The sequence below is a fragment of the Phaseolus vulgaris genome, chromosome 1 (genome assembly GCF_000499845.2).
Source record: "Phaseolus vulgaris cultivar G19833 chromosome 1, P. vulgaris v2.0, whole genome shotgun sequence".
NCBI lineage: Eukaryota > Viridiplantae > Streptophyta > Magnoliopsida > Fabales > Fabaceae > Phaseolus > Phaseolus vulgaris.
In genome coordinates this window covers 37,048,961-37,121,049 of record NC_023759.2, presented here as the reverse complement: position 1 = coordinate 37,121,049, position 72,089 = coordinate 37,048,961, and the positions used below count along the sequence as shown (strand labels likewise).

Here is a 72,089-nt window from a genome sequence, read left to right as displayed (position 1 = left end):
GGTTGAACTTTGTTCTCTACAGTTTGCAGATGACACCTTATTCTTATGTGAGGAGTCTAATAGGAATGTGGTCACTATTAAGGCAATCCTTAGGGGGTTTGAGCTAGCCTCAGGTCTGAAGATTAACTTCCATAAATCCAGAATTGCAGGTGTAAATGTTAACCGAAATGCCATGGTAAGCTATGCAAAGACATTGAATTGTGATCAGATGAGAGTCCCGTTTAAATATCTGGGCTTGGAGGTGGGGGGGAATCCAAGAAAGACTACTTTCTGGGAGCCAGTTCTAAGTAAGCTGAGAGCCAGACTCAATGCATGGAGAGGGAGATTTCTATCTTTGGCAGGGAGAATTTGTCTCATCAAATCAGTTATAACTGATGTCCCTTTTTTTTATCTTTCGCTTTATAAAGCACCGGATTGTGTGTGCAAAAGCATAATCAGCCTACAACGGAGGTTCCTATGGGGTTGGGGGAAGGAGGAAAAACCGATTGCTTGGGTAAGATGGGAAGTACTGTCTAAACCAAAGGAGGAAGGTGGGTTGGGAATCAGAGATATAAGGAAGTTCAACTATGCTCTTCTGGCTAAATGGAGGTGGCGCTTGATATCTGAAGAGAAAGGGAGGTGGAAGGAGTTGTTGGTTTCCAAGTATGGGGTGGATCTAGAATGCCGACAAACACCAATAAAAGTCCAATCCTGATGGTGGAGAGACCTACATAAAGTGTGCACGGAGGGTGAAGGAGAAGGTTGGTTTAATCAACAAATTGTATGGAAAGTAGGAAGTGGAGACAAAGTAAGATTTTGGGAGGATGCATGGACCGGTAATAGTAGTCTCAAAACCTTTTTTCCTAGGCTCTATTCAATCTCTTTGAACCAGGGCCAAAAAGTGGAAGAGGTTGGCTCTTGGGCAGACTCAATATGGGAATGGAAACATAGATGGAGAAGAGCTAGATTTGAGTGGGAAAGCATGTTGGAATCAGATCTGGCTATGCACTTATCAAGAGTTAGGCTATCAAGGGATCAGGAAGATATTCGGGTGTGGAGGTTCGATGATTCGGGGCTTTTTTCTGTTAACGCTGCGTATGAATGTATAGCTCACCCGGTTAGAAGCTCCCAAAATGTTGTATTCAGTTATCTCTGGAAAATCAAAACCTTCCCCAGTGTGTTAACCACAACATGGAGAGTTCTTATAGGTAGAATACCTACAAGAGAAAATTTGAGCAGAAGAGGGGTGATCTTGAATACAATTCTCTGCGCTATGTGTGAGTTAAAGGAGGAAACATGTCATTGAATGTGATGCTGCTCAGAGGGTGTGGGTGTTATGTCTTAGATGGATCGGCATTGTTTCGGTCCAGCAGAATACCATCTTATCTCATTTTGAAAGCTTTTACCTACCCCAACTTAGTAGTAGACAAAACCTCTTTTGGAAAGGAGTGTGGGCAACTACAGTGGCAAGTATTTGGGAGCAAAGGAATTCTGTTGTCTTTAGTCAAGGGAAAGTAGATGTGGAGGAGATTGTTCAGAAAGTCCAGCTTAAATCCTGGCAGTGGCTAAAGCACAGGGGCTCCTCTTTTAACTATTCTTCTACAGATTGGATACTGAATCCCCTTATCTGCATTAGAAGTTACAAATAAATGGGGAAGGATGTCATGATCGCCGGTCGATGATGCGGCGTTCTCCATATGTGTGTAGTCGGTGGTCGCCGAAGTTATGCAAGGTCAACATGATCGCCGGTCGATGAAACGACGATCTCCATGCGTGCGTAGTCGGTGGTCGTCGAAGGTATGCAAAGGTCAACATGATCGCCGATTGATGAAGCGGCGTGGTCAACATGATCGCCGATCGATGAAGCGGCGTTCTCCATATGTGTGTAGTCGGTGGTCGCCGAAGTTATACAAGGTCAACATGATCGCCGGTCGATGAAACGGCGATCTCCATGCGTGCGTAGTCGGTGGTCGTCGAAGTTATGCAAAGGTCAACATGATCGCCGGTCGATGAAACGACGATCTCCATGCGTGCGTAGTCGGTGTCGCCAAAGGTATGCAAAGGTCAACATGATCGCCGGTTGATGAAGTGGCATTCTCCATAGGTCAACATGATCGCTGATCGATGAAGCGGCGTTCTCCATATGTGTGTAGTCGGTGGTCGCCGAAGTTATACAAGGTCAACATGATCGCCGGTCGATGAAACGGCGATCTCCATGCATGCGTAGTCGGTGGTCGTCGAAGTTATGCAAAGGTTAACATGATCGCCGGTCGATGAAACGACGATCTCCATGCGTGCGTAGTCGGTGGTCATCGAAGTTATGCAAAGGTCAACATGATCGCCGGTCGAGGAAGCGGCGTTCTCCATATGTGTGTAGTCGGTGGTCGCCGAAGTTATGCAACATGCATGGGTAACTCGTCGCGTGGCGAGGTGAATGTAGGTGGCCTCGGTTCTGGGTGTTTCGGTAAAGTTGAATGTTGCTTTGAGGTAACCTGTTGGTTATATTTTTGGGTATGGTTTTCTCACTTTAAGGTTGTTCTGCTCCAACCATAAAGGAGAGTTTCTTTTGTGGATGATATAAGAAGTCCACTTCTGGTTACTGTATATGGGTTGGGATACCCCTGAAGTATCCCTTTAATTTTATTTATTCATTGCTGATAAAAAAAATAAAAATAAAAATAAAAAAATAAATAAATTGGAGACAATGTTTTGCTATATTTTCCCTTTACCCAAAGGACTATAAATTTGCTAATTATGAAATAACTTCAATGTGGGGGGCACTTGGACTCATTGCAGTACCAAAAAAGAACAAGACCCTTGAAGATGTGGCCAATCAATATTTGCATGAACTTTTGTCAAGATCTTTTCTTCAAGATTTTACAAACTTGGCTCTGTTTATCGTTTTACAATACATGATTTGGTGCATGATCTCGCTCTATTTGTTGCAAAGGATGAATGTCTACATGTAAGTTCCAGTATTCAAAATATTCCAGATAATGTTCGGCATCTGTCTTTTGCTGAAAGCAGTTTGTTTACCAACTTATACAATAAAAAATCAGTAGCTGTGAGAACCATACTGTTTCCAAATGGTACAGAAGAAACCAACGGTGAAGCTTTAATAAATACTTGTGTGTCAAATTTCAAATATTTGCGAGTTTTGGATTTATGGGGATCGACAATCGAGACTTTGCCCCATACCATTGCTAAGTTGAAACATTTGAGATATTTGGACATTGGCAAAAATCTTAACTTTAAGAGACTCCCCGAGTCTATTTGCAAGCTCCAAAATCTGCAAGTGTTAAGGCTTGAGGGATGCATAGAGCTTGAAGCATTGCCAATAGGATTAAGAAAGTTAATCAGTCTCAGGCATTTAGAGTTTTGCACAAAGCAATCTATTTTGCCTGAGAATGAGATAGCTAGTCTGGACTTGCTTGCATTTCTGTCTATTGAATCAAGTCCTAATTTGGAGTCTATATTCGGAGATGTGAAATTCCCTGCTCTTAAAGCATTGAATATTGGTAACTGTAAGAGTCTAAAGTCTTTTCGGCTTGATGGTAAAAAATTTCCTGAATTAGAAGAAATAAGTGTTAATTCCTGCAGTAATTTGGACTTGGAACTGTGGAAGGGCAACCACCTTGAAGAACAAAACCACAAGTTAAAGTTAAAAACTGTTCTATTTTCAAATTTATCACAGCTGGTGACCTTGCCTAAATGGCTTCAAGAATTTGCCAACTCCTTACAGTGCTTGATAATTGAAAGTTGCGACAATATTGAAACACTTCCAGACTGGTTTAGAACTATGAGTAATCTGAAAACACTTTCTATAATTCCTTGTACAAATTTGGTATCTCTCCCAGATAACATCCATCATCTCACTGCACTTGAAACTTTGTGCATTGAAGGTTGCCATGATTTATGTGAAAAATATCAACCCCATGTTGGAGAGTTTTGGCCCAAAATATCACACATAAAAAACATTTACATTGATGAACCAGATTCTGAGAAGAATTAGAGGAAGAGCAAGACGAAGAGGAATGCATTAAGGAGACAGATCAGCCTTCGAGCCCTATGTTTATTGTTTTCATTTATTTTTTTGTGAAAGTATTTTTCTTAATGAAGACTTTGCATTTGATAGTTCTCTTAATATGTGTTTGAACTTTCTTTTCACATGAAATTGCATTGGATCATTTGTTTGATTATACATTTTTTATTACCCACTCTTTTGTGTGTGAAAATACATTTCAGTTTTTATCTGTCAAAAAGACTTTTAATTTAGAAGCTCCATCACAGTTGTGTAATACTGGAATATTTGTTTACATTTTGTAATTGTAGATTTAGTGGATTTATCCACTGGCACAAAAATTTGTACTGAGGAGAATTAAATTTGTGGGAGTTTTTCTATTTATAGCGTGGTACGGAACTTCACACTTAAGAAGTTATATTGTTCTTAAAAATAGTGAATTCTGATGAAACAAACCTTACTTCGCCCGTTTGGGTATTAGCAATCACTTTTCTAACTCCAATTCGAAGAATTTATTTATTTAATTAATTTGGGATATTATTTTTCAATCATTTTTTCTAATTAAAATAGGAAGAACATAAATCTTTTTTATTCCAAATACATGATGATATATAATTGTTATCTAAATATAATTTAAAAACAATTGTAATAATACTACATTATTAAATAAAAAATAAGTTGTATCACTATCACCTTTTAAAATTTCACTATATTATAATGGTCTGGATTATTTTTTATATTAAATTATTTAGTTGAATCATTACTTTCCTTATTATTATCTTTAATTATAATACTCTAGATACATATTTATTTAAATTATTTTAATTCAATTGTCAATAAAAATAACATTTTCCTTAAAAAGTAAACTTTAAATTCACAAAAACTTTTAAAAAATAATAAATTTAAAATATGGAACCATACTCTATCAAACTTTTGTGTTGAGGAAATGTTTCCTCCAAATTGCCTAACTCCATTTTGATTTATTATAGATGACATATTTTATACAATTCTTTTCGTTTTCGGTTCAAAAGAATGTTTAAATAGTTGTCATAATAAATATCACTATGCCCTTCCGAATAAAATTATCTTATAGTACATGTTACTTATTGTCAAGACCCATCCGCATAAAACAAGGCAGTATATGTTAGTTATTTCTTTTAATAAAAAATTGATTAAATTAGATGAATTCCTTCTTAATTGTCTCAATCCTATAAAAGAAATTACAGTTTCAACCTGTTTATCAGCCTTACACCCCAATCTAACAGAATTCCAACTGGATATAAATTTATTAGATTCCTAATAGTACATCATTCATACTACACTCACCTTCATATCTAGATAACCACAAACTTATAACACCACATAAGCATAGACATGAGCCAAACATAAACTAATCCTATAACATTGAAGAACCATTAACATAACCAACAAACATAAGCCTTCAACCCCAAAATGCATCATTTTCCGCTACAAAACCACGGAATACAACAACAAAAAATAGACCCTGGATAGTTTGTTCTACCTCTAACATCCTCTTGACCTCTTCTAGACCCCTTATTAAGATGTTAACTGCTATTGCATCTTGCTCGCTATCTAAAGTAGAAGGTATGTTCATATCCCTGATGCATCACAGCTCTTCCAGCACCAAAATTTTTTATAAGCTTTCACTACAAAAAAAAACCTGATTTACCTACGGACCAAATCCGTATGTAACAGCAGAAATCCGTAGGTAAATCAGCATTACCTACAGATTTCCCACGGAAAAAAAATCGTATGTAATGTTGGCGTCGGTAATTTACCTACGAAATATGAACCCGTGGGTAATAGCAGTTCGTGGGTAATACCCATGAACAGCAGTCCGTAGGTAATACCCATGAACAACAGTCCGTAGGTAATACCTATGAACAACAGTCCGTATGTATTTCCCATGAACAACAGTCCGTAGGTAAATTTGTAGGTACATCCATGAAAATGTTTCATGCATTTAAATGAATGATTTTTTTTAAAACCTGTATAATTTAATCCAACATATATTTAATTTCAAATTCAAAGATATATAACATAATATAAAAGTCAAGTCCACTTGAAACATAACTAAAGATCCCAATTCAAAAGTCAAGTGAACTTGTAATGTAATTTGTTGTTAAAAAAACTACAAACATAATCCTAATCCTAATAGTCTGCATAATCATTATCGTCATGTCGTTGTTGCGTAGGAGGTTCCTTTTGCCTTGGTGGTTCTTGTGGCGACAGTACTTGTTGAGATTGTTGTGCAATGAAACTTCGTGCTTCAGGAGGAAGGAAAGGAAGAATGATACTAACCAATGATTTCACATGCTCGGTGAGTTTATCATTGTGTTCCTTATAATTTTGAACTTCTTCCTTTAGCAACAAAACACTTGGTGAATCTTCAAAGGAAGTTGAAGGTTGATTATAGGTGAGAGTATTAACACGTTTAAAGTTATGAGCCAAGTCTCCAACCCTGTAGATTCGACCTTTCTTCTTGCCACCTGCTGCAAGAAGCCAACTTTCAAGTCTAATTTTGTGTTCCTCTGCAAAATCTATGGGGGATGATCCAGATTCTAATATACAAACCTCTGGATCTGACTTGAGAAAGTCTACTATGAAATTCTTCCTATTATTGATACACAAAAATAATGTCATATGTACAATATGTAACTAAAATAAAGAAAAATAACAAAAAAATATAACTCACGTGTATATGTCTCGATCTTTAATCAACAAATTCACCGTTACTTTTTCGTATATGAGTCTGCATAAATACCTCATCAATATATGCAGGACGACCTAACTGTTTTGCCTATAAACAACAAACATAAATAATATTATTCTTATGCAAAAGAATATCATCCCACTTCTTAAACTTGATATTATCCAATGTACTATTATCAAATATCTAACCTTCAAACATTGTATAATAGAATAATACGTAATCATAAAACATAATTTCAAAACCAATTAGAAACAATATCCAATGCAACTTATATGTTTCCTGAATAAGTATGTAATCATAAAACATAATTCAAAACCAATTACAAACAAATTCCAATGCAACTTATATGTTTCGTGAATACATACCATGCGAATGACATGCTCATGTGTACTAATAGAGCCACCTGTGTAAAGAACCACCCGTGTCAGATGTTCGATTTTTTTGATTTTGAATACACTTGGATCGAAAGTCAGGTGAATTCCACTGGGATAGCAAAGAAGTCCACACATCATCAAACATCCAAATAGGCTTTTTCCCATTTTTTCTAGCTTCCATGAACATTTCAGATAACCTATATGTGCAGCTTTTGAGTGGAAGTTTTTTTTAATCCTTTCCTCATCTTCAGGTTTCCAACAGACTTTTTTCTATGTAAACACAAAATTTGTGGTTAAAAATGTGAAGAATTTTTTAATAGAACACTTTAAAGAAATAATAACTGAGAATTCAATTATGAAAAATGCTCAATACCAAAAGAAATAGACATTTTGATTAAATGCAACAAGTCTAATATAACAAGTATTGTTGATATTAAATATAAGAAAAAATACTTTAAAACGTTTGAAGAAGATTTCTCTGTCTTCATCAGTCATTGAACCCCATGTAAGCCATGACTGACAATATTGTTGTTTAATGATGAATGTGATTGCCTGTGATGAAACCCTACATGGATGAAACCTTAAAAAAACAAGTAATAAAGAAATTATTAGATAATAAATTGATAAAAGAAATAATGTGAAAGATTTTATTTATGGTCATTACTTACCCATGACCATAAGGTGAAATCATAGGAAGAGCATGACCAAGAGTGTCATCCTCAATGTTTGATTCTGCATCACCTCTATCAAGATAAATCTGTGCACCTTCCCCAATAGCACAATCATTGATTCTAGAAGGCACTGATAGTGGTGAGGGTGTTGATAATGGTGTAACCCTTGGCAATGGTGATGATGATGTTGAGGGTCCTGTACCTGATGGAGAAGGTGTTGATGCCACAACTGGGGTTGGGGAAGATGTGGTGGGAGAAATGTCTCTTCTTGATTGAGATGGTATGTTTGTTGTCCTAGGACATGGGAAAGATGTAGCTGCAGGTACAACATTTTCTGAGATAGGTGTGTGACTTGGGGTAGGAGAAGATGTATGTGCAGAAGTTGGGGATGGGGAAGGTACATGTGCAATATGTGCATTTGGTGGGGGTGGGATATTTACTTTAAGCACATATCGTGGCCTTTTACGCTTCATTACCCCTTTTCCCTTATTTTGAGTAGATAAGTAAGGTTTTGGTTGGTCACATCCTCCTGAAGACATCTATAACAACAAAATTATATTATCAATTATAAATGAAAGGAACATACTGCAATTAAAACACACTCAACATAATAAAAATTTCCTTCATAGAAGAATCATTATGTTATTACATAAACAAGAAAATAGCAACACTAACAATCACATAATGTAATCATAACACATAATTCAATCGTCATCAAATTCATGTTCTTCATTGTCTTCTTTTGAATCATTTCGTTCAAGTTGCCCATCTTCACTATCCTCTCCAGTATAATCATCTTCAGTGTCCCTATTTCACTATCTTCAAACTCCTCTTCATTGTCCACTTCTTGAAAATCTTGAAATTCATTATCTTTTTCCACTTCTTCATGAACCTGCAAATGTTGGAATCCCGAAATACCTTCAACTTCAATTACTTCATTTACATGTGACATTTCATCTATTTGGTAAGGAACATCATCTTCCATATCAAGAGATTCAATGCGACCTTTGGGCTTTGTTTTAATTGCAACACACCAACTTTTTTTTTCCTTTCTTGATGTTGGATAGGGGACATAATATACTTGTCTTACATTATGTGCAAGGATAAATGGATCAAAGGGTAAATACCTTTTCTCCATGTGAATGTCCACAATTCCATATTTAGGATCCACTATTGTACCTCTATGTGATGGATCAAACCACTGACAATAAAATACCACCACTTTCTTCGGGGAGCTCGAAGAATTGTACTCTAGCTCATATATGTGTTTAATGATTCCATAGAAATCATCATGGCCTCCTTCCGTGAGCCCCTTTACATAAACACCACTATTTATTGTTTTTTCCCCTTGCTCCATGCCTGGGTGTGAAATTTGTACCCATTGACGAAGTAAGTGTGCCATTCATTAGCACATGTGAAAGGGCCATATGACAATTCCCTTAAGTGTATGTTTCTAACATTTAAAGGCTCACTTGTAACCTACAAAGGAAAGAGATACTGACATATATATTTTTTTAGGTTCTATAACACATAACTTAATCACATTAAGTTTTATCAAACCTGACCCGTAAACCATTAAGGGAAATGTGCATGTATATCATTTGATGCATTTGATGCATTTGATGAGCTTATTTGTTTAGATTGCAAGAATGAACTGTGAAACATATTAACACAATCAAGAATGGTTTATTTAAAAGATCAGTTTTGTCAAAAATTGAAGCCAATTATTTGATATACTCACTCGAGGTATGGTTTGACTTCGTTGCAATTGATCAAAACATGAACATGGACAGAGTTCCATTCTTTATGGTTGAACCAATGGATTAACTTTTTTCCTGAAGAATGACCAGGATGGTTAAAGATGGATAACATTGATGGAAAACTTTCAATTCCACAAGGCATTTCATTTCTACGATTTCGTGGTGACAACATGAAGTTCTTGAATAGTGGGAACAAAAGTGAATTGTTTCTCGGTGCAAGTAAGATGCAGAATTGATCCTTCAACTTGAGCCTTATTTTTCACTGAGCGTTTAGAATCACCCAAAAACCTATAATTAAGTAAATTGGAGATGGATTTAAACAAATAAATGAAGTATTTTGACATAATAACAATAATATTTTTCATACCTTTCAAATGGATACATCCATCTATATTGGACTGGTCCACCAAGTCTTGCTTCATTTGCGAGATGAATTGGAAGGTGTTCCATTGAATCAAAGAATGCAGGGGGAATACTCTCTCCAACTTGCAAAGAATCATTGAAATATTTTCTTCCATTCTAACCAAGTCATGATCCTTTATTGTTGCCGAGCACAAATCTTTGAAGAAAAGGCTAACTTCGATAAGTGGATTCAAAACATGCACTGGTAATGAATGAAATGCAATAGGAAGTAAACACTCCATGAATATATGACAATCATGACTTTTCATCCCAATCATCTTCCCCTTGTCTACATCCACACATCTTGCCAAATTTGAAGAATAACCATCAGGCATACGAAGTTCTTTTATCCATTGATAAACTAACTTTGATTCCCCTGTAGTTAAAGTGTAATTTGCTTTTGGTTTTAGAATCTTCCCATTAGCCTGCAACTTTAACTCCAAATCAGGTCTCCTACAATGCAATGTTAGGTCTTTTCTTTCCTTATCATTGTCCTTTGTTTTACCTTTTACATCCATGACGGTGTTAAATATATTGTCGAAGAAATTTTTCTCTATATGCATAACATCAAGATTGTGTCTCAATAAATTATCTTTCCAATATGGAAGATCCCAAAAGATACTTCTTTTTGTCCAATTATGCCACTCTCCATAACCTTGTGATTTGGACATGTGAGGCTCATCTATGACTATTGGTAGATTCCTGACTGTATTCCAAACCTCTTCAGATGTCAACATAGGTGGTGGTCCACCCATTTCAACTTTGTCCTTTTTGAAAGCCTTTTTATTCCTCCTAAATGTATGATCATTAGGCAAGAACCTACAGTGTGAGTCAAACCAACTATTTTTTTTTCCATGTTCTAATCTAAAGGCCTTTGTGTGCTCCATGCAATACAGGCAAGCCAATTTACCTTGAGTCCCCCAACCAGACAACATGCCATATGTAGGGAAGTCATTAATTGTCCACATTAGACTTGCTCGCATCATAAAGTTTTGCTTCCTTGAAATATCGTATGTTTGAACACCACTCCACAACTTTTTAAGATCATCGATAAGTGGTTCTAAATAAACATCGATACGAGCCTTAGGATTATGTGGACCGGGAATGAGACAACTAAAAAACATATAGGGTTTAGACATACACATTTCAGGAGGAAGATTATATGGGGTGACAATTACTGGCCAATAAGAGTAAGGTTTTGCTAATGCTTAAATATATGGATTAAATCCATCAGAGCATAAACCAAGTCGTATATTACGTGGCTCAGCAGCAATTTCAGGACGTAATTGATCAAAATGTTTCCAAAATTCACCATCTGAGGGATGTCGTAGCACACCAAAGGCCTTCTATTATCATAATGCCATGTCATTTATCCTGTAGTTTGCATGGATGCAAACAATCTTTTTAGAGAAATTGGTTTTCTTTTACTTATTCCAACTTTTGAGTCGTGATACCGTGCATGATGACAAAATTTACATTGTAATAGTTGTCCATCATTTTTCCCATATTCATTGCCATAAAAAAGCATACAACCTTTTACACAACAATCTATCCTCTTAGCCTTCAACCCCAACATTGACACTAACCTCTTAGCATCATAATAACTTTTTGGCAAACCCTCTTTTATTGGTGTAGCGTCTGACAACATTGTTGTGATAAAATCTAAGCATTGGTTAGGAACATTCCAATTAGACTTGCAAGCTAACAATTTCATACACATTGATAATTTAGAATCTACAGCCCCTTCAAACAATGGCTCATTAGCCTCTAACAACAGATCATAAAATCTTTGAGCTTCTTCATTGGGAGGCTCCTCTTTGTTATTAAAATTAGATGGTTCAAATCTCTCATGTTGCCCAAGAGCATCATACACCATGTCTTGCATTACTACAAATTGTTCACTTTCATCCACATGTACATCACTACTTGAGACACAAACGTCATCGTGATTGTCATTAACATGTGGCACTTGTTCACCATGATGAATCCAAACATAATAATCATACATGAAACCGTTTTTATAGAGGTGAAGCTTGACCATTTCAATTGGAAAAATCTTTGTACTTTCACATTTATTGCATGGATATCCAAGCTTCCTTTAATTCAAATAAGAGTGTTCTTGACAAGCTTTAATGACAAACTCTTCAACCCCATTCACAAAACTTTCTTTTAAACCCCCTCTGCCAATATAGCATCTATCTACAATTTACATGAAACCATTCCATGTTCTGAAGTAATGACAACTAAAGATTGAAGTTGCCACAAATATGCTTTTAGCCCTTTAATGTATTAAAAAAGAGTATTATAAATTATTTCACATTTGTATTTAAGCTGAACTAGAAAGTAATGTAACAATCAATTGTGTTAAAAAATGTTGACTTGTATCTTGTTCAAGGTTATATCTATGAACAAAGCATCTCTTAAACCAATATAAAGATATCTCTTAATAACAAAGAGTTTCCTAAATTATTGCATTATATGACAACATCAATTACTTATATAAGTTCTATGCAGGACATCCATCACTTCCTAATCTACTTTTCTCCATTATGATATAAACAAACAATTATCATAAGTTACAGGTCCAAACAATTATCATAAATTACAGATCCAAACAATTATCATAAACTACAGGTCCAAACAATTATCATAAACTACAGGTCGGTCTATGTAGTATGTAATTTCAATTAGTACCAATTACAAAACAACAAAAAAAACAAAAAATAAATCAAATTTTGGACCCACTTATTCTACTAAGAGAGGTTCAACATGTCACCAATTAGTGAAAATAATGTAGATCTTAATAAATTGCAATGGATAAGCATATCAATATACTTATTTAATCTATTTCAGAAAGACTTACCTCTTTTTCAACTGATATGATAAAAATCCTTAACTGTTCAAAACCTTCAAAGCAACATCCTGCAATTTTAAAAGTACAGTCAAAATTATAATACAAAAATATTAGTTTATTCTGAAAATATTTGCTCGAGATAATATCTACTAAAAGAAGTTGAGAAAGAAAAATAGATAAATGATATCAATCAATTGCCAAATTGTATACTCTCAAATTGTAATGTATATTGTAATGTATAGTAAATTAATTCTAAAAAATTTCCTTATTTGCTCTTAATTATGCTTATAATGATTTTATAGCAAATCTGCATAGGAATTTTATACCACAAATATAAAATTTGTTTGATTTACATCTTTACAAAATTTGTTTCAAGTGATTATTAAAAGTTTTTGTATCTAAGAAATTCATTTTTGGTTTCTAAATTTTTAAATAGCCATCACAATATTGTAGGAAAAAATAGGGTATATTCAAAATTTACAAAATAAAATCACAAAGATGGAGTTTAGAATTTCCTTATTTTAGGAGATTTTGGTAAATGTGTTGTTGTGCATGAGGTGGATGAAAACTTGAGAGCAAAACTAGGATTGACTTGTTTGGTTTTCTTGCTTTCAAATGTTTACAAACAATAAGACACGGGCCCATGATTGTGTGATGTAAATTTTGTAAATTTCTTATGTTAATTAGACCCAGATAAAAGGTAATTAAAGATAATTAAAGATAATTAATTGAGACTAATATTTTCATTTCTACTAACATATCATAAGAATATTTAAATCAAAACGCTAAAACGATTTGGCTGAAAGGGATCATTTTCTTTAACATCAGTGCCTTCATTAACATATATCCAGTGTTACAGACCTAGTGTTACAGTTTCATTTTTCATCCACTTACCTAATGTTAGGGTTTATGAATTTCTACTATATCCATCCTTGTTTGCTATTAGCTGGTGAAGTTGATCACACAACAACAAACATCAAACATGAAACTTGTGACTTCAGACCCCAAAGAAGGATGACATTCTCTCAGGAACACTTCTGTATGTATGGAAAAAAATTTAAAGAAAATGAAATGAACTTCTCTACAAAATAAACTTAGTTCATAAAAAAATTAATTTGTAATCTAACCTGCAGTACCTAACTCTTAGCCTAATCACTACTATCAACATAAATAAATTGTAATATAATATAAATAAATTGTGATATAAACATACTCACATGCTTTTCTGGGCCCAACTTTCATCTTCACCAAAAGTCCAACTTCAATATCTTTTTTTCTCAAGAACAATCCAGCTTCAATATCTTCTTTTCTCAACTACAGTCCAACTTCAATATCTTCTTTTCTCAACTACACCTTCTTTTCTCAACTATAGTCCAACTTCAATATCTTCTTTTCTCAACTACACCTTCTTTTCTCAACTACACACAGGTAGATTAACATTAATAATTTATATTAGTTATTAATATGAAACTACTCCTACGAAGGACAAAACAATAATATTGAATAAATTCCTATAATATGAGTTGAAGAAGTCTCTAAGGACTTGGTGTAAGGAAATTTGACAAGATGGAGATGCAAGTCTCTGAGGACTTGGTGTAAGGAAATTTGACAAGATGGAGATGCAAGAAACAAACTAGAGTGGTTAAGGGTGGAAAAGGTGTGGTATGAGGACTTGGTGTAAGGAAATTTGACAAGATAGAGATGCAAGAAACAAACTAGAGTGGCTAAGGGTGGAAAAGGTGTGGTCAGAGGTTGATGAGCTGCTACCTAAACCATCTAGGAGGTATAGCAGAACCACATTGAAGGCATGCAGAATAAGCCTTCTATAAGGTGGTATCTAGGTGGTATAATCGTACTAGAATGATGTTCTGATTTACAGCAATCTAAGAATTCTGATTTAGAGTAATCTAAGAACAATCAAGAGCAATAAGCCTACAGTTTTTTAAGAACTGGAAACAGGCTTATGTAAGGCTAAAAGTGTCTTTTTGAGATTGGAATGATCTTCTGATTTAGAGTAATCTAAGCAGAATCAGGAGCAATAAGCCTACGGTTTTCTAAGAACTGGCAGCAGCCCTGTGTAAGGCTAAAAGTGTCTTTTTGAGATTGGAATGATGTTCTGATTTAGAGTAAAATAAGCAGAATCAAGAGCAATAAGCCTACAGTTTTTAAGAACTGGCAGCAGCCTTATGTAAGGCTAAAAGTTTCTTTTTCAGATTGGTTCCTTCTTGAAAGGCAAGGTTTTTCTCTGATGCTCTTTTGGTTTAGCATGAGCTTAAATTGCTACATATCCTAGTAGTTTCTGCAGTATGCAGACTAAGTTCTCCTCATATTTGCATAGGAGTGGGAGCTAGACTATTGAAGTGGTTTATTTTAAGGTCCACTCTTTGGTTGGAGCAAAATCTATGACAAGGGTTTGAGTTGTTGTTGGGAGATTGGTATGAATGAGTATATGAATCTTAGTACTCATTTTTTGGTCAAGGAAGGAAGAAGCAAGTCAGTATATCTTTCAGATGTGATCATGCAGGGGCAAGTCAGAGAAGTAGGTGCTGGAGAGGTTTTCTTTTTGAAGATTTTCTCTTCATAGGCAAGGGTGTGCTAGAACTATGTGTAAATGATTCAGATCCTTTAGAGCTACTCAGCCTTGGTGTGTCTGCAGGTCAGACAAGTAGGTGCTGGAGAGGGTTGTTTTTTTGAAGATTTTCTCTTCATAGGCAAGGGTGTGCTAGAGCTATGTGTAAATGATTCAGGTCCTTTACAGGAAAAGGAAGCATATACAAGGAACAATTGTACTGGTCTTTCCAAGTGTTGGTATAAGGTGGTACAAAAGCAGGGAGCACAGATAGAAGGAACATTGGTACTGAAATTTTTTGGGAGTAAACAATGTGGCAACCACAGTTTTAGATCTCATATGCCATGTAGTGGCTAGCTCTGAAATCACTATAGCAGAATGATCATCATTTTAAATACGAACAAATAGTTCATATATTAGACAAATGAATACTCAAACAAAAAAAAAGAAAACTAAATAATTAGTCTCAGTTTGTTTATACACACAATTACCATCAATCAGGCATAAGAGCATAGTAATAAAATGAAAAAAAATAAAATAAAAGATGAATTAGATAAAAGTTTGCAGTGTGAATCAGGAAGAACATAGCACATGAAGAAAAAAAAATTGTAATAAAGTGGAAAGAAACAGAGGTACCTTTTCATGGAATGGTAAACAGGGAACTGATTCAAATACTATATCTATTAAGCAAAAAATGTAATACAAAATGGTAGAGAAACTGTAGTTGTATCCGAAAAAAACCCTAAACAATGTTGCTTTAGTGGTAGAAATAGAATTTTGAAATCTAAATCATGGTAGCACTGCCATGACATGTGAAAAGAACTATTTTGGCCCCTATTGAAAACAGTTGGGAGCACAGGAACAACTTTGTCATGTTGTTAGAAGATATAAGGAAGTGAAGGGAGAAAAGTTTCAAGGAAGTGACCAGTCTCACATAACAAGGAGAAAAACATACAAGATTGCAAGATCCTTTTAATGATTCCATATTTCATAATGTTCTACACTAGTATTACCAAATTACAACAGAGGGTGGACATTAAGAGTTCCTAAATATTCAAGAAAGAAAAAGAAAAGACACATGTCAGACCTATAACTTACACATTCATTCCAAACACCTACAACTTACTCTTAGAAACTATTTCTTTGAATAAACTAGTCATTCCATAAAGCCCTATTATTCCATTATCGTGACACATACTGATCTGTCACAGCTGCTAAGTCCTTTTCAGCTTTCTCAAGTACTTCCATTTTATAGTATTTATTCATCCTTCTTCAGAAATTAGAATACAATAATACCAGTAAGATCAAGAAGATGTAGATGACATGTAAGTTTATAACAATAAATCATTAACCATCTGCACTACAATTTGGACTCCTATTTCTTTAACTTTATATTTTACTTAAAAAAGAATTCATCAACATATAAAGGCCTTAATAACTCATTTACTCATTCTATTTGCATTTAAAAAATACAAGGGGGGTTAAGGTATAAATAATGAATGTGAGACTGCAAGAGTAATGCAATTCAGATAATACTCACTGCTAATACAAAACAATCTCATCAAACTACAAAATTTTTGAAGTACAACTAAGTTGATTCAGATGATTGAAAAGATAGGACAAATTAATCACAGAAAAGAGCATGAAAAACATATATCATAATGAAATAGCAATTCAATATTCCCATCACAAATACAATGATCAACATTTAACATCCCATCAATCCCTTCTTATTCTCTAAGCCATAGGCAGCGACTATGTTTGGATCCAACGACCTTTGGTTCATGCTAATGTGAAGAGACTATAGAGTAATGTGAAGAGGGTTGTGGGACAAAGCAAACTATGTACACAAGCCATTATTTGTAGAGTGACTTTGACCTCTAAGACCAAAATAAACAAGTAAAGACTATATAGTAATGTGAAGAGGGTTGTGGGACAAAACAAACTATGTACACAAGCCATTATTTGTACAATGACTTTGACCTCTAAGACCAAAATAAACAAGTAAAGACTATATAGTAATGTGAAGAGGGTTGTGGGACAAAGCAAACTATGTACACAAGCCATTATTTGTACGGTGACTTTGACCTTTAAGACCAAAATAAACAAGTACATTAAAAAGGAATAAAATCCAAAGCAATATTTAACCTCAAATAACTCAATATTTGCAATATTTAAGGAACAAGATGAACCTACAATCTGGACGACAAAGAAGAACCTTGGATTAGCTAACAATCAAATACTGTCTGCAGGGAATATAACAAACCAATAAATAAATTAAGTAAAAAGCACAAGAATGAACAAATTATTTTCACCTTTAGTAAGATGACTACCTACAATCTGGACGAGAAAGAAGACCCTTGGATTAGCTAAAAATCAAATACTGTCTATAGGGAATATAACAAACCAATAAATAAATTAAGTAAAAAGCACAAGAATGAGATCTAGTTCAAGTGAAATATTCTATTACATTTTTACATTATAGTGGTATGTAACTCAAAGATTATAACGATGCAAACAAATTATTTTCACTTTTAGTAACTCTAGATAGTCAAAAACTGGTCTATTACTTCCACACTCAAGCTTCCAATATATCTCATAGATCTGTGTAAACATAAAATATTTAACCCCAATATCTAAAACACTTTATCATTGACAATAAGAAAAGACTATTTATCTAGAAGATAGTATTCTTACTAATGTCACTTCCAATCCAAATCATTTGATAACACCTAGTTTTAAGATAAGTGTTTATTCTTCAAATTACAAAAGGATAGCCCGGTTTTATTTATTAGAGCAACTTTGCATATGAATACAAAAGTCTATAGACTAAACATTGTAACATACCAACATCTGAAATATAGACTAAACATTGTAACATACCAACATCTGAAAAAAAGGAAAGAAATATATAAAGACCTGAAAGAATATGTAATATATTAAGAAATATATTGCTACAAAATTCCATGCCCATACATTGCCCTTGTTCATCATGTCATACCCTTCATTACCGCAAATGAGTGCAGCTGAATAGCCAAATATGAAGGAGCCAGTACGAGTTCTTGGAAAAGAAGACTTACATCAAAATTTTGATCCTGCACGATAGAAAACAAAATAACAGCTTCTCCACTTCAAGGTCACAGAATACCAGCTTCTCCACTTCACAGAATACCAGCTTCTCCACTTCAAGGTCCCATATGAAACAAACACTATGCGATTACAATAGGTTATCAATATCAATACATTTAAAGTATATTGTAAAATACCCTAAACTGATAGAACAAAAATGTCATATAGGGTTCCCAATTGAACCCAAGATAAAGCTGAAGGAAGGAAACCCAATTGGGAATTCCGAACAGAGAAAAGAACATAATAGAATACAAAGAACAAAATAGTGAACAGAGAAGGAAGTAGAGGTAAGGGAATATGTGTATTATTGCTTATTATATTTCTTCCATTACATTATTTAGGTATTATTTATAGGTTCTAAACGGTGGAAGTGGTGAGCCACCGCACCGCTCACCACTGCACCGCTCACTTTAAATGTAAAGTAATCCACCTGAAATGTAAAGTAATCCACCTACAATAAACGAAAGAAAAAAATTTCAATACCTTTCTCAATACTGGATGAATAAGCCTCCGTAAATCTCCCTTCAATCGCTTGCGCTTCAGGCCACCACGACGACGCTTTCACTGCATTTACGAAGTCACCATTCAGGATTTAGGTTTACAATCACCAACACCAGATTAGGGCTTTTGGTTTCACAAATTGAAACCAAGAATAGGGGATTTCAGTGTAGGTTTGGGAAGACACGAATTTGGGTTCAAATTTTGGAACGAAACCGAGACTGGGAACACAGAAAAAAATGGGAACTTCAAAGTTTCATTCTTTGGTCGTTTCACTGGGTTGAAGAGCTTTGAAGGTGTTACAGTTTCGATTTTCACATTCTCACGGTTGGATGTCTTGGATTTGGATTTCAGAACCTCCATTAACATTCTCACTTTCAGTTTAGGAAAACTGTTTCAGTCAAGGGAGCAAGTGAGAGAGTGGAGTGTTTCGGTGGAGGGAAACTATGTTTCTCAGGAGGAAACAATATAATTTTTATTTTGTTTATTTTGAAAATACTGTAAAATACATTAAAATCTTTACTACCACCTAACTTTTGTACGTAAAGTAGCTTTTTCTTTTTTTAATGTTCAATAACATTACCTACGAAGTGGTTGGTAGATAAAAACCTATTTACATACCAAAAAAATTTCATGGGTAATTATCCATGGGAAATACAGTTTTTTCTTGTAGTGTTTATGTTTCTACAAAACCAATACAAAGGCAACCTTCCAACCTAGAGTTGTGATCAGTAATGCCCGCTCCCAAAAATAAACATGCATGATAGTTTTAATACTAGCGTCAGACAAGCAATGCAGATCAACAATCACATTCAAAAAACTACCTTTAGAAATTATCCTTTCTTAATGGATTTTAAGTATTCTATAGGATTCAAACACCATTGAGGGTATGCAAAATTTGTTAGGCTTTCTTTATTAGTTAACCAAGATCACACCTTTAATTGAGTCAAAGTAAAAATTTCTACGCTATCCACTTGACCATTTTTAAAAAAATGATTTTATTCCTCTGTTTCCTTATCTCTGTTATCACTGCTATCCACATGCTTCCCAACGGTTTATTCACGTTTTTACTAACCCAACCCAAACTAAAGAGTTCAAAGTGTATACTAGCTTCACAGTGCTCAGTTGTGAGATCACCTACCCATTTGTTGCATTGATTTCATACTAGCCAAGCTACATTACATTTGAAAAAATATGGTTAGTCGTCTCTTCTTCAACATCTCACATTACGCATAAGTTACTTTCCAACACCATCCCTCTTTTCACCAAATTGCTCCTTGTCAGTAGCTTGTCACTTACGGTAACGCTTTAATACTTCAAAAAAACTCGTATAATTGTCTTTGCTTGCCACTTGCTTCTTTCCTTAATATCCTAAAAGCTGATTTTATTTTAAAAACTGACAATTCATCTTCCTTCCAAACCCAAGCGTCCTATGTGTCCTTAACCAGATTATTCCCTTCAATTTGTAGCATTAACTTACTCCTTATCTTTTTCCCACTCAAATTGTGCCTTCTCCAATCCAACTTCCACTGCCAAAGATTACCATACTAGACCCCTTCCTAAGCCAGGTTCGCCATTTTAGACGTGGATATGTAAAATATTCTAGGGAAAAAAAAACTCTTAAAACACCATTCTCAACCCATTTATCCTCCCAAAAGAAAATACTCTCACCATCACCTAACTCCCAGGTAACTTTATCCTCAAAATTATTCCCCACTCTTCTAATGCCCAAACTCTCTATAAATCCTTCTACTATAAGGATTCTCTATTATTTCTCCTAGCAATCCTAAGATCTCTCCTGTTGAAGATGGGAAGCTTTGATGTGTCAAATCCTCATGAAGACTGAAGTTGTGTGATGTTTTAGGTTTAGGTTTTGGTATGGGGTTTAGAATCTTTGTAAGATCAGTATTGATTCTCAGACAAAGCTTATTTCAATTTGTTTTGAAGATTAAAGTGTTTTTTCCATGTAAAGGGAAAAATAACCGATTAAAGCTTCGAGATAATCAGTTGTTTGTCACTTAGCTGGCAAAGGGGTTTTGAAACTGTTTTTTGAATCAGTTGTATAACTGACAAAACCATTCAACCGGTTAAATCGTGGTTTTAACTGATTAAATGTATGTGTTCATAACAGTTTTTTAAAAACCTGTTTTAACTGATTTGAATGTTCAAAATTGTCATCAACGGTAGCTTCTCAAGGTTTATAAAATGAGTCTTCTTTTGAACGTAAAGCGATTGATGAAATAGAAAAATTTGATACTCTGATTGTGATTGATTTGAGAAGTTACAAATTGTTTGTGAAAAGGTTTTTACCAAGGTTTTAGCATGATTGCCTTCGAGCTTTGTTGTGATTCAATGAACTGATCAATAGGGTTCTGGTGTACTGTGTTTCCAGGTGTTTTCTAATCCTGTTCAAGTTCTTGTAATTGTTCATATAACTCTTTGTATAACTGCTGTAAAATCCTGTAAAGTCAGTGTGATTCTAGCTTGAGGTGTTTGTTGTGTGCAAAGAGGGTGAGTAGGCTTTGTGGGATTCAAAGTCACCTCTTTGTGTTTGGTGTATGTGTAATCTATGATTTGTTGCATAGTGAATACTCAATGGTTTGACTGAGGACTGGATGTAGCTATTGGATAGAGTGAACCAGTATAATTTTTGTGTGTGATTCTCTCTATCTCTTCTCTCATTATCTATTTGATATTTTCCGTTGTCAAAAACAACTGGTTGAAACATATTTTTAACCAATTAAAATTGTGCTATCTGTTTCTGTTTGCTATTTTGATTAGCTTACTGAATTGCTTTTCTGAGTTGATTGTTAAAGTTTCATTCTAAGCATAGTATTTGAGAAAATCTTTTGAAAACAATTCACCCCCCCCCCTCACCTCTTGTTGTAGCCATCAAACCTAACAATTGGCATCAAGAGCAAGGTTCTTGAAAGTTACTCAAGTTTTGAATTCTGTTTGTTAAAAATCTTTTTATGGCTAATAAAAGATTTTTGGGGAAGGTGCCTCTTTGAACAAACCACCTTTGTTCTGTGGTCAAAACTATCCTATTTGGTGCATAAAAATGAATATCTTTATTCAATCCTTAGATAAAAATATTTGGAATGTTATTTCAAATAATGCCTATGTGCATATGTCTGAAATTAATGAATCCTCTAAAGAACATCTTGATTGTGTGGCACAACATATTATTGTGTCTGCTCTAGACTCTGATGTATTGCTCAAGATTTCAGAATACACTTCAGCTAAGGGAATGTGGGACACACTTGAGGAATTGCACAAGAATCCAAGGAGTGACTTGGTGGATAAAGAAGAGTCATCTGTTGGCTCAATCTCTTCTAAAAACAAAGTGGAAGTCTGCTTAATGACCAAGGGAGAATCAGAATCAAGTGAAGTAAGTACAACCTCTTCTAATAAGTGTGAAAATTATTTTCAATTGCTTGATGCTTTCCACGAAATTCATGAAGAAGCTAAAGATTAACTTTTTCAAATAACCGATTGAAATGTGAAAACAACAAGTTGAAAATGAAAATCACAGTTTTGGAAAAAGACTTGAATCAATCAAAAACTGATTTAGAAAATTCTACACTGATGCATGAAAAATCCTCTTGTGTTAAGAAGTGGGCTTTAAGCCTAACTCAACCCCATAAAACCAGCTCAATGAGGTGAGGTTTGCACCCACTTATATACTATGAAAGGCTCTAATCTCTAGTCGATGTGGGATCTCCAACATACCCCCCTCACGTCGAGGCTACCAACTCGTGCGTGGAGATATATGTTATGGGTGGTCCGATAACGGCCCGATAGCGGGTGGCCTGCTAAACCCAACAAATACTCGCTAGGATAGGCTCGAAATGACTCTGATACCATATAAGAAAATGATAAAAAATGGTAAGAAGAGATGTTTCTTATTCTCTTATGTGTATATTACATCACTTCATGTATATGAAATATATAGGGATTTTCTCTCCCCCAAATTACAATCTAATTAGGTAGGATACTAATTAATGTGATTCCACTAGCACAATTAGAATGATTCTTGACATTCTTAGGAATCATCTTGAGTTGGATATGAGATAGGCACTTTATCATAGAATTGGATCAAGGTTCTATGAACAAGAACTCACCAAAACTAGTACCAAAACCCAAACTCATATGGAAGTTCCACATATTGTCAAATTGAAGCGGTTGAAATGGAAGGAAAAGCAATTGCACCGAACAAAATGGCATAAAACTGAAATGTACCGAACATAAAAGCTAGAAAATGAAAAAGAAGAAAGAATGAATCGGCAGAAATATAAAACCGAAACAAAAACAGCAAGAACACCAAAGGAACCGAACAGAATTTCAAAGGAACAAGCTATGGAATGAACATAAAAAGAGAAGGAAGGAAGGAGAAGAGAAAGCTCATGAAGATGGAGGAATGGTTGGATGATCACGCCACTAGGAGGATGGAGACTCCAAGATAAGTGTGCAAGCCGCCACTTGAGGTAACCATTGAACCATCAAGATAAGACTAGTGAAGAAGGCACAAAGCTCTCCAATACTCTCTCAAAAATTGAGTATAGTTTCTCTAATTAAAATTCAAATCTGCATTGTACAAGCTAAGCACCTTTATTTATAGCCTAGAGGTGCTGAAAAATAGGTGGGAAAATTCAAATAAACTCATTTGAAATTCCCACAAAAAACAAGTCACATGGGAGGTGTGACCTTTTTCTACTATGGCACCTCTTAAAAACTACACCTACACCACTCTCCTAAGTCACATGGACAATGTGACTTTATTTTACATTTTCACACTCCTTTATTTAATAACCACACCTCCTAAAACTATACAAGAGTATTTCAAAGCTTGGCCTTGCCCCTCATGGGATGGACTTGGGCTCTTTGGGCTTTGGCCTTCTTGGGCTTGGGCTTGGGCTTTGAGCTTGGGCCTCATCTTTATTTTATGTCTTCTTTTAATTTTGAGAAGACTAGAAGGAAGAACTTCAAATGTGAGGGTGGATGTCCTCTTCCTCCATTAATAAAAGCCTCCTTTATTTGATTCTCATCACTAATCATGAGATTTATAATTATTAAATTAATTGCATATAATTGGGTACAATATCGTCTAATATTGCATACAATAATTGCATATAATTTGATAATTATTATTTCCTTAATATTGGTGCCTGACAGCCTCTCTATTTTTATCCCCTAAATAAAAAATCATGTATGGTAAAGAAGGCACCAGTAACGAGGTCGATAGAAACCTCGTACAACGCTTCAGTGCTGAGCAAATTCAGCAAATGGCAAGGGCTATTTACTCGCTCAACAATAACGGTAAAAGTGACACATTTGTTAGCTCTGCAGGTCTGCTTGCCCATAACTCCTTTTCTAATTCTGCTTTTACGAAGCCATGGATTTTGGATAGCAGAGCAACCGATGACATTGCATCTGATTCACAATTTTTCACACACACTTCATCATCATTTATTTCAAATGTTAATCTGCCCACAGGCTCAACTGCGCCCATCTCATCTACAGGCACAATTAAATTCAATGACAAAATCACTCTCAAAGATGTTCTTTGTGTTCCTTCTTTTAATTTAAATCTCATGTCCATTAGTAAGATAACCAGTTCACTAAATTGTTGTGTCGTTTTTACTCCACATGGTTGCGTTTTATAGGACTTGGCTACGGGGAGGATGATTGGCTCGGGTAAACAACACGCAGGCTTACACTACATGTCCCCTCTTCCAAACCAAGCCCACGCATCTCAAATATCGACCGATCCTGATTTATGGCACAAGAGCCTTGGACATCCTTCTCCGACGTGTCTACAACTTGTATCTTCCTTACTACATATCCCTATCAGTAAAAATCTCATTCCCATTCATAATAATTGTAGTATTTGTCCCAAAGCTAAACAGACAAGGCTACCCTTTCCTTTAAGCACAATAAAATCTCATTCTCCATTTAATCTATTGCATTGTGACATTTGGGGTCCTCATAAAACCCCAAATCATTTTGGAAAACAGTTTTTTCTCACACGCAGGCTTATGAATCACAAATCTGGAACCCAACATCTCTTAGAGTCATTCATTACATTTGCACAAAATCAATTTCAGGCATCTGTTAAAACCATCCGCGTTGACAACGGACTGGAATTTATTTCAATGTATGATTTTTTTCTCAAAAAAGGTATTGAATGTCAACGCACTTGCGTGTACACTCCTCAACAAAATGGAGTAGTAGAACGCAAACATAGACATGTTTTAAACACAACACGAGCCCTCCTATTTCAGTCCAATTTACCATTAGAATTTTGGGGAGAATGCTTTTTAACCGCCACATATATCATTAATCGCTTGCCATCTCCTTTACTAAAAAATAAATCACCTTTTGAGCTACTATATAATCAACCACCTTCACTTTCTCATCTAAAAACTTTTGGTTGCCTCTGTTACGCAACTGTTGTTTCACCTAAGCAAAAATTTGATCCGCGCGCCCGACAATGCATCTTCATTGGTTATCCTCACAGTCAAAAAGCATACAAATTATTTGATATAGATGCAGACACTTTTTTTACAAGTCGGGATGTCATCTTCCATGAAAGTGTTTTCCCATTCTGCCAATAGTCACAGACACAATCCTCACCTCCATTACAAGGTATTTTGCCCACTATTGACATTGACTTACCCACTCCTGTCCAACATTCACTCAATCAACCTTCTTCTCTTACTCATCACAATGCACCTGAGCCTCCATCAAACCAACCTTCTTCTCCTACTCGTCACAATACACCTGAACCTCCATCAAACCAACTCTCTTCTCCTACTCGTCACAATGCACCTGAACCTCCATCAAACCAACCTTCTTCTCCTACTCGTCATAATACACATGAACCTCCAGTAGACCAACCTTCTTCTCCCATGCCAATAAGTTTAGCACCCATTACCAAACCTTCTCCAACCGACCTTCCTATTCGACGATCCAGTCGCACATCAACCCAACCTTCCTGACTTCAAGACTACGTAACGGGATCCTAAGCCAATCATTCGACCACTGCCCAAGACCGACCGAATGGAACCAGGTATCCTATGCATCATTTTCTTTCTAATTCATGATTTTCTTCTACACATAGTGCATATCTTGCTAACATCACAGCCACCAAAGAACCTCACACTTATGCTCAAGCTATCCTTGATCCAAATTGGCAAAAAGCAATGGACGAAGAGCTTTCCGCCTTGCAGCTAAATCAAACGTGGACCTTGACACCGTTACCCGTGGGGCAGAAACCCATCGGATGCAAATGGGTCTATAAAATAAAGTACAACTCAGATGGTAGCAGCGACAGATATAAGGCTCGCCTTGTCGCAAAGGGGTACACTCAGATTGAAGGTGTTGCAGCAGCCAGAAATTGGTTTACTCACCAGCTAGATGTGCAAAATGCCTTCTTACATGGCACATTGCATGAAATTATTTACATGGACTTGCCACCCGGGCATCATCGACAGGGGGAGAACATTGTATGTCGACTCAACAAATCCCTTTATGGTCTCAAACAAGCATCTCGAACATGGTTTTCAACATTTTCTCATGTGATTAAATCTGTAGGATTTCAACAGTCCAAGACAGATTACTCTCTATTCACAAGACAAAATAACTCATCATTTACTGCTCTTTTGATTTATGTGGATGATATTCTTTTGACAAGAAATGATTTGACAGAAATTCAGCGTGTTAAAGATTGTTTATTACAACAATTTCGCATTAAAGATCTTGGAGACCTAAAATATTTTCTAGGGATTGAATTTTCCTGTTCCAAACCTGGTATTTACATGTCTCAAAGAAAATATGCGCTTGATATTTTGCAGGATACGGGACTCACAGGTGCTCGTCCAGACAAATTTCCAATGGATTAATACCTAAAACTCACACCAGACGATGGAAAGTTATTAAAGGATCCAATCAAATACAGGCAACTCGTGGGACGACTGATATACCTCACGGTTACTCGGCCTGACATAACATTTTCGGTTCGGACCCTAAGTCAATATATACAGGATCCACGGAAACCTCATTGGAATGCCGCAATTCGAGTCCTAAAGTACATCAAAGGATCACCATGACAAGGATTGCTATTGCCATCCGAAAACAATCTGACATTGACAGCTTATTGCGACTCAGACTGGGGAGGTTGTCAGACAACTCGGAGATCAGTATCTGGGTATTGCATTTTTCTTGGTTCCTCTATTATCTCATGGAAGTAAAAAAACAGACAAACGTAGCAAGATCATCAGCGGAAGCAGAATACCGCGCAATGGCCAATACTTGTTTGGAGATAGTTTGGTTGCGATATCTGTTGCAGGATTTAAAGGTGCCATGTAACTTGCCAGCTCAACTTTTCTGTGACAATCAAGCGGCATTACATATAGCAGCAAACCCAGTATTTCATTAACGCACAAAACACATTGAGATAGGCTGCCACATTGTGCGAGAAAAATTACAAGCTGGGATAATCAGCCCTTCATATGTACCGACACAGTATCAGCTCGCAGATAATTTTACGAAGTCATTGGGCAAGGAACGATTTTTGACACTACGACACAAGTTGGGGTTATTGATCTTCACCTACCAACTTGAGGGGGAGTATTAAGGAAATAATAATTATCAAATTATATGCAATTATTGTATGCAATATTTGACGATATTGTACCCAATTATATGCAATTAATTTAATAATTATAAAATCTCATGATTAGTATCCTACCTAATTAGATTGTAATTTGGGGGAGAGAAAATCCCTATATATTTCCTATACATGAAGTGATGTAATATACACATAAGAGAATAAGAAACATCTCTTCTTCTTACCATTTTTTATCATTTTCTTATATCTTGCAAACGTGATTCAAATTTTTGCAAAAATCGTGAGTCTCTTCAAGAGAAAGTCTTATATCTTGTGAAAACAATTGATATCATTTCGAAAGGAAAATCAAATTTTGAAAATGTGTTGGCATCCCAAACATGTGTATTTGGAAAATCTGGCTTGGGTTTTAACCCCCAAAGCGAACAAACAGGATGCACAAGAACTTTTCCAACTTTCACTCATCAAAAATCAGTTAAAAAATTGAAACAACCGGTTGTTTGTTGTTTCTATTGCATGAAAAAGGGACACTCTGTTAGGTTCTGCAGAATCAGAAAGTTTTTTGTCCCTAAGGGTATTCTGAAATGGGTTCCTAAGGAGCCTAATGTTTCTTGGAAATACATTAACACCTATGGTTTGTGGTACCTGTTTGATTGGAATAGATTATCCTGTATGTCTCTGTTTGCTTATGAATGCAGGTTATACAAATTCTAAACAAGAACATTCCAAAAAGCATCCCAAGGATTTGTCTCCATCAAATAGGGGGAGATTGTTGAACATGGGAGTTTTGATATTTTAAATCCATGATGAAGGTTAAAGTTGTGCTGCTTTTGGTTTGGGTTTAGTTTAGGGTGTTTAGAATCTTTGTAAGATCTTTCCTAGTCCCTTGCACAAAGCTTGCTCAATCTGTTTCTATAAGAAAAGTGTTTTTCTAAGCAAAAACAAAAACAACCGGTTGAATTATCAAAATAATCGGTTGTTTGTCACTTGGCTTGTTTAAAGGTTTTAAAACTGTTTTTGAATTGGTTATGCAACTGCCTAACCAATTCAACCGGTTAAAACAACTTTTCAACCAGTTGATTGTGACATTTCATAACAGCCTTTTGAAAACCTATTAATCTGTTTTGGATGTGAATCAAAACTATTTTGGACAATAAATGCTGCCTAGAATGGCTAGATTTGTGTGCTATAAATAAAAACAAAAAGAAGTGAGATTGAGATTGATTTGAAAGAAGTTTTTCAAAAGTTTTGCAAGATTGTTGTTTAGTTGTGCAATGGTTCAAGGTATGATCATAGGAGCTTTCTGATTCCTGTAAACTCACGTGTATTATGTTCCTTTCATGATTCTTGTATTTGATTTTTCATAAAGTTGTAAATGTGTGTGAAATCTTGTAAAGTCAGAGGTTGTTCTGGCTAGAGGTGTGTGTTTGCAGAGAGGTGAGTGGGTCTTGTGGTTTCAAGATCACCTCTTTGTGGTTGTATATGTTGTAATCTGTGAGTGATTACTAGTGGAACCCAGTGGTTGTTTTGGGAACTGGATGTAGGTCAAGGTTGAGTGAACCAGTATAAAATTGGCTGAGTAAATCTCTCTCTCTCTCACTCCTTATAATTGTTTGTTTTAATTCTGCTTTTGTTGCTGCTATAAACAACCGGTTAAAACGAAGTTTCAACCAATTGAAATTCTGCAAACAATTTCTTAATCATTGTTTGATTGCTTTCCTTGATTGTTTTATCTGTGAATTGTGTTAAAGCTTCATTCATATTCAATCTTTGCGAAAATCTTTGATAAACAATCCATCCCCCTCTTGTTTAAGCCATTAATTCTTACACATACTTCAGTTAATCTTATTATGGGTAATATTTGGATTGCGTTGGTTAGTGAGATTTGGAGACATAGGAACAATTGTTTATTTAAAGATGGAGTGGTTGATCATATTAAAGTGTTGGTCTTGGATCGCTTCAAAGATACCGTCAACGAGCTTCTCATTCTCTGACTGGTGTCTATAACCCTTGGTACGGATGTATTCTATTAATGTATCTTTAAAGGTTTGATTCTTGATCTTTTGTTGTAAAAGGAAATGTATTATTTGTCCTTTTGTATAAGGGTTGGATCACCCCTTAAGTGACCATTTTAATTTAATTGATTCTTGCTGATAAAAAAAAAACACATGGTTCACCTGTGGGAGTGAGGTAGGAAAGAAAATCCAAAAATAGAGAAATGGCAAATTCATTGAATATGTCTATAACTAACGAGAAATGCCTACGATAATTACATATTTGCATCCATTTATTATAGTTAATATCCATTTTTGGCCCATCCTAATAAGCATATTTTTTTAGTAATAATTTGAACTTTTAATTTTTGTTGTATCTCTCTTGTGATGTGCTGACAAGAGAAGAGAGTCTTTGAGGACTTATTCTTGTTCGGAATGATGTTTTTGTTTTAAAAATATGTATTTTTTTTTTATAGTTAGATTTGTGGTTGAATGAGGTTCATTGGGTTGATCAGTGTTTGATTTACATGTCCTTTCCAGATTTGAGGTGTCACTGGGACAAGCTATTAAGAAGGTTGAAATCTTCTTGCCGAGCTATGAACTCCTAGGTAATGTGCTATGGTAGAGGAGGATACCTGAACAATTAATGGAGATCTATTTGCAGAAAAATCTCTTACTAAAGTCAATATAAGAGATTTAACAATATATTGTACAGTAGATGAGTAGAGATGATGTACTTTCTTTTTGGTGAAAATGTGTTTATAAACAAAAAAAAATAAAGATAAATATATAAACAAAAAGAACATATATATGATCTCTATAAGATATTCCGTTGAAATGCCTACCAAATAATTTGTTATATGTAATCCTCATTATTTTATTTTACATTAGTTTGTTTTAATCTAAAATGAATGACATTATTAACAGTAATAATAGGTACACGACTGTGGAAAAGTTGCAGAAGCCTGAGAGGCTAAGTTCATAGAAGATATTGAATCTACAAATACAAATAATTTGTAATAGTTAAAGGGAACAGAAGCAAAGGCTAAAAGTTGGATCCTGAAACCAAAATGACCATGGAGAATACACCTTCAAGACTCAAACAATCAATGTAAGTTAGATCTGGTCCTGAATATCTGAACTGATCTCCCTGTGAGGGCTGGCATTGGAAGCTAGGAGGGTGGATATGGGATGGGGTTTTGGAGGTGGTTTGTATCTGTATGCGCAAAGTAGGTGGCTTTTGTAGGTGTTGAGTGCTTGGGGTCCTCTAGTAGTTAGATGCTGTTGGTGGTAACAGCGGTTTGTTTTGGTTATTTATGCAGATAGCATAAGCTGGGTCCTGAGTATAAACTGCCTCCCAGTTTTGTGTGAAGTGGAGTTTGGATTAGGATGTTTGGTGTGTGGTTGTAGGGTGGTAGTTGTGAATTTGTTCTCTGATTGTGGCGTTGCTGCTATATCTTTTTGGCTGCTAGTAAGGTCACTGATCCCATAGAAGGAAGGAGCTTTGGGAGGGTTTATGCATGCCTTCCTGTGCTGGCAGCAGAGATAGGTTGAGGGTGGTGTCAGTTAATGAATTTTGGCTGCTCCTTGGTGCACTTGATTCACGAAAACAGGGCTTTGCTAGTAGCTGATACTACCGTTTTGAAGTTGTCACTGTTTCGTTGATCTTCTTTTAGTTGCTGGTTTGGTGATGCTTAAGGAGAGGCATCTGTATAAATACATTAGCTGATGCTATGCAGGTTCTACACCTTAGTAGTAGGTGTTATCTGGTTTGTTTTTGGTGCTGTTGAGACTTTCGTTTGGCCTCTTTTTCTGGTTTTTTCATTGCTGTCTAAAGCAGGTTCTTTTTAACCCTGGAGTTGTGTGCTGTTGGGGCTGTAAAGGGTTTGTGGTAGCTCCGCTTGTTTTGGTTTTTGGTTTTTTTAACGAAAGAGGCTTTGTGAATTTTTTATACGGGTTAAAATATCCTGAGTTGAGATATCTTCCTTTTAATTTAATTTATTCATTAAAAAAAAATCTTCTTTTCTTGTATGTATAAAAAAACCTTGTTAAGGGCTCCTGTCAATGAATTTATGATGTTTCGCAGAGTTCAAATTCAAAGATAAAAATAGCTAAGGCACCGCAGAGTTACATATACCTTCATGAATGCTTATTATTTTAGTTCAAAAGCTGAGAGTAACAAAGTAGCATATCACTTTTTTTTACCAAAAATGTTAGTGCCATAACATCATCATTATGTAGTTTGCCATTCTAATTATATTGTTCCTACAAACTTCATCAATAATTTGTAACACACTAGAATATCATAATCGAAAAAGAATATAAAAAAAATAAACCAAACCAAAACCCATTATGTAACAAATCTATAACAAGGTAGAGCAAATTTATTTCTTAAAAATTCTGAATTAACAATTCTAGGAACATTATTTTACCAAATGAAACTTGAGACCTAAGAACCATAATCAACAAGCTTAACAAGCTTATCGGCACAGTAATTAATCTTCCTATATACATGAATAAAGTATAAAAACATATATGTCTACTGTAGTGTTCTTCATTCAATTAAGCCATCTGTGGCTATGAAATAAAATTACTATGAAATTTTTCATTTTATTTTCTTCTCATTTTTAATATCCTTTCAAAATTTAAATCAATCATTTTTATATTATTAATTTAGTTCAATTTTAAACAAACTAATAATCATAAATTTATTTTGAAATAAATTTAAGAAAAACAAAAGATTTTTTCCCTTACCTAATTTTTTTATTTACCTCACTTTCTCTAACAAATTAAAAAAAAAATCCTCCCAAAATTTAATTCAATTTTTAATAAAGTTTTTTACTGCAAAATATTTTTATTTTTCTTTTTCCTATTTTTAAATATAAAAAATGCACTACCTTTATTTTAATTCATTTTAAATTTCCAGCTGCATTTTTTAAATCTTTTAAAAAAATTAATTTACCAATAACAATAAACATGCACAAAAGTTGTATATTTCCTTCTATTCTAAAAGTTTAAAATATTTTATTTCTCTACCCAACCAAATTATATTCCACCTTAATTTTATAATTTTCTCTCTCACAAACTATTTTAAATTTATTCTTCTTAATTTTATTTAATTTCGTTAAATTATTTTTTTCCTACAAAATTTTTTCCTTTTTTTTATTTTTTATTTTTTCCTTTCTTCTTCCCTAATCACACCCTACAAATTGAAAAAAAAACAAAAACTTGACCTCCTACCTGAATTTGGCTATCGAAAAACTGAATCTCGATGAAACTTTTTCATACGCCAAAATCAAAAAATAGACTCAGAATTCGACTTCCTAAAAACTAAATTCAGCACTCACCAAATAGGCTTCTTTCACCACAAATGAATTTGTTCTAACCAAGAAGAATGTCTCCTAATTAGATCATTTAATTTATTTATGAGGACATTTTTATGCTTTACTTGTTCTCCCTACCCTTTTGTATCCCATCCTGTTTTTTTCTTTCAGTCTTTTCCAATATTAAATGTTAATTCTCTATTTAAGGCCAATTTTTTATATTTTATATATTATAATAATACGAGAAGAAAATAATGGGATTTCTATATTGAATCTTTATTATTATCTAAGATTGATTTCATATCAACTTTATTCTTATTCATAAGAGTTTAAAAACTATTTAGACTCGACCTATGATACCACAAGCCCTTCAACCTAAGATCGAGACCTTAGAGGCTAACTAACCAGAACCAACTCATCACATCACAAGCCCCCTAGCCTCAAGGTGAGGCCTTAGAGGCTAATTAATCAAAATTTTGTTAGTAGTAATGGACCGAGCTTGGGCTCAACACCATGTCAGGTTAAGATTTGTGCATGGTTTTTGTTCTTCTATTAAGTAGATCGAATGAGAGCTCGACACCATGCCATGTTAAACTTACACATGGTTTTTATTTTTCTGGTAATGGACCGAGTTTGGACTCGACACCATGCCAAGTTAAGACTTAGACATGATTTTTATTTTTTGATAGTGGACCAAGTTTGGGCTCGACACCATGCTAAGTTAAGACTTAGACATGGTTTTAATTTTTCTGATAGTGGATCTAGTTAAGACTCGTACATGGTTTTCTTCTTCTTTATATAATTTACTTATTTATTATGATGGTAGAAAGAAAGTGCTTAAACATAAAGTGTGGGACCATAATACTGATGGATGAGAAACGAAAAAGTGGAGCTACAACGTTGTAGAAAATTAGTAGGACAGGATGCATATCAACCTGTCTTTCACCATCACTAATAAACTTCTCTTAGATGCCACGAGTTAAAACTTCATCAAAATTTTGGACAAAATTAAAATAAATGTAGAAAAACCTATCTTTACCAGAAACATAAACATCCTAACTTAAGAGACTTTGAATTAAAATTAATTAAAAAATTTGGTTCAATCGCCAATTTAAGAAGATTTATTAAATTAAATAAAAAAATTGGTTGGTTTTGGAAATTTATAGTGAAACACAACAAAGAAAAGAGTGCATAATAAACTAAAACTGAAATGAAGATTAGTAAATCCTTCTTTGTATAAGGCCACCGTCCAATGATTCCAAACGAAATGCTTCCCTTCCTACTACGTTATAAATGCGATATGGTTTCATTTAAACACGAAGATTTGCAATATTCCACGTCCAAGGTTTTATGTATTGTCTCTCATTTCTTTTGTGCCATCGTCCTTCCTATCACTTGCATTTCTAAAAATGGCGCATGCTTGATTTAGCTACCCCATGGTGGACGTCAAAATGTTCTAGTAAAAAAGGATGTCTCTTAACTAGATAATTAAGTTTAGCTAGAAACAGTCACTAGTGCAAAATGAAGAAAAAAGCCCTCTTTATTGAATGCGGCTTTACGCTTAAACGCATTCGTTAAAAACGTGGTGGCATTTTTTAAATTAATTTGATTTACAAATGCAGTAGTTTGTATAACCGCATTTGTAAATCAAAGCGCTTGATTTACAAATGCGGTTTTTACATTTAACCGCATTTGTAAATGCTTTTTACCCTAATTTTTTTACGCGCCTCACCACTTTCATATTCTTCCTTTCGTTTGCGTTGTTCATCCTTTTCGTTTGCCTCATCGTTTTCACTGTTCATTGCATTGTTGGTACGTATACTGAGTCCATTGATTCGCTTTCTTCCTTTGAATCACAATATCTGTTTTTTAATGGCTTTTGTTTCTTGCATTGTTGGTCGAAGGTAACTGTTCCATTGGCTCTCTGTCACTGCTCCGTCACCGTTTTGGCTGCTGCCGCTGTTGCTCTTGCTCCCCTATCACTCTTCACCACCAACTTTGGTTCACGCACAAGGTTGGTGTATGCTGTTTTAAATTTTTTAATTTTTTTTATGTATTATAATTTATTGTATGTTTTGAATTTGTATGTTATTTATGTATTATAATTTGTATTTTTCAAAATTTATATTATTTAGTATTAGTACTTATTATATTTTCAATTTGTTATTTTTTATGTATTATGTAATTTATATTAAAATTTATAATATGTTAGTTGTTAGTTGATACTTCATATGTTATATTTAGCAATAATACGTTCTGGTATTGAGCCTGAAGGTGTTCAACCCTCGGCAAACGCGTGAGATAGAACACTGATATAAAAATTCTAAACATTCCAGAATATATAATGGATCGAAATTGGATGAATTATGTTCATATAAGTGAGGAGTACGAAAGAGGAGTAGAAGAATTTATACAATTTTCACAACGTAACGCGATTAATAGTGGTCATGATGGAGCAAAGATCAGGTGTCCGTGCGTTAATTGTTTGAATGGAAGGATATTGGATGTTAATATAATGAGGGAGCACCTACTATGTGATGGGTTTCTTCGATCTTATACAACTTGGACATGGCATGGTGAATTATTAAATTTACCATGTGTTTCCATAACTGAAGAATATGTGGGGTCCACCATGGATGAAGTAGTACACGATGATGTAGATGATGATCGATTGGAAGACATGATTCGTGATGTAGGAGCTGAGTCTTTTGCAAAAGCGCATGGATATGGTAGTATGTCAAGCGATGCAGAGACTCCATTGTATCCTACATCAACTAACTTCACACGGTTGTCGGCGATGTTAAGATTGATGAATTTGAAGACAATAAATGGATGGACTGATAAAAGCTTCACGAAATTGCTTCAGTTGTTGAAGGATATGCTTCCAGAGGGAAATACTCTATCTAATCGTAATTATGAGGCCAAAAAGATTCTTTGTCCAATGGGTATGGAGTATAAAAAGATACATGTATGTCCTAATGATTGTATATTATACCGGAAAGATGTTGAATTGTTGAAAAGTTGTCCGAGGTGTGGGTTACCACATTATAAGTTGAAACAAAAAGATGATGATACTATTGAAGATATAGAAAAGCATGGACCCCCAATGAAGGTTATGCGGTATCTTCCCATCATTCTAAGGATGAAATGTTTGTTTGCAAACCCAAACGATGCTAAGAATCTTAGATGGCATGTAGATGAGAGGAAATGTGATGGCATGTACCGACATCCAGCTAATTCTATTCAGTGGAAGAAAATTGATGATGAGTTTCCAGAGTTTGGTAAAGAATCAAGAAATATCTGACTTGGTTTAGCTACAGATGGAATGAATCTATTTGGTAATATGAGTACAAATCACAGTTCATGGCCTGTTTTACTAGTTATTTACAACTTACCTCCTGGATTGTGCATGAAGCGAAAATACATGATGTTGTCTATGATGATATCCGGTTTGAAACAACCAGGGAATGATATTGATGTATATCTAAGTCCTCTAATTGAAGATTTGAAGTTAATGTGAGACCAGGGTGTTGAAGTATTTGACGGATTTGCTAATAAAACTTTCAAGCTTCATGCCATGTTATTTTGCACCATCAATGACTTTCCGGCATATGGTAACTTATCAGGTTATAGTGTTAAGGGTCATAAAGCATGTCCAATATGCGAAGGAGAGACTGCTTCTCAACAATTGAAACATGGAAGGAAAACAGTATATCTTCGGCATCAGAGGTTTCTTAGAAGTCATCATCCTTACCGGAGGTTGAAAAAAGCCTTTAATGGACACCAAGAGGCTAGTGGTCCACCAACTCCATTAACCGGTGTTGAGGTTTACGAAAAGGTAAATAACATAGACCACACCTTCGGTAAGTAAAAAAAAAGTCATCTGTGACAAACATTTGGAAGAAGAAATCAATCTTCTTTGATCTTCCGTACTGGTCGAGGTTAGAAGTCAGACATTGTATAGATGTAATGCATGTTGAGAAGAATGTGTGTGATAGCTTAATTGGTACACTTTTTAACATTAACGGGAAGACGAAGGATGGTCTAAATGCTCGTTTAGATTTGATTGAGATGAAGATACGCGGCAAGTTGGCACCCATAGAAATGGGTAAGCGTACATATTTTCCCCCAGCCTGTTACACAATGTCAAAAGATGAAAATATTAGTTTTTGTCAATGTCTAAAGGGTGTGAAAGTGTCACAAGGACATTCCTCAAATGTGAAGAGCCTAGTGTCAATGCAAGATTTGAAGTTAATTGGGTTGAAGTCTCATGATTGTCACATCTTGATGCAATAGTTGTTGCTGGTAGCTATCCGTGGGATCTTACCAAAAAATGTTAGACATACCATAACCTGTTTGTGCTCATTCTTCTCTTCCATTTGTTGTAAATTCATTGATCCATCAAAACTAGATGAACTTCAAAATGAAATTGTTGTTATCTTGTCTGAAATGGAGATGTTTTTGTTGAAGATGGTTGTTGCCCCTTCAAGACATGTGTTTGATGAAGACTTTTATGTACAAGTCATGTATATTTCATTTTGCTTTAAGAATGTCTTAGGTAGTGTTAAGAGGTTGTTTAAGAGTAGGCCTTTTGCTTAGTAACTCACCTCTTAACCACTGACCATGTGATAAGAGCAAGCACAAAATTTCTTAAACTGTTTTTCACATGTTTTACAAAAAACACGTTTACTGCATAAAAATAAATCTGTTCTTTTCAAAATAAACAGATTCATTTTTAAACTGATGCATTGGCTAAGTCTTGTGAAAATTAGATTTTGTGCATCAAGTATTTTGACTAAGTCTTCTACCTTTCAAAACGACTGTGTTCTAATAGTTAAGTTTTTTCTGTTATCGTTTTGAAAAATAAATCTGTTCATCTGTAAATGAATAGATTCTTTTTGACTCTGGTGCCATGTCTATCTTAAACGGTTTTCAGTTTTGTCCCTGCACCAGAATGGCTAACTAAGTCTCCTCACATAACAAATTCTCTAACTGCTTTTGAAAATAAATCTGTTCATTTTATTTTCAATTTGTTCTTTTTATAACAGCTTTAACTGTTTTTCAAAAATCTGTTATAAGTTTGTTTTCTATAAAAAGAAAACTTGTTTCTGAGTTTAACAATCGATCATACAATTGAGAAAACAAGTTTTTCATCAGAGAATTAAGGATTTACAAAGAATTAGCATTTGTTCTTGAAAGATTTCCAAAATCAAAAGTGTGCTTGTTCTTGTTTGGTTCCAAAGCTTGGTGAGAGGTGCTTCTACTGTTTAAGCGATCTGTTCTACTAGGTTAAGGCAAATTTCTGCATCCTCTATTAGGTGTATTCGTTTCACATTTCATTTCCTGTAAAAGTGTGGTTGTACACTCTTCTTGATAGGGTTTCTTGAAGAGTGTGTGTGCTGAAATAGGGTTTTTCAGCAAGTGTACCAAAGTTCTTGTAGGGTTCAAGAACAGTGGTGTTTGTGTTTGTTCGAATTGTGATTTAGTGAATTTCACCTTGGATTAGGTGAAGACTGGATGTAGCTCATTGGAGTGAACCAGTATAATTGCCTTGTGTTCATTCTCCCTTAATCTTTGCACTTGAATTACTGCATATCTGTTAAACTGTCAAGAAATAAATATGTTCAATTAATAATAAATTTGTTCTTTCTGGGCTTGTTTCATACTATTCTTAATTTCTGGAAAAATTGTTTGATTCTGAAAAGAACATATATAATCTGTTAAAAGCCACTGGAACAGATTGATTGTGATAGGTAACTCAATTAATTGTCAAGCTATCAATTAAACCTTAATCACTTGCTTAAAATTGAAGGTTGTTTTTTTGTAATTCAGTGGTTTTCTTTCTAATATCAGGGTGTGTGACTTGCAAATTAATCTGCATAATCTTGAGATTAACTTGGCGGATATAAATGTTTTTAAACATTAACAGTGCCAAAATAAATCTGTTCATTTTCAAATAAATCGATTTATTTTCTGTATACTGTGATAAATACTGATTTTGCGCAAAACTTTTAAAAGGTAAATTCACCCCCCCCCCCCCCCTCTTGAACTTTGACACTATTAAACCCAACAGTTTTTTCCTCCATCTTTTTTTGGCATCATGGTTCATCTAGTGGTGCATATGGTAAGAGAGGTTAGATTGTGTGGACCAGTGTACTTAAGATGGATGTATCCTATTGAGCGGTATATGAAAATTTTGAAAGGTTATGTGAAAAATCATTATCGTCCAGAGGCTTCAATGATTGAAAGGTACATAGCTAAAGAAAGTATTGAATTTTGTTCAGAGTACATGACAAAAGCAAATCCAATAGGTCTTCCAGCTAATTCATGGCACCACAGGCGTTCTACAAGTAAATGTTTACGTGGTGTGAATATTCAAAGTAAATCTCGATCAGAAGTCTTGTAAGCACATTTGTACATATTGAATAACACAGATGAAGTTATACCTTACATAGAAGCTCATAAAGCCATTGTGAAGGCAAGTAACCCAAGACAAGCAGAGAAATGGGTCTTGATGGAACATAATAGAACTTTCATGCCTTGGTTTAAAGACGAGGTGTTCAAGGATTCAACAGCATCAGAGACCTTGACCTGGTTGGCTGCTGGATTGAAGTTTGATGTCATCTCATGTACAGCGTACGAAGTGAATAATTGTATATTTTACACGAAGTCCATGGATGAAAAGAGTACAGTTCAAAATTCTGGTGTTACTCTTGAAGCCGAGTCAATGCAGTTATCGACTTCGAAAGATACAAATCCAGTACTTGGATCAATGGCATACTATGGGTTTATAGAAGAGATATGCGAAGTTGACTGCACTAAGTTTTCCGTTCCAGTTTTCAAGTGTAAATGGGTTGACAATAAAAGTGGGGTTAAAATTGATGAATCAGGATTCACACTAGTGGACTTTCGAAAGATAGGGTATCGAGATGAGCCATTTATAATGGTTCAACAAGCATCTCAAGTTTTCTATGTGAAAGATCCTACGTCAGAACATTGGTATGTCGTTTTACACGAGAAAAAACAAGGGGAGGTCATAGATGATAGTGAAAATAGTGACCCCCGTTCATTCACACCAATGATAATTAATAAAGATGACGATGTACTTGATGATGTACATGCAACCCGTAAAGACCACAGTGAAGGAATTTACATATGAACATTCAACCCACATGCAACCCGTAAATAAGCATTTAGAATTTTATGTATTATTTTTATATGATTTTAATTCGATGCAGATTGACTAATGTTTGTTACCTAATTTTTTTAACAGAGACATGGATGACGATCAGACCCCACTCAGACCTCGATCTGGATGAGGCAGCAGAGGACCTACTAGATTGAAGCGTCTCGCATTGAGACGTGCTACTGGTGAGAAGACACGTGTTGGCATTGACGTCAACACTAGAGTGGCTTTTGGTCCTAAAGCACATCAGTTTATGAGCTATCTTGGAGTTGTTTCTCGTGAGAGGCTCTCCATTTTGATTAATTCATGGGATGAGGTGTCAGAGGTCGATCGGAACATGATCTGGGAGGATGTTATGGTAAGCTTTACATTTTGATATAATGCTTTTTAATATTCATTGATTAATTTTAATTTAGTGATGTTATTTTTCTAGGAAAACTTTGAAATTCCTGATGTGGAACCCCTTCGATCAAAGATTATATCCAATATCGGACTTAAATTTTGTACCTTTAAGTCAAGACTGACTTTGAGATACGTTTTTGGCGACCTTAAAGACGAAAATCCATGTTTAAAGTACAAACATATTGATGAATAGACATGACGTCTTTTTAAAGAAAGTTGTGAAAATGAGGCTTGGATGGTAAGTGAAGTAACTTAACTTTTTTTATTTATATAACATTAATAAGTTTACCTTATTTACTTCACTTTGTTTATTTCAATTATGACAGGATCGTCGGAAGAAAGCTCAAGAGATAGCTTTGAAGAATGTTACCCCGCATGTAATGTCTCGTTCGGGGTATCGAAAACTTGAGCAAACACTGATGGTGGAAAAGGAGCAATCTAAACAGGGGATGTCGTCTGAGAATGTGGAAACAGGGGTCACTTCTCCTCCATCACCACCTTTTCGCCATGTAAAATAGAAGAGGGCCCGAATTAAAAAGTCGGGTGCACCAAGTTCTGACCAATCCGGGGTTATCATCGAAAAAATTGTAAGCTATTTTTGTTATTTTCATTTATTTTAAAGCATTAATTATATTAAAAACTGATATGATTTTTGTCTCTTGCAGGATTCCATGGAATCTGACGGTAAATTTGTTGCTGAAGGTCGTCAAGATATCCTGGTTGAAGCAATTGGACGACCTAAGCACCGTGGTCGTGTTCGTGCAGCTAGACAAGGGGTTGGAATTAAACTATATTTTGGAGTTTCAAAATGACAGTCATCCTCCTCCTCCAAAGAGAGCGAAACTCAAATGAAGACTAAGATACGTGAAGAATTAATGGAGGATATGAGAAAGGAGACTGATTTGATGCGGCTAGAGATGAGAAAGGAGAATGATCGAATGCGACAAGAGTTTCTATCGCAACAACTTTATGCTGAGCCGTCAACCCCTTGTTAGTCCCACTCCCAAGAGCACAAAGGGGAGTTGTGCAGCTCCTACAACATCAGGGGATGATATTGGGCAGATGAGGGAATGTGAGCTACTGGTAGCGGGCGGCAAACTTCCTCGGGTGGTGGCCCTTGGAAAACTCTATGAAGAGGCCACCACCTTACATAACGTTCCTCTCTCCCCTGATGTGGCGAAGGTAACAGTTGAAAAAGTACGAGTACCTGATACTCGTGTTCCACTACCTACAGATGAGGTAACCACTGTGGTCGATGCATTTCAGACATTCGTTGCCTAGCCCAGAGACCTCATTCGATTTATGCTCCAACCTCATGTAATAATTTCATTTCATTATATTAATTTTTATTTTTATTTATATATTACATATTATTTAATACAAATGTTCTTTATCTTGTAGAAACCTTTTCGGAAACCAAGTCCGCAGAAGAAGCGTGAGGTTCCAGTTGACGATCCTATAGCTTCCTTAGGTCTCATTGCTAGTCAGATTGGTAATGAACCTTTTGCAGTTTCGTGGGATGATACGTTTTTTCAAATAAACACTGAACTGCCACTGATGATGTACAACACAGATTTATTAGAATTTGTATCTGGGAATCAGGAGCTCAATATAAATATAATTCAATTTTTTATGATGTAAGTATCTTTACCTATTATTCAATTTAATTTATGTTAAATTATTATTGATTATGCTTTAACTAATAACTTGTAGGTTTTTGCATGGAGTCTGTCTCACTGAGGGGAAGGAAAATGTGTATGAATTCTTAGATCCTGCATATACTAATCCCGTTGGACCAAGGTCATATGAGACTCAAGCATACATCACTAACACCCTGGAAAAAGAGGGAAAACAAATTTATTCATGCCCTTATGTTAATGAGTAAGTTTAATTATATGTCATCAATTATTACTATTTCATGTTTTAAATATTTACTAACTCTTTTCATGGATGATATAGGCATCATTGGCAATTACTTGTCTTATCAATGGTTGATAAGACTACTGTGTGGTTTTGTTCCCTACACAAGAAGATGCCCACAAAATTTAAGGATATCATTGATACGTAAGTACACTATAAACTTAACTTTGTATATGTTACTAATTAACCATCTACTAACGAGGTTTTTTGTATTAACCAGTTCATGGCGTGGATATAACATCCTAAAAGGTCGATCCAATTCAAATAATTTGAACTGGATAAGAATAAAGGTTTGTAATTTTTTTCTTTCTCTTATCACTGTTTATCAATATACTAACTTTTACTTTTTATTGAATTATAGTGTAATAAACAACCAGGAAGCTATGAGTGTGGCTATTACATTATGCAATGGATGATTACCATTATAAGACTAGGTGTTAAAACTGGTTGGAAAGAGGTAACATGATATGTTAAATCATTTTTATAATTCTTAAACATATATGTATCTAAAAACTAATTTATGTCAACTATATTTTGCAAGGCAGTTATTCACGGAAGAAATACCAATGAATTCGGAAGCCATGTCATATGTGAGACATTCTTGGTCCACATATTTCATAAATTTTTATAACTCTAGGATAGCCGATCAATAGTGTAGGTTTTATATGTAATTTGATTACTTGTTTGTAATGTACATTTTGATTCTCTGAATTTATCTCTATATTTATGTATTTGTCTGGATGGGTACATTTTGATCAATATGTAGGTTAATTTATATGGTTTAGGGACAATACAGATTGCACTAAAAAAACACTATTTACAAGTGCGGTTATTTACCAAAGCCGCATTTGTAAATCAAAAACATGATTTACAAATTCGGCTATTACCAAAGCCGCATTTGTAAATCACATTTACGAATGCGGCTATGGTAATAGCCGCATTTGTAAACCCTAAACCCCCTCACCTCATTCAGAAGAATATACAAATGCGGCTATTTGAAATAACCGCACTTATCAATAGTATTTACAAATGCGGCTGTATAGCCGCATTTGTATCTCTCTGATTTATGAATGCGTGTTGTTCAAATGCGGCTCTATAGCCGCATTTGTAAATGTAAAATAACCGCACTTGATTAGCATTTCTAGGCTAGTGAGTGGTTTCCAACCGATTTGTTCTGCTTTTATACGATCATATGTGTTCTTTTTATGCTTTACCAATTCTCCCTACCCTTTTGTATCTGGTCTGATTTTTATTTTTTTTTAATATTAAATATTAATTTTCCATTTATGCCAATTTCATGTTATTTCAGATATTATAATAATATGAGAAGAAATAATGGATTGTTATATTTAATATTAATTATTATTTAAGATTGTTTTATATCGATTTTATTTATATTATAGCAAGAGTTTAAAAACTATTCACACCCTACCTATATGATACCACAAAACTTAATATAAATTACTTGATGACTCAAGCATTTTTAAGAGGAGAGAGAAAGAAAGAAGAAAAGAAGAATAAAAAGAGAAAACATTTTAAAAATAAGATATGCACACAAAACAACTCTTTTCTAATCAGAAAAAAAGAAATTAAAAAAGAAGCGGGTGCTTAACCTTTTAAAAAGACCATATCTTGAATGTACCGGCAGGTACCAGATGAGTCAAGTTCTACCTCGGTGACCAACCGTCTGAGTCATAACACGTAAAGGTACATAATAAATAAACAAGAAACAATAGTTATTATGACGTTGAATGAGTCAAATTATATCCCAAAATATACGAAAAATATCTCCAACATAAAAGATAAAACTAAAAGATACACGTTCCTAGTATTAAGGAACCACTATGCTGTTGGAGCAACTAGAGGAGTAGCTTCTCCGTATGAAGGCTGCCATCCACTCTTCTTTATGGGATTATACAGTTTTATAATTGTGCATCAATATAGAAACTCAAATTCTTATTCTTATCATGACTGTAATCTTTGGGTTATATATGATCTTTGTATGATTGTTGGTTCTTGTATAAGGGTTGGGACACCCCTAAAGTGTTTTTTTTAATTTAATTTTATTCTTTGCTGATAAAAAGAAAAGAACCACTATGCATGTCAATTAATAACTGATGTTCAGCCCATAAGGGTCAAAGCCCATAAACCAATACTATAAATAGAGCTCTTCATAGAGGAGTAAGGTACATTTTTCTCATTCACTAGAATACGCTTATCTGAGCACTTACTTGAGCGTCGGAGTACCTTTTGCAGGTAACCTCCAACCGAGCCTCAACATTGGAAGGAAGAGACTTAAAGGAGCAAGAAAGAGTTGAGCAAGTGAGTGGCTGATGAACAAAGGAGATGAAACGAGCAAGTGAGTGCGAATGAAGAATAGTGTGAAAGAGATAAATATCAAGTTCTTTCTGTTTCGACTATATTTGAAATTTTACTATTTTTCTTAATTAAAATTCCTAAGAAAAATTTCAATTTTTTTTTAATTTCTTTAGTTTCTTTTATACAATACCATTTGATATAAGTTACATTAATAGGAATAATATAAGCTCATTCTATAAGAGAATAATAAAACACTTAACTAACTAATAAACTTGTAATCAAATAACTTAAGATGTATATATGTATATATGTATATATATGTATATATATATATGTACTCGGTCAATATTTTATGTAAAAAAGATGGTAGCAAGTGGGATGTTGGTTTATTGAGCAGTTCGGGAATCCATTGGACATGTTGTGACGCGGAAGAAAAATATTTAATACTTCATAGTTTTCTTTTTTACGATTAAAACAAAAAAAATACTTCGTAGTCTTCTTTTTTGACGATTAAAAAAAAAACACTCCGTAGTCTTCCTCTTTCAATATTTTATGTAAAAAATGGTAGCAAGTGGCATTGGTTATTGAGTAGTTCTGGAATCCATTTGGAAACACTTTGCCAACAACCAAGTTGACTTAGAAACACTCTTTGGCCTTCCCATCTTATCCTCTCCTCTGCTGTTTGCATTCAAGACAACTATGGCCGAATCATTTCTCTTCAGCATTGCAGAGTCACTCATAGCAAAGCTTGCTTCTCATGCTTTTCAAGAAGCTTCTCAATTGGTGGGTTTATATGACAATCTTGGAGACCTTACAAAGACTCTCTCTTTAGTCAAGGCTGTGCTGCTAGATGCTCAGCAAAAGCAGGAGCACAATCATCAGCTGCGCGAATGGCTCACTCAGCTTAAAACTGTCTTCTCCGATGCCGAAGATCTTTTGGATGAATTTGAGTGCCAAACACTGCTTAAGAAAGTGGTCAAAGCTCATGGTAGCACCAAAGACAAGGTAAGCCACTTCTTCTCAACCTCTAATCCACTTCTCTTTCGTTACAAAATGGCCCAACAAATTAAAGATATCAGCAACAGACTAGACAAGGTAGCAGCTGATAGGCATAAATTTAGTCTTCAAATAATTGATGTTGACACACGTGTTGTTCATCGGAGAGATATGACACACTCCCGTGTCAGTGATTCGGATGTCGTAGGAAGGAAACACGATAAAGAAAATATCATAGAACTTTTGATGCCGCAGAATTCTAATGATGATGATACAAGTCTTTCTGTTATCCCTGTTGTGGGGATTGGAGGCTTGGGAAAGACTACGCTTGCAAAGTTTGTGTTCAATGACAGCAGGATCCAGGAGTGTTTTCCATTGAAGATGTGGGTGTGCGTTTCTGATGACTTTGACATTAAACAACTGATTATCAAAATCATCAATTCTGTCAATGATCAAGGTGCTCCTCCTAACCAACAGAATTTGAACATGTTGGATCTGGAACAACTGCAAAATCAACTCACAAACAAACTTTCCGGTCAAAAATTCTTACTCGTCTTAGACGATGTATGGAACGAAGATCGTGTTAAATGGGTTGAGCTGCGGAATTTAATCCAAGTAAGTGTATCAGGAAGTAAAATTCTTGTGACCACACGTAGTCATTCAATTGCTTCCATGATGGGCACAGTTCCCTCTCATACTTTAGAAGGTCTTTCTGAGGAGGATTCATTGTCTCTGTTTGTCAAGTGGGCATTTAAAGAAGGAGAAGAGGAAAAACATCCTCACTTAGTAAATATTGGGAGAGAAATTGTAAAAAGATGCAAGGGGGTTCCTTTGGCAGTGAGAACATTAGGTAGTCTACTATTCTCGAAATTTGAGGCCAATGAATGGGAATATGTGAGTGACAATGAAATTTGGAATTTGCCTCAGAAAAAGGATGACATTTTACCTGCCCTTAAATTAAGTTATGATCTCATGCCGTCCTATTTGAGGCATGTTTTGCAATGTTTTCCCTTTACCCAAAGGATTTTGCTTTCGATAATTATGAAATAACTGCGCTTTGGGGGGCACTTGGACTCATTGCACCACCAAAAAAGAACAGGACACTTGAAGATGTGGCCAATCAATATTTGCATGAACTTCTGTCCAGATCTTTTCTTCAAGATTTTTCAAACTTTGGCGCTGTTTATAATTTTCGAATACATGATTTGGTGCATGATCTCGCTCTATTTGTTGCAAAGGATGAGTATGTACATGTAAGTTCCAGTATTCAAAATATTCCAGATAATGTTCGGCATGTGTCTTTTGCTGAAAGCAATCTGTTTACCAATTTATACAACAAAAAATTGGTTGCTGTTAGAACCATACTGTTTCTAAATGATGCAGCAGAAGTCAACGTTGAAACATTACTAAATATGTGTCTGTCAAAGTTCAAATGCTTGCGTGTTTTGAAATTATGCAGTGCGACATTCGAGACTTTGTCTCGTACCATTGCTAAGTTGAAACATTTGAGATATTTGGAAATTGGCCAAAATCTCAACATTAAGAAACTCCCGGAGTCTATTTGTAAGCTCCAAAATTTGTTAATATTGAAGCTTGAGAATTGCACGGAGCTGGAAGCATTGCCCATAGGATTAAGAAAATTAATCAGTCTCAGGCATTTAGAGTTCAGCACAAAGCAATTTATTTTGCCTGACAATGAGATTGCTAGTCTGGAGTTGCTTGCAAATCTGTCTATTATATCAAGCTAATTTGGAGTCTATCTTCGGAGATGTGGAATTCCCTGCTCTTAAAGTGTTGAGTGTTGTTGACTGCCAGAGTCTAAAGTCTTTTCGGCTTGATGGTAAAAAATTTCCTGAATTAGAAACATTGGCTATTCATTCCTGTGGTAATTTGGACTTGGAACTGTGGAAGGTCAACCACCTTGAAGAACAAAGCCACAAGCTAAAGTTAAAAACTGTTCTATTTTCAAATTTATCACAGCTGGTGACCTTGCCTAAATGGCTTCAAGAAGCTGCCAACTCCTTACAGGGCTTGTTAATTATAGGTTGCGATAATATTCAAACACTTCCAGATTGGTTAACAACTATGAGTGACCTGAAAACTTTGATGATTGATGGTTGTCATGATTTATGTGAAAAATATCAACCCCATGTTGGAGAGTTTTGGCCCAAAATATCACACATAAAAAACATTTACATTGATGAACCAGAAGTCTAAGAAGAATTAGAGGAAGAGCAAGACGAAGAGGAATGCATTAAGGAGACAGATAAGCCTTGAAGCCCTATTTTTATTGGTTTTTTTTTTTTCTAGAAGTATTTTTCTTAATGAAGACTTTGCATTTGATAATTCTCTTAATATATGTTTGAACTTTTTTTTCACATGAAATTGCATTGGATCATTTGTTTTTTTTTTTTTTTTTATCAGCAATGAATAAATAAAATTAAAGGGGATACTTCAGGGGTATCCCAACCCATATACAGTACCCAGAAGTGGACTTCCTATAATATCCACAAGCGAAACTCTCCTTTATGGTTGGAGCAGAACAACCTTAAAGTGAGAAAACCCTACCCAAAAAAATAACCAACATCGGCGACCACCAATTACACAATGGTGAACGCCGCTTCATCGATCGGCGATCATGTTGATCTTTGCATACCTACGGCGACCTCCGACTACGCACATGGAGATTGCCGTTTCATAAACCGGCGATCATATTGGAGAACGCCGATCCATACCGGCGATCATGTTGATCTTTGCATACCTACGGCGACCACCGACTACGCACATGGAGATTGTCGTTTCATAAACCGGCGATCATATTGGAGAACGCCGATCCATACCGGCGATCATGTTGATCTTTGCATACCTACGGCGACCACCGACTACGCACATGGAGATCGCCGTTTCATCAACCGGCGATCATGTTGACCTTGTATAACTTCAGCAACCTCCGACTACACACATATGGAGAACGCCGCTTCGTCGATCGGCGTTCATGTTGACAGAACGCCGCTTCATCAACCGGCGATCATGTTGACCTTTGCATACCTTCGGCGACCACCGACTACGCACGCATGGAGATCGTCGTTTCAATCGACGACCACCGATTACGCACGCATGGAGATCGCCGTTTCATCGACCGACGGTCATGTTGACCTTTGCAACCCTTCGACGACCACCGACTACGCCCGTGTGGAGATCGCCGTTTCATCGACTGGCGATCATGTTAACCTTGTATAACTTCGACGAACGTGGCGGAATTTTCCTCATACAAACCTTACTGGATTTGAATCTGCACACATCAGTGAATACCTACAGCATATCATGGCCCCTTCTTGCAGCGTTTCCCCTTTCTTACACATGTGGATTCCATTGTAATTCAGTGTTTGCTATCCTCACGGTCTTTGCCCTGCACATCTTCAATATTCTTCTTGACAGCCATGACTTAGTAGATAGCCATCTATGGTAGCTGTACTGTTGTAAAAAGCCAGATTTTGCACCACAGGCCATCCCAGCTAGCCTTTAACGATATCAACAAGTTGACTCCTTCATCCAGTTGCCATCAGTTTTGGCCCTCCTACCTTCTCTCATTACAGCTACTCATACACAACCTTGGATTCATCATCCAGTCCGCAAAACAGCGAGCAACAACCTGTTCTTTATGTTTAAGCCATAGCCAAGATTTGAGTTGTGCCTTGTGGAAGATTTCTTCCGCGTCTGCCACTCCGTTATCAAACACGATCAAGTTCCTTTGTTCCCAAATGCACCGAACTACAGCTGCCCACACTCCTCTCCAAATCAGATTATGTTTGTTGCTACCTTGAGCCAAGTAGAAGCTTTCAAAGTGAGTCATAATCTCATTATGTTGAACAGATAAAATCCCAATCCATCTGTGGCACAGATTCCACACTCGTATGGCATGATCACACTCCATGAATAGATGCTGGCATGATTCTTCCATTGTTTGACACAAGGCACATAGAGTGTTCTGCATCACCACCCCTCTCCTACTTAAGCTCACTCTAGTAGGTATTCTACCCAAAAGTACCCTCCAGGATGTAATCATCACATTGGGAAAAGCCTTAGCCTTCCAGAGATTCTTAAAAGCTTGACACTGAGGGCCCCTATCAGGTTTGTCTATGAGATCATAAGCTGATCTCACAGAGTAACTTCCTGATTCATCACCCGTCCATACCTGGGCATCATTGACTTCCTTGACAACATGAGCACTAGCCAAAAGCACTCCGAGCTCAAGTTCTAAAGGGATTTCCCACTCAAATCTAGCTCGCCTCCACCTTAGGGACCACCTCCACTCCAGATCATCCCATACTCCAACCTCTTGTACCTTTTGGCCTTGGTTTAGAGATAAGGAATACAGTCTAGGAAACAAAGATTTGAGGTTGACTCTACCAACCCATGTATCCTCCCAGAACCTAGCTTTGTCCCCAGCCCCTACTTTCCAAACAACTGCGTCCTGAAACCACCCAACTCCACCTTCCTCCCCACATACTTTCCTTAAATCTCTCCACCACCATGATTGATAATTCAGGGGTATTTGTACAGCGTCTTGCTCCGTTCCATACTTTGAATCCAGGCACTCCTTCCATTTCCCTTTCTCACTTGATATGCAACGCCATTTCCACTTAGCCAGGAGAGCTACATTGAACTTGCGGATGTCTCTTATGCCTAGACCTCCCTCTTCCTTTGGTTTACATAAGTATTTCCACCTAACCCAAGATATTGGTTTTGTCTCCTTGCCCCAGCCCCACAAAAATCTCCTTTGGACACTGATGATAATTTTATAGACCGAATCTGGCACTTTAAACAGGGATAGGTAGTAGAGAGGCAGCGTTGATATAACAGATTTTATTAGACATATTCTGCCTACCATAGACAGGAATCTTCCTTTCCACATACTAAGCCTGGATTTCAGCTTGTTTATGACAGGTTCCCAAAACTTTTTCTTCCTTGGATTGCCCCCCACTTCTAGACCCAAGTACAGGAACGAAATACCCATCTGTGCACAATTCAAAGTCTTTGTGTAGCACTCGATATTTCTACTAAGGACATTAATACCAGCTAACTTTGACTTATTGAAGTTAATCTTCAAACCCGATGCCAACTCAAAGCCCCTGAGGATAGCCTTAAGAGTAACCACATTGGCATAGGAATCCTTGCACAGGAACAGGGTATCATCGGCAAACTGGAGAAGGCTCACCTCGACCTCCTTCCTTCTTATTTTTAGTCCGCTTAACAATTGGGCTTTCACTGATTGCCTTACAAGCCTCGCCAGACCTTCAGCTACTACTAAAAAGAGAAATGGTGCCAGAGGGTCACCCTGCCTCAGTCCCCTAGACGGCATAAACTCATTCGTAGGACTCCCATTAACTTACACTGAGACTGTAGCACTTTCAAGGCATCCTTTAACCCACATAATCCACCTACTATGAAACCCCAGCCTTTGCAACATATAATAGAGGAAATCCCATATGACAGAATCGTATGCCTTTTCAAAGTCTACTTTTAGGCACAAACCTCTTCTCCCTTCCCTCCTTAGGTCCTCCACCATCTCATTAGCCGTGAGCACACTATCTAAAATACCTTTGTCTCTAAGGAATGCCGACTGACTTTCATCTATAACAGACGATAACACTTTTTTGATCCTTTCCGCCAACACCTTTGCTATGATTTTGTACATGGCACCCACGAGGGAGATAGGTCTATATTGCTCTAGATATGCCGGATCCCTTACTTTTGGTACCAAAGCTATGAAGGAGGCGTTACACCCTTTTGGAATATACCCCGTTTCCTGGAAGAGAATCACTGCTTCCACCATGTCAACCTTAATGGTTTCCCAACAGCTCTTTAGGAAGTTAAAATTAAAGCCATCAGGACCTGGGCTCTTCGTGCCTTCACACTGCCACACCGCATTCCTTATTTCTTCCTCAGAGAATTATATACCCACTCTTTTGTGTGTAAAAATACATTTTATTTTTTATCTGGCAAAGACATTTTAATTTAGAAGCTCCATCACAGTTGTGTAATTGTGGAATATTTTATTATTTTTGTAATTGTAGATTTACTTGGATTTATCAACTGAAACAAAAATCTGTATTGAGGAGAATTAAATTTGTGGGTATTTTGGTCTTTATAGCGTGGAACGGAACTTCACACGTAAGTTTCTTATAAGTTATAGATTGTTCATAAAAATAGTGAATTCTGAAACAAACCCTACTTCGCCATTTTCGGTGTTAGCAATCACTTTTCTAATTCCAATTGGAAGAAATTAAAAATTTTAATTAATTTGTGGTGTTATGTTTGCAATCATTTCTTTCTAAATAGAAATAATTTAAATATTTTTATTCCAAATTCATGATTATATATAATTGTAATTTAAAACTATTAAAAATTGTAACAATACTACATAATTAAACAAAAAAAAAGTTGTAACACTATCACCTTTTAAAATTTCAATATTATAATGGTCTAGACTATTTTTTATATTAAATTATTTAGTAGAAACATTACTTTCATTAATCTTTAATTATAATACTCTATATAAATATTTATTAAATTATTTTAATTCAATTGTCAATCAAAATAACATTTTCCCTAAAAAATAAAATAAGAACTTTAAATTCACACTTTTAAAAAATAATAAATTTAAAATATCAAACCATAATCTATCAATATATTTCCCTTTCAAATAATTAATCGATCTCGTAGTTTAGGCTTTAATATGATCAACTTTTGTTTTCACTGTAAGAAAAATTTCCTTCAAATTGACTACCTCCATTTTTTATTTATTAAAGATAACATATTTTATAACATTTTTTTTTTCTTTTTCTCTGTTGGTTCAAAATAATGTTTAAATAGTTGTCATAATAAATATCACTTATTATGTCCGTTCAGAAATATTTCATGTTACTTATTGTAAGGCATGTATCTATATCTTCTGTCGATTATTACTAGTTATATAGAAAGTAGGATTTATTATGACCATTATTGCTAGTAAATCATAGTTTTTTTATCTTGATTTTAGTAGTAATTGACATAATTTTATTAATTTCAAGTATTTTTATTTCAGTGATTTTTCTTCCTGAATAGCAATATAGAAGATGTGCATATATCAATTTGCAGTTCCTAAACAAGCTTGTTCCTTTCAAATTAAATGCTATTCCAATCGCACAAATATTATTATTCTTAACTTAAATTAAAATTAAATTTTTTTATTAAAGTAAATAAACACAAATTAACTGTATAAACCGTACCAATATATAATGATAAACGTATAAGGAGGTCAAATGTAACATTTTCATGTACATTTTTATAAAACTGTAACCTGTAAAAAATACTTAAAAATATGAGGCTCTCTACTCAAGTGTTTTCTATTACTTCATACTTCTATTAAAATGAGTCACTCAATATTTATATATTCAAAATTTTAACAATGTTAATAAATATAATTGTGTGAATGTGTCTCATTATATAATATCTACATATCTACACTCGTGAGTCTTGTCACTACAAGAAAAAATGATTTTAACGATAGTTTATTTTTACTCAGGGTTATAGTTTCCCCGCTAAACCATCTCTAGGAAATGTGTTCCCCGGGGTTTTTTTAAACCTCAGGAAAAGCCTTTCAAAACTCTTGTTAAATACCATGAGTTTAAGAACCTCCGTAAAATACCATGGGTTTCAAAACCTCCGTAAAATACCACAGGTTTTAGAACCTCCGTAAAATACCATGGGTTTCAAAGCCTCCGTAAAATATAATGGGTTTCAAAACCTCCGTAAAATACCATGAGTTTCAAAACCTCCGTAAAATATCATAGGTTTCAAAATCCTCATAAAATACCATGGGTTTCAAAACCTCCATAAAATGTTTTAGAACCTCCTTAAAAAATACCATAGGTTACAAAATTATGAAATTTGTTTTTTTTATTCATTTACCATTTAGGCATTCATGTGTTTTTTAAACCACAATTATTTACATCTATTGTATTTATTTATGTTTGTTAAAGTATTTTTTTCAATAAATAAAAGAAATAAATGGGACCAAGCTTTATCTTCAGCAATATCGTAGGATGAAGATTAAGCAAAGATAAGTTAGTGTTTAACAAGCACTAAGTAAATGACTTTTCTATGTAAATTAATACAATAGATAGTTATAATTGTTATAACATTTACAACTTTTAATTATAACTGAAAAAAAATAGTTATAACTAAAAATTAAAAATATTATATCAAAACATATTTATCATCTAATAATTCCCATCATTCCTGTGAGTTGGAGAACAAAATGGTATTAATTGAGGTCTTGAGTGAATTAAACTAATAATTTATATAACTTAATTATCAAATTCGGAGAGTCAGTACGTATTCCTTAATATATTATTAAAAAAGTAAGATTGATATGTGTAGACACAAAGCAACCATGAAGGGTTAATTTAGACAAAGTTCACAGAGAAACAAATCAACAACATGAATGGGATTATAGGTTCAAAGATATCCACTGCAAGATAAGTTAATCGCGTTCATTCGAAGGCTCTATTTTTTTATCTCTTATTTTTAAACAATATTTGAATTAGAGACAGAAATTGGGTATAGAAGCAATTTAAAAGCCACCAAAGAATGAAAGAAGCTGGATATGTAAGAGTTTATAGCATGGTCGGTGGGAAGTGGCAAGAGATTAATCTGACAGTTTCTGAGTTTTGGTGACGCTCACATTCATCAGGTAGTCTTTTACAGAGGAAGAAATTCAGAATTTATATCTATATATGCTCCTTTCACAAACAGGACACAAAGCTACTAAGTATTACCTTGTCTACTGCTCCTTGAATTATTGTTGCATCTGAACACCCATAGACAGTAGCATATCTCAAAGGTGCTAAGATGTATATGGCAGACTCGTGACAATTTAGAACCTATAACGATCAAACAGAATTTTTATTAGCATACTACATATAGTTATCAACCATAATTTGAAGTGACCTCTCTATTTCCAAACAAACATGATTCAAGCAGAAAAAACATATATTCACTCAAACAATACCATATCATAAAATGGTGACATATCATTTTTAAGGAACTAAATGTTAAAAAGTTTACTATAGATGTTCAAAAACTAAGCACGAAAACCAAACTTAACCCAATACAAACTGATCAGTTGGCAATTTTATGCCCTCATTTCAAATATGGCTATAACATAACCAATATCAATCAGAGTTGTTAAATAGCAGCCATAGAGATGATATAGCTCAACTGCATAGCGGTATTTCTTGGATCCACAATTGCGAATCCATCTTCAATTACAACCTCTATCATTGTTGTGGTTACAACATACATCCTCTAGTCATCTTTGGTGAAATTTAGGGGGGAACTTGGTTTAAGTTATATAATTGTAATACCAGGAATAACATTACAGAGAATTTTTAGTCAGAATCTTATTCCTAACAGGTAAAACCAGATCCCATGGAAATGTACCTTTCTCACCCCATTAGCACGTAAAATCAGTTCAGATAATGCAACTTTCCCAGGAATATAAGATACTGAGAAATATTTTGATAACCTCCTAACAGGTTTTGATAACGTTCTAATCCCACATGAATTTTTAATTTGTTGAATGAGTGTGTTTGGTGCATTATTATTATTATGGTTTTGGTTTTGCCTTCCTAATTTTTTGGCACACTTCCTTGATCAGACACCTACAATATAAACATATATCACAATTAAAAGTGTAAATCTGAAAAATAAAACAAGTTATTTAAATTTTTTAAACATTACCGATGAACGATTGAACATAGTCAACTCAGGAGGCAATTGACCTTGATAACTTTGAAAGAAAAAATTCATCATTATCTCAAATCTTTTTTCATGTTCTTCATATCTTTTTTCACGTTCTTCATATCTTTTATTTTGTTCATCCAATTGTGACTTTAATGCAATAACCTATATTAAAACATAATTTATCATGAAAAAGAGTGAGAAAACCATACACATTAAAAAATAACCAATTTATCAAAAAAAGCTATACTAAATTTCCTATAATTTTGTGTGAATAATATTCAACACAACATTTCCAATCTTGGCATGATAATCTAAAGTAAACAACACCAAATTGCTACATAAGAAAATGCATGTTCAAAAACTTGATTCTCCAATTCTCTATAAGAAGTAGTTGAAGATATCCCAGTGCGAGAATTTCTAGTATATCCAAACACATGAGAAGGGCAAGGTCCCAATCCCATCCCTCGAACACGACCACAATGTTCTTCACTTCCAAAGGCATGAGCTAGTGAATCATCAATTGATATATCATGTGAGAGGGAAGATGTATTTGACTCATATACTTGAATCTTTTCCTACAAATAATGAAAAAAGTTATAAATGAAGCTCACATCCAATTTGGTTGAGTTTTCATCTTTACAAAAATGATACTTACCCCAATCTCTTGCCCCATCATTCACAAATTCTCCGTTAGCATGTTTATGTGTTGCTACTCATACTTCTCCCCTACTAACTTTGCGACCAAGCTCTTTCTCCTATAAAATGTAACAAAAGTATATGAATCATGATATATGATATAAAAAAAAATTATAGGAGAATCAAGTTACCATCTCATCTTTCTTCCGTGCAATGCTCTTGGATCCACCAGTATGAGGAACTGTTTGCTTCTTTCTATTATCCTTGTTCTGTTTGGCAATTTCCTAAGCATACATGTAGTAAAAGAACTAAATATAAATAAATCAACACTTTAAAGAATAAAGTAGTTTTTATTACCTTTGTCCTTGAATTTAAACGGTAGTCAACAAAAGAAGCCCAATGGTCTTTATTCATTACTTTTAGACACATTGCAATAATTTCATCTCTATTGTGTGTTCCATTATTTCTTTGTTGCCATAGTTGTTGCCTATACGCAGTCCACTTTGTGTTAAGTGATTTGAAGATATATCTTACATGAGCATCAGATTCAACTTCAAACTTAGCCTTCAAAATTATTACACAAGTAAATGTAACGATAATTGCAATATAATATCAATTAAAAAACAGAAAAATCCAAAAATCAATTACTTGAATGGTTTTCTTAAGTATATCTTCTTTGTAATCTTTGGGAATCTTCCTCCAACTTTGATAGCTAATAGGAAATGCATGAACATTTATTGCAACATGACCTAAAAATCTATTCAACAATGCTCCATTATCATCAACTGGTTAGTTCTCGTTATTCCAGTTAACAAGAATCCTCTCACCAACAGATAAAAACCAGACATAATTTGTTGTTAATTGTTTCCTAACCTTTTTGCCTTCACTATCTGTCAAAATTATTGTTAGTTTAAGATGACGAACATAGAAAACAAATACAATGTGAGTTTGCAATGTATTGATTCAAGCTTACCAATGACATCAACAAGCCATGATCTTTTACGTGATACATGCTTTGATTGTTCAGTTTGCATCTCAATACCCACATTTTCTTCCCTTTCTTCATCAGATTGTAACCTTGGTGTAGGTTCAAATGTAGATTCATGGACAGATTCATTTGTATTATCAAATTGAAATTTAGGTGCAGAAGTGTTCTTAGTAGTAGAAATCAACCTATGAGGTGCATGTAGGGGAGAAGGCTTCTTATTATTATTCTCTATAGGATGAGAATTCACATGAGGTGTTGCATAATAATTAAATGAATACATGTGAAAAATAATATACTTTTAAAGAGAATGCCAAATTAAAATATAAGTACAAACATCTCACTAAATGGAAGTTGTGTATGAACTTACTTGAGTTATTAAGGGCTGCAAGTTGGTCAAAAGTGTTATTGAGGGTATCATGTTCTGTTGCTCTAGTCTTCTTGATGGACATTTTCTTCATCTTCAGGTATTCTTGAAATAATAACATTAATACAAGTCAAAATAGAAATTCAATAAATCATAATATAATGCATGTATAAACAATAATGTATAAGTAATAAGGATGATAATTTAAACAAAAATAATATACAAGTGTTCAATTAAAAATAGGACCTTGTTAACGATATACTCCCTTCTCCATTTACAAATAAAGTTTCAAAATTGTTTTGTACAAATGCTTCACATTCATGAAAAGTGACATCATTATCTTCTCCCATGTCATATAAGTCTCGTGGCTTTAGATGCACAGGAATGCTCTAATCTTTAGCTAATTCATCCACTACATAATAAACCATTTGTGCTTCTTTAGCTTGGATGTATGGTTCATCATCATCATTATCACCAATGTGTATCAAACGTGTAAAGTTTACTAGTGTAAATCCAAGATCATCTGTCATAATCCCTCTAGAAGTAGTTGTATTAGCCCACATACATTTGAACAAAGTAACAGAAAATCGACCATTATAGTTTATCTCAATTATGTCTACCAATTTTCCATAATAAGGCACACCCCCAAATAGCATTTGATTGTCGATGCTACTTGCATAACTCCTTGTCCCAAAAGTATCAAATATCCCACTGTTTTGTGTTTTAAGTCCTTCATCTCTCTCCAATGTACGGAACTTGAAGCCATTTACATTGTAAGCATTGTAACGTTTTGCACAATCAATTGACCCCATAGCTAAGAACTTTAAATCATTTGAGTGAGGTCCATTCAACTAATTTCTTATCTAAAAAAGAGGAAAATATGATCAAGACAATTCTATATATTCAATATAATCAAACCTCAACAATATAAATTATACATACACGACGAGAAAACCATTCTGCAAATTCTCTATGAACCCTCTTATCTATCACAGAGGATGACCGTGTACGACTTCTTAATTGTCTTCATATAATGTCTATAAATTCTCTAAATTAAATAAATAATAATTACATGGTTAGTGTTCAATTGCAGATGAATCATAATAAGTTATAAAATCAAAGTACTTACTGAAGGAAAGGGTCAACTTGAGCACAATTAGTCAATATATGACGATGTGCTTGTAACTTTTCCTTTGCTGATAAAGAGAAGTAAGTAAAAGACCCAATTGGTTTTCCAACACGTGGAAACAAAGTGCTTGCACTAGATAACATAGTGTCTGGTTCATCATTAACACGCCTTATTTGATTAAATACAGTCACAATTTCATTTAAATATCTTGAAGAAAAGGTTAAAGACTCTTCAGCCATGTAGCCTTCAGCTATTGAGCCTTCTGGTTGTGCCTTGTTACGCACATAAGATTTCAATTTTCCTAAATATCTCTCAATGGGATACATCCATCTATACTGGAAAGGTCCTCCAAGCTTGGCATCTTTCACCAAATGCACAATCAAATGAACCATGATTGTAAAAAATGCAGGAGGAAATAATATCTCCATGTGACATAATGTGAGAACAACTCTATTTTGCAGTTGGTTAAGTTCATCCACTTTTAAAACTTTACTACATAAGTTTCTAAAAAATGAACACAAATCAATCAAAACATAGCACACTTCCTTAGAGAGTGTCTTTCTCATTGCTAAAGGTAGAAGTTGCTCCATCAAAACATGTGAATCATGACTTTTCAATCCTCCAAGCTTACATTGTTTGACATCAACACATCTACTAATGTTACTTGAGTAGCCATCTAGAACAGTGATGTTCTTTAGTGTTGTCAGAAATGTATGCTTATTTTCTTTTGTCAATGTATATATAGCAGGAAGATATTTATTATTTTCATCAGGCCAAAGATCAGGTCTAACACCCCAATCTTTTAAGTCCTTTCGTGCCTTTAGGTTATCTTTTGATTTTTTACCTTGGTTCAATAATGTATACACCACATTATCACATACATTTTTTTCAATGTGCATAACATCTAGATTATGGTGCAATAAATTGTTTACCCAATAAGGAAGTTCAAAAAATATACTTTTTTTCGCCATTGTAGAGGGCCATCAATAGCATGGTGATCTCTGTGTTGTCTTTTCCCCAGTTCCTCTACTTCTGGTTCTTTCCCAAATATGATATTGACATTCTCAACTTGTCTTCAGACATCTGTTCCTGATATTGTCAAAGGACAATTTCTATTTTCCACACTTCCATCAAAATGAATGCGGGCTAATCTAAATTTGTGTCTTGCATTTAACCAACGTCGATGATTCATGAAACAAAATTTACCATGAATCTTCTTAGGAGTAGTGTCAAAATTACACCTAGGGCAAGCCAACCCAGTATGTGTATTCCACCCAGATAAGGTTCCAAGACCAGGAAAATCACTAATGGTCCACAATATAGTTGCATGCATATTAAACACTTCATTGTTATATGAATCAAAAGTTTTAAGTCCATTGTTCCATAGCTCTTTTAATTCTTCAATTAATGGCCTTAAATATACATCAATATCATTTCCTGGTGCTCTTTTACCGGGAATGATCATGGAAAGAATGAATGAACTTTGCTTCATACACATCCAAGGAGGAAGATTGCAGGGTATGAGTACAATAGGCCAAGTACTATGACTTGTACTCAAATCACCAAATGGATTGAATCCATCAGCAGCCAAACCAAGTCTAACATTTCGAGCATCTGAAGAAAATTGAGGATTCATTAGATCAAAGTTCTTCCATGCTTCTGAATCCCTCGGATGCCTTAGTATGCCGTCATTTGTACTTCCTGAAGCATGCCATTGCATATGCTCAGCTATTTTAGAAGACATAAACATTCGTTGTAAGCGTGGCCTCAATGGAAAATATCTTAAAACTTTAGCAGGAACTTTCTTTTGCTTTTTCATAGTACCATCAATAGTCTTGTTCTTCTTTCTTCTTTTCCATCTAGATTCATTACATTTCTTACAAACTTCTTTGTCTTTGTCTTTGTCTTCTTCATAGTACAACATGCAATCATTTGGGCAAGCATCAATTTTGGTGTAATGAAGGCCAAGCTTATAGATGATTTTCTTAGCTTCATAGAAGGAACATGGAATTTTAGCATAATCAAAGGCATCTGCTAACAACTCCAATATCATTGACAATGCCTTGTCAGTCATTCTACATAGACATTTCATGTGGTACAATTTGAGCAAGAAAGAAAGTTTAGAATACTTGCCACATCCTTCATACAAACTTTGTTGCCTATCATGCATAAACTTCAGATACTCGACAATTTCATCAGGCATCATTTCGCTTGATCTAGGACGCATATCCTCATCATCCTCCACGTTATCATCATAGAAAAAAATTCTGAATGCGTCATTAACCATGACACGTATGGGATCATTACCAGAAACTTTATGCTCATTTGATTGGAAAACTGGAGGTGTTTCAGTCATATTTTGTACAAAACTTGTCTCGCCATGTAGAAGCCAGAAAATGTATAAACTTTTGGAAAAGGATGAAGAATCAAGTGCTCATGTGTTGCTTCTCGAGTTTGCCATTTTTTAAGATTTCATTTCGGACATAGGCAAATTATCTTACCCTCAACGCTCTTATTAGCAAATGCAAAGTCCAAAAATTTATTTAATCCGTCCATGTACTAACATGTATTTCGAGGCATGTTAATCCAAGATTTATCCATATCTAAATGGAATTGTTTGATAAAAATAAAGCAAACCTAGCATGAAAGTTTAAAAAAATAACATGTGTCGACAAGAGCATTAGAATGCGTAAAAGAATAGAAGTGAAATAAGTGTATAAAGAAGTTGTACAAAGTGTATGAAGAAGATATGAAAGTGATAAAAAAAATATATTTTATTTCTATTTGAACTCAATTAATTATTAATTAGTATTCGAATCTCGATACTCTCAATTAAGACATGATCAAGATTGATCTAAAAAAGATTAACATGGAATATTACATGTGTGGACATTCAATTTTGAAAAGCAATGTTACAGGTGTACAAACAAAGCATATGTGAAGTTAACACCTAATGGTGTTAACCAAGGTAGTTGAATTGACACAAGTGGCTCCAAAACAACATGAAAAATATAGAAAATTGCAGCATGCACTTGTCTGTGTGTATCACAAAATGATATATATATATATATATATATATATATATATTGATGAATGTAGTGATTAAGGTTAAACTCACGTTTTTGGTTGCGGAGCTGAAAGCCTCCCTGTGGCTGATATTTGGATTACTAGCCTTAATTCTTTAGATTTCCTCCCTGCAAAATCAGACACTTGAAAAGACTTGCTATTTGTTTTTACTCAATGGAATCATCTTTAGTCTATTTTCATGTTTCTTTTTTAAATTATTTTAGAATTATAAGAGATCATTTTTACTGGACTACGTACTCCATATATTTTAATAATTCTTTTATGTCTTAGTCATTTCTTATCATGCAACATTTGAAACTTATTTCTCTAAAACTAAAAAAAGACAAGGAAAAAAGTTGTCTCATCTGAAATTGTGAAAAATAATAAAAAATTGGTGTTATGGTATTGAGTTTGATGATGGAAGAATTGATAGTGGCACTTTTACTTCAATTGTTTTAGACATGTTGGTGATGGAGGACTCCAACACTGACCTAAAGTACATATAAAAAAGATTGAGACGACCACTATACGCTAGGTTTTTCCTCTATTAATTAGAGTTAATCAAGCAAACTTGTAAACTCAATGGCATAATGGTATAATGACATTAGTTAGAAGATACAACAATTATAGAATTAAAAGCATCTAGTAACAATGAAAAAGTTAGAATAATAAATGTCAAATAATTTATGTAAAGCAAGTTTTTCAGGTGGTGGTGCAGAGGAGTTAGTCTAGGTGGTTAGCAATGTTGAAGGGAAGGTATCTGATGTATAGGACATGTTTAAATCACAGCAAATGGGTTAATATATCTTCAGCTTTTATGGCAGTCATATCACTCAGTTCCTGTTCAAAACCAAACATAACTCATTACCACTCTCATTCCCCTACAAACATTCACAATAAGGTAGCTTACCTTGATAGAAATGTTCCCCTTGTGCTTCTTCATAATGTCCAAGAGAACCCTTGTAGCTTAGCAGAAGTTAATTCAAAGTTAATTCATCATCTCATAACATTGAGCAACAAAAAGGAATGAATTGTTTCTTCAGCAATCATTTCTCATCAAATCTTGATTACTCAGTTATCCATATATAAATATATATATATATATATATATAATCAAGAAGTTCCAAAACCTACCGTTCACTGTTGGCCTATCGTGCCACCCGCTATCGGGCCGCTATCATGTTACGAAGTGGACTTTAAGCCTAACTCAACCCCATAAAACCGGCTCAATAAGGTGAGGTTTGCACCCATTTATATATTATGAAATGTCCTTATCTCTAGTCGATGTGGGATCTCCAACACACCCCCCTCACGTCGAGAGTGATAGATAGAAGCTCGTGCATGGGACTATATATTATGGGTGGTCCGATAGCGGCCCGATAGCGGGTGGCACGATAGGCCCAACACAAACACTCGCTAGGATAGGCTCAAAATGGCTCTGATACCATATTACGAAGTGGACTTTAAGCCTAACTCAACCCCATAAAACCGGCTCGATGGGATGAGGTTTGCACCCACTTATATACTATGAAAGGCTCTCATCTTTAGTCGATGTAGGATCTCCAACACACCCCCCTCACGCCGAGGGTGATAGATAGAAGCTCGTGCGTGGGACTATATATTATGGGTGGTCCAATAGCGGCCCGATAGCAGGTGGCCTGATAAGCCCAACAAATACTCGCTAGGATAGGCTCGAAAATATGCTCTGATACCATATTACGAAGTGGACTTTAAGCCTAACTCAACCCCATAAAACCGACTCGATGGGATGAGGTTTGCACCCACTTATATACTATGAAAGGCTCTCATCTTTAGTCGATGTGGGATCTCCAACATTCACCTTCCTGGTTTGTATGGCTAATTACCTCATCATCCACCAAAACCATGTTCTTGTTTTTCCTTTTTTTTATTCCCTTTCAAACCTTCAATCATATTACAAATATATATACATGCGTACTTGATTAAGTTTACTGGTAAAAAATAAATTATTTTAAAATCATTATTTTTCCCATGATGTGCTTATTAATTTCTTGGCTTTGGTGTAGGTTATGCAGAAGATGATATAGGTGCTCAATTTGAGTATGATTATAGAAGAGTTAGATTTTTTGGTGGACGATCACTTGGAGATAATAGATCAATCCGCTTCAACATTGTATATGCAGTTCCTATGAATTGTGATGTGAACAAGTTGAAAGGTATGTTCTAAGGAGAAATTTACAGTATTATAATGCAAAAGGTAACCATATCAAGTGAGAATGGTGAAATGGAAACTTGTGAGGAACCAAAATCAATAATTGAGAGTCAAATACAAGCTAATGAGGCTTTAACCTCACCAAAAGCTACAAGTGATTTTGTGCCTCAAAAGGGTGAAGAAGGAATTTCAAAAAATGCCAAGAATCAAAGAGAAGTAAATTTTGAAAGTAGTGAAAGGAAAAGGGTTAATGGGAAAGAAAGGAAGATAACAATTGCGAGCCACACAAAGAAAACAAGTACAAAGTCCTTCCAATAAATGTTTCCAAGGAAGTTCACCTGCATGCATAGACCTTCCTTTATGGCATATAATAGCTTAATTTGATCATGTTAAGAACAAATGGACAAGTGTATACCAACCTCAGTTTTTCTAGTATCCTTTGCAGCCCCTTCTTTTACACAACCTGGAAGATACTCAACCCATTGACTAATTGATGAGGCATTGTGATTTGTGAGTTTGTTATACCTGCAAATCCACCACATTTCACTTTTGTCAGATGTTTTAGTTTAAATTAGGTTATAGCTTTTGTCATAGTCTAGCATTATTATACATACTAATTTGTAATGGGATGAACAATAACACCTTACATCATTAGTGCATGAACTATGTACTCCTAAATTAGCTAGAAGAATAAACTACTCTAAATTAACTAGTAGCACAATTATTGGTCCAAATATTTATTTTATGTATACACAGTAATGGTTCTATAGTGGGTTTTGGATTGAGAACATTGACTGAAAATGAATCAGTTACTACTATTTCTTAGTGGAAGCACTGTTGTTATAAAAAGATTATAAATGCATGGATAAGATATAGAAACAATTTCATGATGTCGACACTGTTAATTGTAGTTAAATGGATCCTTACCAAAAATAACCTAATTTAATTCACCAGCAAACCCAAAGAAAACACCATTTCATTTTTTCCAAGTAAAATGCTAAATTCCTCCTTAATAAGACCTATAAGCACAAACTAATGAGTTCACGAAGAAACTTCAACCCTCTCTTCACAATAGCAGTCTTAATTCGAAAGTTTATAGGTCTTATCATAACTTAACTCAGTGGCCTCGTATTTGTTGGACCTGTAACAAAATCGTCAACATTTTTATTTCGGTCAAGCGTTAGGGATTATGCTTCAACTACTGATTCAAATAAGCATTTGCGAACACGACACGAGCAACTCAGAAAATTCAATGCCAACTGAAGAAATCGACAATGGAAACAGAGAAAGGATAATGAAAAAAAGAGCAAAATCGATGGTGATGACGGTGGTGTTGCGTTCGCCGGAGAGAACAATGGTGGTGGAGCGTATAGGGGCGTGAGAGAGAGAATATGTACTGATAAGAGGAAGAAGAAACCAATTACCGTGGTGAAGTAGCAAAAATAGGTCCGTGGTGGAGGAGAAGAAACTTTGTGGTAGAGGATGAGAAGTAGCTCTATGATGGAAAAGGAGAAATAGCTACGGTGGAGGAGGGAAACAATAATGAGTTTTTTAGTCAAAAGTTTGAAAAAGTGAGTATTTTCCTGAGGTTTGAAAATAAATCTTTGGAAAAGTTAAAAAAAAAGGATAATTTTTCTTTATTTTAATAAAAATATTTATATAAAATAAATAAAAAATTAATTAATTTTAATTAAATAAATAATTAAAATTAAGAATATTTTTTTAAAAAATTATATGTTTAAACTTACACATTCAAAAACTTTAAGAATTTAGTTATCAAATATATTAAAATTATTTTTAAAAAAAAATTTAATTATATTTATTTATTGAAATTTGAGAAAATTTAAAATATTTTATTGATGTTTTACAATAAACATTTCAAACTTAATGAAAATTAAAAAAAAACTCTATTATTTTGATGAGATTTTAGAATAAATTAATGAAACTCAACAAAGGTTAAAAAGTCTCAACTATTTTGCAGAGGTTTTAAAATAAACCTTTGGAAATTAACTAAGGTTAAAAAATCTCCGTTATTTTGTGGAGGTTTTGAAATAAACCTATGGAAATTAATGAAGGTTAAAAAAACCTCAGTTATTTTGCGGAGGTTTTAAAATAAACTTTTGAAAATTAATGAAGGTTAAAAAAATCTCCGTCATTTTGCCGAGGTTTTAGAATAAACCTTTGAAATTTAACTAAGGTTAAAAAACCTCCGTTATTTTGTTGAGGTTTTAGAAAAAACCTCCATTAATTAAATCAATTCCTAGGGTTATGTTAACCTCCGCTAAATAACCTCTACTAAAACCTTTTTTTCTTGTAGTGTGTTAATGTCAGCGGAAAATGTTAAATTTAGATAATAATAATACTGTACTTTATATATTACAATGAATAATAATTATGTAAATAACTTATATCAATATTTTGTACCTTTTTTTATAAGTAAAATCCTCGCAACCTCAAATGAAATTACATGGCTCTAAATTACATGGCTCTGTACAAATGTCAAATAAATTTATTAGTATTAAATTATAAGTATAATTATATTTTTTTTATCCCTATTAAGGGTCAATAATCAATTTAATATAGTGATTTAAAAAAAATAATTTAGTCCCATGGTTTTTTAAAAAGTATGCAATTCGATCGATTTTGATATATTGACATGAATGATGTTAGCTGGTTATGATGTGATATAATGAATGACAATGTTATGCACACATGGAATCCACATGTGTCCACCTGTCCAGTCTCTCTTGTTCCTCAACGACATTGTTTGCTCCTGCCTTTCAATTCCTGGAAGTTCCACGTTCGTCACAATTATTTGTTCCATCTCCATCGTTGTCGAGATCCTCCCTGTCTTTTCCGTTGACTGCCCGATTGCAACGGAGTACGGTGGTAGGATGCCCAAACTGCTCCTTTGGATTTCGAAGTTGGCTGCAATGCAGACGCTCAAGGGGAGTGATACTTTCTGGCAAAGTTCTACACAAGAATATTCCCCACGCTTTCTCTTATGCCTTACACCAGTCCTCCAATCAACTCAATGACCACCTGGGAGGTCACACGGGTGGTGGCAATGAGTACACTGAGCTTTTGTGACAACTTAATGTTGTTAGCAGTGTGCTTGACGTCGTTACTGTGTAGCCTCCTACGAGGTCATTGGGTGGATCAGAGGACTCGTTAAGGGCATCGGAGATAGCGTGAGAAATGTTCTTGTTTTTTTTTATCAGCAAGAAAAGATATAATAAATGTGACCCACTTTAAGGGTGGTCCAACCCTCTTACAGAGCAAAAGAAACATAGACTTGAAGAAAACCCCAACGGCTTACCCTGCCACAACTAGCTAAAAAATGACTTAAAATTCAAAGACCAACCCCGCCACCCTATCAACAACTATTAATTGAGTACATACATACCAGGGGTTCTGGGCACCAATCAAAGAACGGGAAATTCGCTGATGGTACCTTTGACGAGATCCAAGACCAAACTTTAACATGTGCCAAGGAGAAGACTTCATAATAGTCTACCACTCCTCCGTTGAATAAACAATTATTCCTATGCCTCCAAATATCGGTTACCAACGCAATCCAAACATAACCAAAATAACATTAACTGAAATTGTCGCATTAAGAGTGTTAAATTGCTCGAAATGTGACCCAGGAGAGAGAACATTTATCGAACTCACTCTTAACCAAGTGTAACAAAGATTCTAAGGTACCCAAGCAACTCTACAACCGAAGAACAAATGACTTGTCGACTCCTCTAATACCCTACATAAACAACAAAGATTGCTCTCAACCTGAACCCCTCGTCTCAACAGGTTGACCATGGTAGCAATCTTTTTTTCAATCACCCTCCAAGCAGTGACATGAGCTGAAGGAAAAGCCTTAATCCTTCCAAAAAAAGTTGTACATCCTCAAACAATCCTTTGCTTCCTCTTCCCTTAATAAACCGTAAGCAGACTTGACAAAAAACTCTATAGTCGCAACCCTTCCAAACCCATTTATCCTCAGTCTCCAACGCGAGGCTCTTACAGGATACCACCTTAAACAACTAGCATACATGAGACTCTTCCCAAGCAAAAAGCCCCCTTCTCCAAGTCAAGTTCCACTGCCAAACATTATTCTTGTGCAAAACATTGCCAAGTTGGTATCATTCCCTTTCAACATCTGCATCGCACCCAACTTCGACATCCAAAGGAGCAATTTGGGCATCCTACCACCATACTCCGTTGTGATCGGGTAGTTAACGAAAAAGGCGATAAAATGGATACAAGGAGTTGTCCAGGATGCAGAAGGCAGAAACAAACACGACGTTGAGGAAAAAGAGAGACTAGATAGGTGGACGACACACATGAAGTCCATATGTGCATAACAATGTCATTTTGTGTGTCACATCATCACCAGTTAACACTGTCCATGCCAATTTAACATAAGTGACTGAATTGCATACTTTTTAAAAAACCTTATGACCAAATTATATTTATAGTAGAATTAGAAACTTGTGCATACAAGAAAATCATTAAATAGTAACCAAATTTAGAAACCAAAAATAATTAGTCACTATATTGACTAAATTAGATACTATTTTATAAACTAAAAAATTATTGGTATCTAAAGTGGTTTCTATTATTAATAAAATATTATAAAATAGTTTCTAAATTGATATATAAATTAGCTACCAAAGTTTTAGCTACTAATATTTTAGATTCTAAATTAGTCTCTAAATGACTAATAGAGACTAATTTAGAACATAAGTAGTTAGTAGTTAAAACCTTTGTAGCTAATAGTTAGATACTAATTTAGAAACTACTTTATAAATTTTTATTTAATAATACAAACTACTTTATATATCAATAATAATTTAATGATAATCTCTAAATTTATAAAATAATCTCTAATTTAGTCAATATAATGACTAATTATTTTGGTCTCTGAAATTAATTTCTATTTAATGATTTTTTTGTAATGATATAATATATTTTTAATGATCAAAGTGTTTGTTTTTTGTGCAATGACCACAAAACACATGGAGTTAAAAAAAATAATGACTATCAAATTATCGACGGCTCAAAATCCTTTGATAATCTAGACATTGCTAAAAATTACAAACTTGTGCATCTAATATGTTCCTAATGGTAAAATATCATTATTTTTAAAATATTTTTTATCTATTATAATATTTTTTTTTATTTTTTTTAATATAATCATTAATGGTATTAACAATTTAGTTTAAAAGTCAACAATCTAGTATTGCAAGGAATCAAAGTCATGTCCGTGGAAGATGCTGAAAGCAAATCTAAAGGTATAGAATAGTGATGTTTTTTGGGATATAAATAAGAAGGGGGAAGATATTCAGAGGAGAATTCAAGAACTGGATGTGAGGGATAACGAGAGCGACCTCAAGGAGGAAGGTAGGGAGGAAAAGAGACTGCTTTTGGCAGAACAAATAAGGAATAGTCACAGGTAGGAAATTCTATTTCAATAGAAGGTGCGCCAGAGATAGCTAAAGCAGTGGGATTTGAATACTAGGTACCTTCACTCAGTAATAAAGTGGAGGAGGTCTAGTAATGGAATTAGTGGGTTGAGAGAAAACGGGCAGTGGTTTGACGATCAAGTGGCGATAAAGGAGAAGGTCAAAGAGTTCTTTAAAGAGCGGTTCAACAGAGGGGCCTGACAACAGGTTAGGATTGACAACGCAGAATTCACCTGCATCTCAGATGAGGATAATTAGAGGTTGATAGAAAGAATTACAGAGAAGGAAATAAAGAGTGCAGTGTGGAGTTGTGAGAGTTCGAAGAGTCCGGGCCCCCCGATGGGTTCAATTTCAGGTTTATAAAGTTCTGCTGGGAAGAAATCAAGTCAAATATCATAAAAGTGGTGTACGAATTTGAGGAGGCTGGGAGATGGCCAAGGAGGACGAACACATCTTTTATATCTCTAGTCCCTAAAGTGGATAACCCCTACTTTCTAAATGAATTTAGACCGATTTCCTTGGTGGGTTGCTTGTACAAAATAGTTGCAAAAATCATGTCCTTGAGGTTGAAGAAGGTATTACACAAAATCATAGATGTCAGGCAATCTGCTTTTTTGGAGAGGAGGGGTTTAATGGATAGTGTATTGGTTGCTAACGAAATGTTGGAAGAAATGAAGAAGAAAAAGAGAAGGTGCATCTTTTTCAAGGTTGACTATGAGAAGGCCTATGACTCAATTAATTGGGACTTTATTTATTATATACTTCAAAGGCTTGGCTTTTGTGAGCGTTGGATTGGTTGGATAAGAGTGTGCCTTCAATCTTCGTCGATCTCCGTATTAGTTAATGGAAGTCTTACTCAAGAGTTCAAACCTAGGAAGGGATTGAGACAAGAAGACCCATTAACGTCGTTTCTCTTTCTGATTGAAGCAAAGGGCTTAGTTGGAGTGATTAGGAAAGTTGTGGAGAAAGAGTTGCTGGAAAGCGTGTCCATTGGTGATGAGCTTGTCAAGGTGAATATGCTTCAGTATGCGAACAACACTCTTTTCTTTTGTGAAGCAAATCCTCAAAGTGTGTTTGCAATCAAGGCAATGCTTAACTATTTCAAATTGACATCGGGTTTAAAGGTAAACTATCTGAAGAGCAATATAGGTAAAGTGGGTTGTAGTCAGCAGATGTTACAGTGTTGCGCAACTATCTTGAATTGTGAAGTAATGAGAACTCCCTTTAAAAACTTGGGGTTGCTCATTGGGTGATGCCATAAAAGAATAACCTTCTGGGAAGGGGTGGTGGAGAGAGTGAGAAACAGGTTAGGAAGAAGGAAAGGTAAGTTCATTTCAATGGCGGGTTGCTTATTTTTGATCAAATTGGTACTTTCCTTTCTACCTTTGTTTTATCTGTCGATATACAAAATGTTGTCCGTGGTGGTAAAGGAGATGGAGAGATTGTAGAGGGACTTCCTATGGGGTTGGGGCACGGAAGGCAAGAAAATAGCTTGGGCCTTGTGGAAAAGGTGTATGAATCAAAGGGAGAGGGTGGGCTTGGAATGATAGAGATCAGAAAGTTCAATCTAGCGCTCTTTTAAGGAAGTGGACTTAGCAGCTGGGCACGGAGGAAAATGTCCAAGGAGGTTGTGGTTTCGAAGTATGGTGGGTGGAGAAATCTTATAGCTTAAGAGGCTTTGAGGTCTGACTCCTTGTGGTGGAAGGATTTGAAGGAGGTCTGGAGGTTTCAGAGATGGAAAGGAAATTTTGAGGACAACATTGTATGGGATATTGAGAACGGGAGAGAGATTAGTTTGTGGGAAGATAGATGGTTGGGAAATGTAACTTTGAGAGAAAATTTTCAAAGGCTATTCTCAATCTCTTCTTGCAGATAAGCTAAGTTGAGGCAAGCAGGAGGTTGGAATAATAATTTAGACTGGGTTTGGAGTTTAGGATGGAGAAGGAGCCTGCTTGATTGGGAAAAACATTTAGAGCAAGAGTTGGCTAGGATATTGGATACAAAGAGTATAAATGAAGAAAAGGAGGATAAGTGGGTTTGGAAAGTAAGTGTTGATACATAATTTATAGTCCAATCGACTTACAGAGTTTTACGTGGTGAAGGTCAGGAGGAAGAAGTTGTTATATACGAGGAGTTTTGGAGGATTAAGGCCCAACCATCAGCGTAGTTAATAGCATGGAGGGTGTTAGAGGATAAAATAACATCTAAACAAAATATAGTGAAAAGGAGGATAAGTATGGAAAGTAGTGTTTGTAATATGTGTGGGGAGGCCAAGGAAACCACGTCTCATTTCTTCTGTACATGCAGAGTTGCCTGACTTGTATGGTTTAAGTGTTACAAGTGGGTGAGACTGATATCGTTAGCACATCAAGAGCCGAAAATGCATTTTTCACAATTTAGGCTAATTGAGGAAAGTGTAGTTGTTAATCGGATTTGGTTGTGTGTGTGGATAGCAGTTATAGGAGAAATGTTGAAGCATAAAAATAAGAAGATCTTCAGGAATGGGCGGATAGACCACTTGGAGATTTTCTCGATGGCGTAGTTCAAGGTTTGGTCATGGGTGACATCAAAGGTATGTTTAACATGTTTTTCTTACTCTGATTGGTTTCTTGAACCTTTGGTTTGTATGTGGTATAAAAAAAATATAAAGATTAGTAGTGAGGTAAGGAATAGCAGTTTTGCTTATGGGTTAAAGATGTTA

The 72,089-nt window shown here is 34.9% G+C and overlaps 2 protein-coding genes and 1 pseudogene across 2 annotated transcripts; 1 reads left to right on the top strand and 2 right to left on the bottom strand.

Annotated features, from left to right (window-relative positions):
- Positions 1-45,346: 45,346 nt before the first annotated feature.
- Positions 45,347-48,138, top strand: LOC137814058 (putative disease resistance protein RGA1; annotated as a pseudogene).
- A 7,722-nt stretch (positions 48,139-55,860) lies between these two features.
- LOC137815990 (uncharacterized) lies at positions 55,861-57,033 on the bottom strand. The gene is made up of 6 exons (XM_068619097.1): positions 57,027-57,033; positions 56,834-56,934; positions 56,543-56,749; positions 56,377-56,469; positions 56,284-56,304; positions 55,861-56,124 (listed from the first exon to the last, which is right to left on the bottom strand). Exons 1-6 carry the CDS (start codon positions 57,031-57,033, stop codon positions 55,861-55,863), a joined length of 693 nt encoding a protein of 230 aa, XP_068475198.1.
- Positions 57,034-59,741: 2,708 nt separating this feature from the next.
- Positions 59,742-61,022, bottom strand: LOC137815989 (uncharacterized). The gene has a single exon (XM_068619096.1). It carries the CDS (start codon positions 61,020-61,022, stop codon positions 59,742-59,744), a length of 1,281 nt encoding a protein of 426 aa, XP_068475197.1.
- Between the last annotated feature and the right edge of the window lie 11,067 nt (positions 61,023-72,089).

Excerpts from the sequence above, each read along its gene's own strand:
- LOC137815989 (XM_068619096.1), bottom strand. The coding sequence starts at position 61,022 with ATGACTGAAACACCTCCAGTTTTCCAATCAAATGAGCATAAAGTTTCT.
- LOC137815990 (XM_068619097.1), bottom strand. Across the intron at positions 56,750-56,833 it reads TACTTAAGAAAACCATTCAA|GCTAAGTTTGAAGTTGAATC; the intron begins GTAATTGATTTT and ends ATAATTTTGAAG. Across the intron at positions 56,470-56,542 it reads GTTTAAATTCAAGGACAAAG|GAAATTGCCAAACAGAACAA; the intron begins GTAATAAAAACT and ends ATGTATGCTTAG.